We start from the raw sequence: 60,948 nt of genomic DNA, 5'->3' as shown, positions 1-60,948 counted from the left end.
CCACCCCCCATAAAAGGGGAGCAATGATACTGCTGTCTGGAAGGAGTTTGCCTGGCGACTGTGACCAGGTTGCACCAGAAACACAGCCCATTCATTACCATGATGAGTGTCCTGCCTGTTCTGACCCCTGACCATCTTGCCTAACGTCCCTGGGCCTCTGTTTTCCCATCTGTCAAATGGGCTGGATGTTACCTCTCTCGCATGCCAGGCTGTGGCAGCCCCTGAAGGGGTCACTTACAGGTTCTGGAGCAGCAAAGCGCTGTTATCAGGACTGGTTCTGGGTTGTGTCAAATGCATGGCAGAAGAGATGGGGACAGAGACATCCTGCTGGTACCCTGAGCATCGCTTACAGGAGGTGCAGGCGGATGGCTTGCAGTTTTCTCTAGAGCACAGGGATGAAGCCCATTTCCCACAAGTCTGGGCCCTGCTGGGTGGTCCCGGCTCCCATATGAAGGGCAGAACTAACTTCTGAGAACATGCTAACAAGGCGGATTTAAACCAAAATAACTTTATTGTTTTCTCCATTTTTGATAGAAAAGCATCCTTGGAACCCTAACCCAGGTCCCCCCAAGGGGAGGGGTAAACATGGCAGCTAGAGCTACAGGGTTGGATGAGTCCCTGCAACTGCTCAGCCATCCCATCCCGCAGACCCCTCCCCCCTAAAGGGTGAACCACAGTGCAGCACAGAACTTTAAGCCTGAGCTTGACCAGAAAGTGACCACTGGCACTCCACTGCCTCTGACAACATTTAGCTATTACTAAATGTTGGGGCTCCCTCCCCCAGGCTGGCAGAGGGGTACAGTCACAGGCTGGTCTCACATGAGGTCAGAGTCCTACTCTTCCTGAGTTTCAGGAGGTAGTGACTTGGCCAGCCATTGCTGTTGGGGTTTACTACGAGTTCTTTCCAGTTCTAGAATCAACACAGTTGGGCAACCTCAGAGCTCGGGGGCCCATTGAGGCGCCTCCCAACTAGAGCAGCTGCAATCGCACTTTTAGCTTCAATGCCTGGCCCACTGGTCCTGGCCAGGCACCCAGGGGCTCTGGCACGCTCACTACCTCCAACTGGTACATCCCAGGCTGCGGTCTCCGGTGCCCCAGTTGCAGGGAGCTGAGGCTGCCCTGGTGCTGCATGCGGAAGAAACCTTGCTGGTTGCCCTGGGAGATGACATAGCGAACCCGCCCTGCCAGGCCCTCCAGGGCTGGCTGCAGCCCCAGAATATGCTGGGCCTGGCCCAGGCGGGAGAGGTTCAAACTCAAGGTCAGGTGAACTTCTGTGTCAAAGGTAGTCAGGCTGACCTGGGGAAGAAAGACCAAGTGTGTAAATGGGTGTGTGGTAGGGAATCAGAGGTCCTGGCTTAAGTGGAGAGCTGTAGCCCATCTCTAAGGCACAGGTAGGGTCTCTCACAAAATCCCTTTTAAACTTCTTTTGTCTAGCACTCTATTCACAAGGCCAAGATTAGCTTAGGCTGAGGATACAAACACAGGAGGCTGAGGCCAGTTCTCAGGTCAGTAGGTTTGGGCCCCAGCCCCTGACAGCCTGCACTCAAGGACTCAAAGTTTTGTCTTAAGTGACCCAGATAAGAGGTCAGGGAGACAGCCCAGGGCCCCAGAGTCCAGGATAACTAGTGTTAGGAGCAAAAACCTTTCAGAAAACCCTCCCTTCCTAAAGAATGCCAGACCTGACACAGAGAGAGATTAAACAGGCCACCCAGCTGGGCCAGAAAAAAAGAAAGCTAGAGCCAGACACCAGAAAAGCCACTGCAAGCTAGCTTCCGCTGCTGGATGTGGCTTCCTGTATCTGGCTGTCTTTGAGAACCCCCTGTGTGTAGATGACAAACCCTCCTTTATCTGAACAGCCTTCATGGTCCTGGCAGCTGGACAATGCCCTCAGTAAGCCAGTGGAGGCTCAATCAATGGCAGGCGACCCTGACTTGAGTGACATATCCGATCCCACAGAAGGTTATCTGTGTTTTCTTCTCTGCTCTGCTTTGTGCTGTTTGCTCCCCCTCATTTACATGCAGGGGAGGGTTGTGCTGTTGTATTAATGAAAAACTAGTTCTGTCTCCCAGGCCCCTGGCTGGAGGAATCTCAGCCCCCTTCCTGAAGTGTGGCTCAGATATATGCTCTGACACCTGCTGGCAGATGTGGGTATTGCAGGCAAAGACAACAAAAAAAAATTTCTTTCCCAGTAAGGGACAGAAGAGACAACTAGAAAATAAAATAGTGTGATGCATTCACATTAATTGCATTCACGTTCATTAAACACTGAAAATCACCCCGGTACAAAATGCCATTTCATTCTAGCTTTACTTTTCCCTGTAATACTTACCATGACTATATTTATCATACATTATACATGTGATATTTAATTGATTTATTGTCTTTCCCCATTTGAATTATCAGCCCCAGGAGAGCAGACATTTTCCTTCTTTTCCTACACATCAGCTAGCCAGCATATGCTTGAATCAGCACGGGAGTGAGGTGAGGTGCCAGAGAGGGTCCCCAAAGGGATATACCAGGACGAAAAAGGACCAGAAGACCTGGACAAGCACCATGATGTGAGGGATAAGCTGGGATTTGGACCTAGTGCCTGTCTAGCTTTCTTTCCCTTCCTTCTCTTCCTTCTTTCCCTCCCCCTCCATTATTCCCTTTCTTCTTCTTCTTTTTTTTTTTTTTTTTTTGCCAGTCCTGGGCTTGAGCTCAGGGCCTGAGCACTGTCCTTGGACTTTCTCAAGGCTAGAGCTCTACCACTTGAGCCTCAGCACCACTTCCGGCTTTTTTCTATGTATGTGGTACCAAGGAAACGAACCTGGGTCTTCATGCATGCTAGGCAAGCACTTTAACCACTAGGCCAAACTCCCGGCCCCTCCCTTTCTTCTTTTGAAGACCACAGCCTCCTTCCCACCCTTGGGTAGCCCCAATGGCTGACCCACATTCCCCCACCCCTGCTCCCAGCAACCCCTGCTATACCTGGTGGTCATGAGGGCTGCGCCGTGGCCGGTCCTGAGGGGAGAGGCTGTTGATCTTGCATTCATAGCAGGCTTCAGGTGAAAGTGCTTGCTTCGCATCTGGGATGTCCTGGAGTTCATGGCTGAAACCCAGGCTGGAGACACAATGCCTGAGCAGGACGGTGGGGGAAAGGCTTTCAGGGGCGGGCTGGTGATGCCATCCCAGTTGTCCCATACCAGTCCTCTTGCCCCATTCTGAATCATGGGCAAATGTGCCTTTGTGTGCTGGCATGGCTCAGCAGGGATAGAGGTGTAGGGGTGGGTGTGAACCCCTTGGCTTATCTGAGCAGAAGTGGGAATGTGGGAATGGATGACATTCTTGCACTGGATAGACATTTGTATGCAGGGGTGTGTATCTACCTGGAGGGTTGTGTGCTGACCTATATGTGTCTACTGGGATGTATGAATCTACATGCACGTGCTCCAGATGTGAGCACACTCACAGATTCCACCTCATCTTACTCAGCTCTCCAGGCCCTGGAAATGCGGCCAATGTGTGCTATGCAGTTAGACCTCCAGTGGCTTCAAACCTACTGAACTGTTGATAATCATTTGCATTTACCTGGGGATCTATGAGTGCCTGAATGTGAGTATGTACAAATATTAGTGTCCTGTTCTCCCTGCATGCCTGTAATACCTGCACACACGGGTGGAGAGAGCTCATCTGGTGGATTTTCAACCCACACACGTGCCCATGTGTGCCTGTCACCTGAAGGGCATGAAACACTTTGTTCCTGCCCTACCCCATTCAAAACTCTTACCCCTGCCCAGCCCGGAAGTATCCTTGGGGACAGCTGCACAGGAAACCACCAGGTGTGTTGGCACAGCCATAGCTGCAGGGGCTTCCCTGTCCGGCACACTCGTCCACATCCTGACAGTCTGCATGAGACTGGTTGAAGTCGAAGCCAGAAGGGCAGACACAGTGGAAACCGCCAAGTGTGTTGTGGCAGGAGGCACTGCCACAGGCCGTTGGTATCAGTGCACACTCATTTTCATCTGTGGACAGGGAGAACAGAAAGATCATGGGGAAGGTGGAGGCTTTTCACTCCCAATACCCTCCATCTGGCATGCACATGACTGCTGCACCCTGGGCAGACAATACTAATTGATAACAGCATTCTTTTACTGTGTAAAGCAGGAGGGACTGTATCAGTCTTCCTTCATCCCTTGCCTATTGTTTATTCTCCTTCCCATCCCACAGCCCCTGCTCCAACTGTAACCACTAAAAATATTCCTCCAAGATACTTTGAAATGTCCACTAAGGGGCCAAGTGGTCCTTAGTTGAGAATACAGCCCACGATCTAATGAATGCTCATTGTCTGGCTACAGTGGACACAGGTTCTGGCATGTGTCTGTTAGGACCTAGTGTAAGACAAGTCCTTGACAAAGGGATGGGAAGGAAGGAGTGAGCAAGGATGCTGAGGAGAAAAGTTGAGAATGAGGCTGATGACTTGTGCATCCCTGAGATCCTGGAGACAAACACCTACAGGGTGGTGGGCAGTGGGCAGATGGAGAACACAGCTGGAAATACACCGTAAGAGACAGGAGGAGAGCACAGGGAAGGCAGTGCCTGGGAAGCAGCAGGACAGAGGGAACATCCATGCCCAGGACCTCAGAAGGAGTGTCCAGTGCTCAGAATGGTGGGGGGCTGAAGGAAAAAAGCTGAGAAGAGGTGACAAGGACGCCTCAGCAATGTGTTCCCATAAAAGCCGAGGCTGGGCCAGGAGTTTGGCCTAGTGGTAGAGTGCTTGCCTAGCATGCACGATTCCTCAGTACCACATACATAGACAAAAAGCTGGAAGTGGTGCTGAGGCTCAAGTGGTAAAGCTCTAGCCTTGAGAAAGTCCAAGGACAGTGCTGAGGCGCTGAGCCCAAGCCCAGGACTGGCAAAAAAAAAAAAAAAAAAAAAGCTGAGGCTGATAGCCAGGCCAGGTGAGGGCTGTTGGGAGATTGTTATTACGAAGTCCCAGGAAAGCAAAAGAACTGGGGGGCTGGGAGTTTAGCATGCATGAAGACCTGGGTTACAGTCCTCAGTACCACATACATAGAAAAAGCTGGAAGTGGTACTGTGGCTCATGTGGTAGAGTTCTAGCCTTGAGAAAGCCCAAGGACAGTGCTCAGGCCCTGAGTTCAAGGCCCCAGTCAATCAATCAATCAATCAAGAAATATAAAAAAAGAATTGGGGAGCTTGGGGGATAGAAGATAATAGAAACTCTGAAACAGTTCAAGTTAAGATGCAGCACACATACATGAACTGCCCAATGTTGTACTCCTGGCAGACATCATTAATCAACTGTACTATTTTTCCTTCTACACTTGAGGCAGATATCACTAATCAACCACTCTGTTCTGCTGCACCAGTTGCAGACATTAGGAGTCAATCATATCATTCCACTAAACTCACAGCTAATGTCTTTTTTGCCAGTCCTGGGGCTTGAACTCAGGACCTGGGCACTGTCCTGGAGCTTCTTTTGCTCAAGGCTAACACTCTATCCCTTGGGCCACAGCACCACTTCTGGCTTTTCCTGCTTATATGGTACTGAGGAATTGAACTCAGGGTTTCGTGCATGCTCGGCAAGCACTCTACCATTAAGTCACATTCCCAGCCCCACAGCAAATATTCTTAATCAACCCTATCACCCTTTCCTCTATATCCATGGGAGACATCAGAAAATTCATGAGACCATTCTTTCTGCCACCCTCACAGCAGAGACAGCATCCTTTCCACTGCATCAATAGAAGACATCACCCATAGCAAACATCATCAATCAACTACAGCATCCTATTTATGCTGTACCCATGTGGCACTCTTATCAGCAATCCCAGGTATAGTCTCAGAATCTCCATGGAGCCTTCCAGCTACCACTCCCTAAGGAATGGGCATGAACGCTATGCCATGCTTGCTCAGCTGTGAGCTGACTACCCTACCATGGGAGACCTTCCAGGGTGGTGTATCTTACTTTTAGAAAAGCCACCTTTGGGTGAGAGGCAGTTCCCAGGTGGTTACTCCAGAAAGATTTGGGTGGTGTCCACTTCCTCTCAGGCCCTGCCACTCACCCCCACACTGGGCCCACTGGGAGTGCTGGGTGAATCCCTGGGGACAGCTCCCTCAATAGCCCCCGCCCCAGTTGATTCTGACAGCCATGCTGACAGCGGTGGGGCCCAACACATTCATCTACATCTGAGACCCGGAGAGGGAGAGAGGCTGGGTTGGTGACCCTTAGACTCGCCCCCAGCCATAGTCCATACTCAAGTCCAGCACTACCTTCGCAGCCATGACCAGAGCTGTCCAGAGTGAAGCCTTGGTCGCACTCACACTGGAAGCTGCCTGGGGTGTTGTGGCAGTGGCCTTGGGTGCCACAGGGGCCAGGCAGGGCGGAGCACTCGTCAATGTCTGTAGAGGACAGATGGACAGGTAGTTAAGGGATGAGTACAGAGCTTCATGCCAGTGCCAACACCTGACCTACTATGCTTCTTCAGGCAAGTCATTCACCCATGAAACTCAGCCTTAAATTCCAGATCCTCCTCCTGCTTAGCTTCCTGAACACTAGGCTTACACACATGAACCATACCTTGCACTTACTCTCAGGATTGGTAGTAAGACTCTAAATGTTTTTTTCTATGATGAGCCAGAGAGTGAACTCTTTTGTGTGTGTGCCAGTACTGGGTTTGAGCCCAGGTTAGGGCCTAGGTGCTCTCTCTTGCTTTTCTGCTCATGGTTGGTGCTCTACTACTTGAGCCACAGCTCCACTTCTGGCTTTTTGGTGGTTCGGTGGAGATAAGAGGCTCATGGAAGCCGGGCCTGGTGGCTCACGCCTGTAATCCTCGCTACTCAGGAGGCTGAGACCTGAGGACCAAGGTTCAAAGCCAGACCAGCACAAAAGGACCTGAGGCTCTTATCTCCAATTAACCTCTAGAAAAGGAAGTGGGGCTTGGCTAAAGGGTAGGGCAGTAGCCTTGAGCTGAAGAGCTCAGGGACAGTGCCCAGGCCAAATCCCAGCCCTACGACTCCCACCCCCACCCCCACCCTCCCCACCCCCTCTTCCCCCCTGCCCCCCCCCACACACAAAAAGAGGCTCATGGATTTTCTTATCTAGGCTACCACCAGCTCTTAGCCTCCTAAGATGTTAGGACTGCAAGACATGAGCCACTGTCACTCTGGTTAAAGTAAATATCTTTGGCTGTCTTGTGAGACAGGGGACTCTCACTGCTGTACAAAAGCAGCCACAGACAATAGGCTGTGCAAATAAGGTTGTGTGCAAATAAAACCTTGTTAACAAAAGTTAACAAGGGAACAGAATTAGGCTTGTGGGCTGCAACTTGTCCTGCTGTGGTCAGAAACATTACCTGGTACACCAGATGTTGAGCAGGCTCTGGTGGAATGAATTAGTGGGGACCTGGCTAATGGTTATCCCTGATCTGGTGTCCTTATTAAGACATTAAGAAACAATGGTGGCTGGGTGGCAGTGTAATCTTAGCTACTCAGGAGGCTGAGATCTGAGAATCTTAGTTCAAAGCCAGCATGGGCGGTAAAGTCCTTGAGACTAATCTCTAACTACCAAAAAGTCAGATATGGAACTATGGTTCAAGAATTAGGGTGCGCTAGCCTTGGGGGGTGGGGCAGCGAAGGAAACAATAGCAGCAATGGTAAGCTGGGTATGGTGATACACCCCTGTAATCTCAGTATAAAGGGGCTGAGGAAGGAAGATCTTCAGTTTGAGATCAACCTGGGAGGTTCTAGAAGCTGCCAGATGTGAGCACCAAGAAAGTAGGCACTTTGCTACAATCTCCCCTGAATTCCCAAAAGCCAGCACCCAAAGGCTTGATACTTATTTTGCAAACTAATGTGTGAAGCTGGGGCTGGGTGCCGCCCTGCTCTTGTGCATGTAAACTGTATACAATGCATGGGTAAAGGGACTCACCAAAGCAAGCCTGGTAGTGCTGGGTGAACCCCGGAGGACAGTGACAGGAGAAGGCACCAATGGTGTTGACACAGACAAACTGGCAGTTGTGGTGCCTGGAGGAACACTCGTCCAGATCTGAGGCACAAAAGACCCAGTGGCTCAGGGCACTTGGGGGCATGGCTTGGGTGGCCTTGCTACAGCCAGGCATGGTAAGCAGAGGTGGTGGGAAGCACATGGGATTGTAAGAAGCAGGGGCAGAAGGAATGGCATGGGATGTGGGGAGGGTTACCTCTGCAGGTCCTGCTGTCGTCCTCCAGTCGGTAGCCACGAGGACAGGCACACAGGAAGCTTCCCTCTGTGTTTTTGCAGAGGAAGGGGCAGGGCTTGGGGTCCTGGCTGCATTCGTTCACATCTATGTGTGGGAGGAGGTGGTAAGATGAGTGTGAGGAGGTAAACATTGCTAGGGAGGGGGAAGGATACTTAGGGTAGGTCCACTTCTTAGAGGACTCTGTATGGTTTGCTGGTGGACCCACCTGCTACTCAGGAGACTGAGACTGAGGATCACAGTTTGAAGCTAGCCTAGGCAAAAAGTCCATGAGACACTTATCTCCAATAAACTCAGAAAAAGCTAGAAGAGGCACTGTGGCTTACATGGTGGAGTGCCAACTTTGTGCACCAAGAGACTCAGGGACAGCGCCCAAGTCCTAAGTTCAAGCCCCAAGACCAGCAACAACAACACAAAAATCTCTGTATCTGGGGGAGGGTAATGGGGACCAAGACATGTCAAAGGGTATTAATGTATGTGAATTAATGCACCTTCTATCTAGCAAATATCATGTAACCCTTTTATTAATTACAATAAAAATATTTTTAAAAATCTCTATATCTATCTACACAGGAAGTGACATTTTTTTTCTATAAAAATGATAAACAGAGCTGTCCTTCCCTTAGTATCTATGGACTCAAATGATGGAAGATATTTGGGAAAAAAATACAGGTTACTCAATGTGCAGATTTTTTTCTTCTTGTTATGATTCCCTAAGCAATATGGTATAATAACTATGGGTACTGAGTACCCATTGTATCATGGAAAGCTGATTTAAAGAATATAGGAGGCTGGACACGGTGGCTCACGCCTATAATCCTAGCTACTCAGGAGGCTGGAGTTTGGCCTAGTGGTAGAGTGCTTGCCTAGCATGCATGAAAACCCGGATTCAATTCTTTAGTACCATATACATAGAAAAGCCACGAGTGGTGGTATAGCTCAAGTGCCAGAGCCCTAGCCTTGAGGAAAAAGACAGTGCTCAAGCCCTGAGTTCAAGCCCAGGACTGGCAAACAAACAAACAAACAAAAAAATGGAGGCTGAGATCTGAGTATCGTGCTTCAAAGCCAACCCAGACACTAAAGACCATGAGACTCTTATCTCCAATGAACTACTACAAAACCAGAAGTGGTGCCGTGGCTCAAGTGGTAGGACGGTAGCCTTGAGCTGAAAAGCTTAGGGAGAGCACCCAGGCCTACAGTTCAAGCCCCAGGACTAAAATAAATAAATAAATAAATAAATAAATAAATAAAATACATACACAAGAGTCAAGGATGTGGCTCAAGCAGTGGCATATGGTCTAATTGGTAGACCACAGCCTAACAAGACCTTAGTTCAAGTTCAGGTAGTAATCTACATAAATAAATAAAATAAAATCTAAAAGATAAAAAATAAAAGCAGGTCAAGGGAGTGGCTCAATGGGTCAGGGGTCAGTGCTAGTGTAGCAAATTTGCTGAGTTTGAGCTCAAGGACTGCCTAAGTCAAAATATTAAAACCAAAGCCAGGCACCAGTGGCTCACGACTGTAATGCTAGTTACTCTGAAGGCTGAGATCTGAGGATCATGGTTCAAAGCCAGCCAGAGCACAAAAGTCCATGAGACTCATCTCCAATTAATCACCAGAAAACCAGAAGTGGTGCTGTAACTCAAAGTGGTAGAGTACTAGCCTGGAGCCAAAGAGCTCAGGAACAAAGGCCCAGAGTTCAAGCCCCTTAACTGAAAAAAAAAAATAATACCAAGGAAATCAAGACTATATAAAAGTATATACAGGGCTGGGAGTTTGGCCTAGTGGTAGAGTGTTTGCCTAGCATGCATGAAGACCCAGGTTTGATTCCTCGGTACCACATACATAGAAAGAAAAGAAAAAAAAAAAAGCCAGAAAAAAAAAAGTATATAGGAGCTAGGCATGGTGGCTCGTGCCTGTAGCTACTCAGGAGGATGAGATCTGAGGATCACAGTTCAAAGCCAGCCTGGGCACTAAAGGACCTGAGACTCTCATCTCCAATTAACCTCTAGAAAAGTGGGAAGTGAGGCTTGGCTCAAGGGGTAGGGTGGTAGCCTTGAGCTGAGCTCTTCAGCTCAGGGACAGTGCCCAGGCCGAGTTCAAACCCCCCCCCCAAAAAACAACAACAACAACAACAACAACAAATAGAGTCTGGCATAACAAATACAGTATCATTTTATAGAAAGGGGCTTGAGCAGTCCCAGGTTTTGATGATTAAGGTGGGGGTGTCTTAGAATTTTTAAGTCCCCCGCATGAGACGGTAGGGGTGAGCGGTGGACTTAGCCGGGATCACTGTCACCTAGTCACAGGTAGACAAGGCAGCCTTCCTATCACAGAAGTAGCCCCTTCAAAACCACTGTGAGTAAAACATAGGTATGTCAACAGAGCAAAAGCTTTGTGCCAATAAAGCTTTACTTTAAACAAGAGCCAATTCAAGCCAGGGGTTGGATAAATTGCTGATTTAGACAAACGTTTGCTCCACAATGTAACTGAAAAAAAAAAAGAAATTGCAGGAGCTAAAAATAATAGGGAGAAATGAGAGCAGGGATATGGCTCAACAGAGGGAGAAGCCAAGAAACTCCCCCCCGCCCCCGCCATTTTCTGTCACCTTATGATGTAGGCCCACTTTGCCTACAGCTGTTGCTCTACCACTTAAGGGCACCATTTTGTAAATGACAACCAAGGCTTACAGACCTGGAAAGCTCCAGGGAAGGGGTGGAGAGCTATTTGTAGGAATCTAGCTAAGAAGCAGGGGTGGGACTCACCCACGCAGGCAGTGGCAGCAGTATCTGGTCTGTAACCAGCGTGGCAATGGCAGTGGAAAGAACCAACGGTGTTAATGCACTCGCCATGGGAACACAGGTGAGTAAGCACATGGCACTCGTCCACATCTGGGGACAAGCAGATCAAGACTTGTTGGCCATGCAATGTCACCCAGGCCTTTTCCCCAGATGCAAGCCCAATCTCCTTTCTCCTTCCTGTGCCCTGTCTATGTAGATTCCCCAACTCAAGTTGTAGGTTGTACCTGAGTCAGCAGGACACACCATTGGGATGTCTACTGCACACACAGACTCACATGTCCTAGCCTTACCCACAATGCCTCTTGAGCCCACATTAGTATGTATACAACAATAGCTGGGGACACATAGCACAGGCAACATGTCACATGACAACCCCATCTGTCTCACCCACAAGGCTGCTGGACTGTACCCAGGACTCCTCTCTCCCCAGGCCTTGCTTTGTCACCACTGGCCACTTGGGATAACTTGTCGCCCTCATGGACACACTAGGTATGACTCATGCTCACTCATGAGTAACATACAGTCTCACACCTACCCCTTCCATGCTGGTTGGAATCCAGAGCACACCAGCCAGCTTACTCTCACATAGGCCATGAACAGGTGCTGCTAATCGAACCCACATGCTCAGAACCCACTCATTTGTGCTTTCTAGCACACATAAACAAGCACACATACATGCAGACAACTCACATGAACTCATTAACATTGCCAGTGCCTGTGGCTCACACCTGAAATCCAAGCTACTCTAGAGGCTGAGATCTGAGGATCAAGATTTGTGACTTTTATCTTCAGAAAAGCTAGGAGAGCTGTGGCCGAAGTGGTAGAATACTAGCCTTGAGCAAAAGAAGCTTGGAGACAGTGCTTAGGCCCTGAGTTCAGGTCCCCAAACCAGCACCAAAATTGAAACAAGTATATACGGAGGACACATAATCATCACACACACACACCTATACACACAGAGAATGAAAGTTCAGTGCTTTTACATGTTCATACACACACAGGCTTATGAGTCTACCTCTTGTGCTCACTAGTATACACATCCATGAGCAAGCTTGCACAGAGAGCACAAGACCTCACAGATAGCTTGCACACATAAATATACTGACTAGCTCACACAGCTGCTCGCCCTGTTAGAGTATGTGCACACATGACCATATAGCATATCAGCCACAAAAATGCATGCATGTACACAGGAAGCACTGCCACACAGTACAAGATACCCACCTTGTCCTTCAGTGGTATAGCCTGAGCCATGGGGACACAGCTTCCAGAAGGTGGAAGTGCCACGCAGGGGGCAGGGCTCGCACTGAGGCCCCCAGCTCCTACCACCCCCACAGCAGCACACTGCCCGGGGCACAGTCTCGTTGCTACTTGACTGAATCTGGCAAATAGCCTGCAGCACCTCGGTGAAGCAGAGCCCCTGCCGGGTGTCTACAGGGACAGATGAGAATATGAATGGAGACCTGTGCAGACCTGGACCCTATACTGGGGGACGGGGCCGCTAGCATGTCTGCACAGGGTGAAATCTTCCATGTCACTGTTACTGGACACAGGAACACCCTCAGTGGGCTGAAGCCACAGACTCACCCAGGTATCAGTAATTCCCTTGGATCAAAGGTCAGCATCCTTTGGCCACAGTGAGAATAGACAGAGCCAAGGGGCAAAAGGGACTGTGGGGAACATTGCTGGGTGGAAGGTAGGGGCAAAAGGTCATGACGAGCTGGACTGAACAGCAGACAGCAGAAAAATGACATCCAGCTGAGTGCTAATGGCCCACGCCTGTGATCCTAGCTATTTAGGAGGCTGAGATCTGAGGACAGATGTTCAAAGACGGCCTGGACAGCTAAGTCTGTGAGACATTTATCTCCCTAAGCTAATGACTAAAAAGCCAAAAGTAGGGCTGTGACTCAAGAGGTAAAGCACCAGCCTTGAACAAAAGTTTTGGGTTTGGCACAGAACCTCCCCTGCATGCCTTCTGGTGTTCTCAACCCGGCTGGTTCCCAGCTGCTGCCTCACAGGTCACCCAGGGCAGGCATCGGGAGGCAGCACCCAGCCGACATACATGTGCTTACATTCACCTTGGCACTCGGTGAGGGCAGGGCTGGGCTGGAAGCCAGGGTCACATTCACAGTGGAAGCTGCCTATCGTGTTAATGCAGCGGCCGGGGGCACAGAGGTTGGGCTGCTCCTGGCATTCATCCTCATCTGAGGAGGGAGGGAAGAGGCAGGTCAGAAGGGGAGGCAGAGCTCCTTGCCATGCTCTCTAGACCTTGAACAGTCTCCCCTCTTACGTCTGCCCACAGCATCTTTCTTTGACTTCACTCCCCTAAAGGGAGCTCCCTGCTACCTCAGGAACACCTCATACCTGTGCAGACATCTCTAAATCCAGACTGGGGCCGCATTCCTGGGGGACAGACACACGCAAAGGTGCCAATCGTGTTCTTGCACAGCATGCCTCGAGCGTGGCAATCCTGCAGCCCCTCTGCGCACTCGTCTATATCTTTGGATGACCAGGAACAAGTGTCATTCAAGGCCTGGCATCCTATAGCCCGGATTCGGAGGGTGGGGAGAGCCTAGACCATTTAACCTCTCTCTCCCCGTCACTGACACCTCAGTGGGACCACAGGAAGATGCCCTCTGTGCTGTGTGGAGCCTGTCCCTGTGGGAAGTTGTTGCCAGCCCCTGGCCAGCCTGAGGGGCTGAGGACTGCACTCCAAACCCATCTCCCCTGTCCACATAAGGATGTGTGACTCTGTCAAGCCTTCCCCTTGGTCTCTAGAACAGCTCTTGGGCAGAGGGGGCAAGTCCCAGCCCGAGAGTCTTTTGTCCTGACACTAAGGGCTAATGTCAACAGTGATGTTGTGACAGTTAAAAAAAAAAAGTGGGCCAGGAGTTTGGCCCAGATTTTGGAAGAGTGCTTGCCTAGCATGCACAAAGACCGGGGTTTAATTCCTCGGTTCACATACATAGAAAAAGCTGGAAGTAGTGCTGTGGCTCAAGTAGTAGAGCACTAGCCTTGAGAAAGGCTAAGGACAGTGCTCAGGCACTGAGTTCAAGCCCTGGGACTGGAAAAAAAAAAAAAGTCACAGATATGCCCACGTGTTCTCCAAGAGGCATGCCCTGCCCCTGCTGTTCTGCTGGACTCTAGGTCCAGGGGGATGTTGGATCCATGTGTATACAATATAGTTAATAAAAGGATGTAGTGGGCATCTGAGGCTCACGCCTGTGATCCTAGCTACTCAGAGGGCTAAGATCTGAGGATCAAGACTCAAAGCCAGCCTGGACAGAAAAGTCCCCGTAAGACACTTTTTTCTTCTTCTTTTGTCATAGGGCTTAAACTCTAGACCTGGGCACTGTCCCTGAGCTCCTCAGCTCAAGGCTAGCGCTCTATCACTTTGAGCCACAGAGCCACTTTAGTTTCCTGGTGGTTAACTGGAGATAAAGAGTCTCATGGTCTTTCATGCTAGGACTGGCTTTGAACCATGATCCTCAGATCTCAGCCTCCTAAGTAGCTAGTGTCTGAGGGTCATTCAGGGTCACTGAGGGTCCATGAGGCTCTTATCTCCAATAAACTATTCAAAAGCTGGAAGTGGTGCCGTAGCTCAAGTGGTAGAGCACCAGCCTTGAGGACAAAGGGGCTCAGGGACAGCACCCAGGCCTTGCATTCAAGCCAGGACCAGCCCCCCCCCAAAAAAAATCACCATAGCCACACATATGGTAATGGTGGAGGTGACTAAAACTAGATGAGGTCAAGAGATGGGGCACAGTTAGTAGCTGAAAATTTTTTTCATTCAGTTCTGGAGATTGAACTCAAGGATTCAGCTTGCTAGGGAAATATTCTTCCACCTGACTACACCCCAAGTCCTTTTTTAGTTTATTCTTCAAATAGACTCTTGCTCAAGCTGCCTAAAAGCATGACTGTCTCACCTCTTAACTACTTGAGCAGCTGAGATTATAGATGTGTACCACCATGCCCGGTTGAAATTACAGCTTTATAAGAGACATGTGCTGACACCTTGCTATGTTATGCAATATTCTGGCACCCTGCTGTAATGTCGTTTTTAGGCCCTCACTGGAAGTGAGAACCTCTCAGCTTTTAGACTTCCCAGCCTCCAGAACCATAAGCCAAATACTCTTCTGATTTTTTAAATCTGTTACACAGTCTGTGTTAATCAGGTATTGCAGTAGAAAACAGACTAAGGCAACCACTCTTCTGAGCTTTGCAGCTCTTTGCTTACATGAGCTTTCTTCCCTAGCTCTTTTTTTTTTTTCTTTTTTTTTGCCAGTCCTGGGCTTGGGCACTGTCCTTGGACTTTCTCAAGGCTAGCACTCTACCACTTGAGCCTCAGCGCCATTTCCAGCTTTTTGTTATGTATGTGGGGTACCGAGGAATTGAACCTGGGTCTTTATGCATGCTAGGCAAGCACTCTACCACTAGGCCAAACTCCCGGCCCTAAGCTCCATTTTTAGGGATTCAAGCCCTTATCTCACAGATAGGAAGAGCACCCAGAGGTTTCTATGTCCAGGATGTTCCCGACATACAGTGAGGACAACCAGCTGAGGAGCCCTGGGGGCTCTGCCTATTGTAGGTCTGTGCAGAGCCTACCTCTGCACGTGGCCCTATCCTCCCGCAGGGCGTAGCCAGCTGGACAGGTACATAGGTAGGAGCCCTCCATGTTGATGCAGCGGAAGGCACAGAGCAGTGGGTTCTGGGAGCATTCGTCAATGTCTGTGGAGATCAGCACAGATTGTAGGTGATCAGGGTCTGCCCACATGACCCCTTCCTTTTTCCCCTTGGCCAGCCTCCCCCTCCCCACTAGGTGTCCCCATCACTCAGCTGTCCTGGGGGGGCAGCAGCCTACCCTCACAGGTTGTCATGGGGCCAGGCTCAAAGCCCTCAGCACAGGCACACTCAAAACCTCCGATGACATTGGTACAAGTGCCTTCCCCGCAAGGGTGCCCGAAGGAGCATTCATCTGTGTCTGGTGGGGTGAGGGAGTGATCAATGCCTGCAAAGACCCCTTCCCCCATTTCACTCTTATCCTCCCTGTTGCCTGCCACAGACTAGACAGGGCTGCAGGCTCTGCCTACCAAGCTGGCATGAGTGAGTGAGTGAATGATGAATGAGTATGAGCAAGCCAGGGAGTAAAGGCATAAATGAAACAAATGAATGGAATAAAGTAAGTGTATGAACGAGTGGAAGATTGAAAAACTTAGTAAAAGTACATGAATACATGAATGGACGAGCAGTGGAACGAATTACTAGGTGAACAAGGGAGAATCATTTAGGAAATAGGTAATCAGCGAGTGAATGAGTGACTGAGTACAGAAATGAATGAATGAGGGTGTCAGGAGGGAATTAATGAATAAGTAGGTTAAAGAGTGAATAGTGAATTGTAAATGAATAGTGAATGAATCAATGAATGGGTGACCAACTGATGAATGAATAAGCCAAATGACAAACAAGAGAATGAATGAATTGGCAGAGCAATTGAATGAGTGACTGAACAAGTAAATGTCTGAATGAATGAGCAAGGAGACAAATTGGGAAAGGATGGTGGGTGAAGTTCAGAGAAATGAGTGAAGGGAGAAGGTGACATGCCAGGGCAGGAAGGACTGTCCACATACCCACGCAGCTGATGCCGGTTAAGTCCAGGCTGTAGCCAAAGGAACACTCACAGCGGAAGGAGCCATCCATGTTGACACAGAGGCCATTGGCACAGATGTCAGGGGTTTCTGCACATTCATTCACATCTGCAGGTGGTAGGGGATAAGAGAAGATACTAACCACTGTGAGGGCCTCATGGCCACCTAAGGTAGGATGGAGCCTAAGCCTTGGGTCCAGGCAGAGCGGGGCTCACCCTCTCTGGAGTCATTGGGGCCTGGCACTGCTCCATGGCCAAAGGGACAGAGGTCCTGGAAAGCAGCTGGACAGGAAAGGAAATGAGTTACAGTCAGGATCCAGTGTGGTTTCCAGGATCCCAAAATGGTGAAGAAGAATGGAGGAAGAAAGGAGCACAGGTGATCAGAGAGGTGATCAAGGTGGGGCAGGCACTAACCACTGCCCTCCTGGGGGCACAGCTCACAGGGGTCCCCCCAGCCCTCCCCAGGTCTCTTGCTGCAGCAGCATCGGGTCTTGGTGTTGTTGAATGCTTTGGGCACCAAGCACTTTCCAGCCTCAAAATGGGTGAAGCAGAAACTCTGTCATGTGTCTGTGGGGAGGGGGGAAGGGGCTCCATTAAGGTGATTAAATGCCCACAGCGGTTGCATTTGCTCTGTTCTCCTCCACCCGCCGCACCCCCCCTCAGGATGAAGGGGCAGTACTGGTACTACTAGCAGACAATCACTATACTCCATATCCCTAGGTGTGGTGATTGCCTCAGAAACGAACACATGACCCATAATGGGCCAATGAAGATCACCCCTGGGACTTTGGATAGACAGAATCCCTTCCACCAATGTTTCAACCCACTTTTCTGCTGTGAGGTGTCCCTGTGCCCAGGAGGAATGGCCCAACTCTGCCAGTTACTCTTCAATCAGAAAAGCCCCTATCTATAGAAGCACAATAAAGCCAGTGATTCCAGAGTTTGAGAACTAAGGATTTAGACCACAAACCCTGGAACCTCAGGTCCACATGGACTCCCACCAAACAAAGTGCTCATGGGCAGGCTGGGATGTGGCTTCCACTGAGCCCAGAACCCCAGAAAGATGCTGGCTGAGTAGAGCTAAAAGCTGTATTTTCACCCTTCTTACCCCTCACCTATGAGAGAAGGCTGGCTCAAGTTGGTTGAGGTTAGCCTAACCGAGAAAAAGCCACCCACAGTGGCCTCAGCTAGCTTGAACTGGACAAAACCTGCTCAGTGAAGGACGACCATAGTTATTAAAGGACAACTTAAGCTCAAGGGGCAAGGCTAGTGCAGAACAGGCTAAGTAGCCCCTTATAAGAAGCAGCCTGTCTGGCTAATGCTTCAAAAACAACACAGAACCCATTTCTGGGTGATCTGATCCTTCCTCACAATATGCCTCCCCCACAATTTCCTTCCCTGAGCTAAGCATATATACCCTGGGCCCCAGGCTCACCAAAGCAACGGTGTCCATTTTCAGAAGGGACAAAACCTGGTGGGCAGAGGCAAGTGAAGCTCCCAGGACTGTTAGTACAGGTACCAAAGGGGCAAATGTTGGGCTCTTCCAAGCATTCATCTATGTCTGGAAGGCCAAGGACAGAGCCAGGACTGAGTTAGGCACAGGTGGCCCGTGCCTATAATCCTAACGACTCAGGAGGCTGAATTCTGAAGACCAAGGTTTGAAGCTGGCCTTGGCAGGAAAGTCCATGAGACTCCTATCTCCAATTAACTACCAAAAAGTTAAAAGTGGAGCTGTGGATCGAGTAGCAGAGTGCTAACCTTGAGCAAAACAGTTCAAAGATAGCACCCAGGCCCTGAATTCAAGCCCTAGTACCAGCACATGTACATGAACACACATGTGGGAACACACACACACACAAATTGGCTGAACAAATTTAGCTGTTAGAAAGAATCCATTCTTGTTGTACCAGTCTATTTCAGATAGAATAAGCCAAAAAGGGACCAGGCCAAACTGGTCCAAACTAGTTCTATCCAAAATAGGCCATTTGTTCAAGCCAGACTGATCCAGAGTGGCCTAAATCTAGGCTAGCCCAAATTAAAGATCAGACAAGATGTTGTCAGGTCAGATTACCCCAGCCTGTATAAGGCTAGCCCATCTGCTCAAATCAGACTGGCTCAAGTTAGCCCATACTGTACAAGGCTAGCTCTATGAAAGAACCAGTGAAGGTCAAGTCAGGCCAGTCTACTTAAGTTACCCCATGGGTGACTGCACCAGTGAAGACCACGGCCAGTTACTAAGTGAACAGAGCCTGTGTCCACTGTATAGGGTCCACAAATTTTGTGGGCCTTGAAGAGAGAGTCTGTAGCCAGGAATCCAAAAACAACCATAATAGTGCCAATGGAGGTGTGCTTGGTGCTGGGCTTGGAGATGCATCACCACTTCATCCAGCTTACCAAAAGGAGACAGAGGCCCACAGATACCTCCTGGCTCCCAAGACTAGGACACGAAACTGACTCTCACCAACACAGCGCTCCCTTTGCACTTGGAACCCAGGAGGGCAGATGCAGCGGAAGGAGCCCTGGAGGTTCTGGCAGGTACCTGGAAGGCAGGATTCTGCAAGGCTCATGCATTCATTGGTATCTGTTGGGGAAAAGGAGGAAGGACCCCAGTGTGAGAAAGGAGGTGGAGGGCTCACCTGGATCTGGGGCCAGTGTGTGGCCAAGGGTCCCGTGATATTCCCTCCCAGGACCAGTATGGGGTCCAGCTTAGGCAGCAGAGGAGTGATTATCTGGCCCTGGTGGAGGAAGATGGGGTCCAGTGGGCAAGAGGGAGCAAAAAACCTTCCAAGATTTCTGTGGCATCCACTTAACAAGTCTATTCTTTGTCTCAGCAGACTTAATTTCTCAGTCTCAACCTAAATCACACACTCTATAAAACTGTGATATGCTAGGGTTGTTTCCTCCTCCTCTGCCGCCTTCTCTTCTTCTTTTTCCTCCTCCTCCTGTTCCTCCTCTTTTTTTTTTTTTTTGCCAGTTCTAGCTTGAATTCACAGCCTGAGCACTGTCCTTGGACTTTCTCAAGGCTAGAGCTCTACCGCTTGAGCCACAGCACCATTTCTGGCTTTTTCCATGTATGTGGTACCATGGAATCGAACCAGGTCTTTGTGCATGCTAGACAAGCACTCTACCACTAGGCCAAACTGCCAGCCTCTTGTTTTCTTATTTTTATTTTTAAGTTATTATATCTTAAAACAAATACACAGGTATCCGATAAAACCATGACCACTCAAAAGTGCCATCTTCATGTGACTGTGGCTTGAGGTCTGGCTGAGATGACTCAAAACACTGTGGAGAAACTTACCCACACAATTCCTCCCATCGGCTGTGAGCTCAAAGCCATCCTGGCAGATACAGCGGAAGGAACCAGCTATGTTGAGGCACTGGCCAAACCGGCATACGTGACCCACCAAGGTGGTACACTCGTCAGTATCTGCAGCAGGAAAATGGACAGGTAAGGTCCATGAACTGATGGTACTTTTTTTTCCTGTGAGTCATGGGGCTTGAACTCAGCCTGGGTGCTGTCCCTTAGCTCTTCAGGTCAAGGATACCGCCCTACCCCTGGGCCTGGGTATTGTCCTTGAGCTCTTCAGCACAAGGCCTACCCCTTGAGCCACAGCCCCACTTCCAGCTTTTTGGTGGTTAATTGAAGATAAGAGCCTCATGTTCTTTAGTGCCCAGGCTAGCTTTGAACTAAGATCCTCAGATCTCAGCCTCCTAAGTAGCTAGGATTACAGGTGTGAGCCACTGCGCCTGGCAATGGTACTAATGTTAGTTTAACAAGCACTCCTGTACAATTCTGTATATTAATCTTTCTATTACTATATAAAATAGACACTATTATTTTCTAACATAAAACTATGTGGTGCTATGACTATGACACTAAGTGCTCTTAACTGCATCCTTTAGTTTCCTTTTTTACTTTGTGCTGGTGCCTGAACTCAGGTCCTGGGCAATGTTTGCTGAAATATTTCACTTAAGGCTAGTGCTCTACCACCTGGGCCACGGCTCTACTTCTGGCTTCTGGCGGTTAACTAGAAATAAGAATCTCAAGGATTTTTCTTGCTAGGGCTGGCTGTGAACCTCAGTCCTCACAGCTCAGCCCCCTGAGTAGCTAGAATTACAAATGTGAGCCACCAGTACTTGGCAGATGGGTCTGTTTTTCAATAGGATACACAGACCCCACCCCCCACTCCACCATAGCTCACCCACACAATCCCCATTATATGAGGCTGCAAAGCCTGGGAGACAGCGGCAACTGTAGGAGCCAAGGGTGTTCTTGCAGGTTCCATTTCCACATGGCCGCAGGTCACATTCATTGAGGTCTGACAGAGCCAAACACGCCAACCACTCAATGCAACCAAGGGAAGTGCGCTGGTGGCTCAGGGAGAGGCTCCTGCGACCCAGCTTGTCTCCCCAGCACCACATCTTGTCCAGAAGGCTGGGCTCTTACAGGGGACAGGGAGTGGGGAGATTATCTGGCACTACCTATGACTCGCAGCAGGAAAACTGGGGTATGAGGAGACAAGAGAGTCATTTACCTGAGAGTTCAGAGCCAGAATTTAAATCTGAGTCTGTCTATGAATTAGGATAGATGGAAGAAACAGCCCAGCCCAGGGGGAGATGAAGACCCAAGGAAGAGCCCTCACCCACGCACAGCGTCTGGTCCACGGAGGCCCGGAAACCACGGTGACACAGGCACACATAGCTTCCCTCCGTATCCACGCAGTTGCCATGACCACAGACATTCGGGATCTCTTGGCACTCATTCCATCCTGGGGTGCAGGCAGCAGGGTATGTCCAGTGACCCATCACCTTACTGTTTCCCCATTTCCCCCATGCTGCAATGGGGGAGGCTAGCCTGCCCTGAAACACCCATATTTAAGGTCCCACCAGGATTCTGAAGTTGCTAGCACCAGTGATATCTCACATCACACCAAAACTAGGCTATCATAGGGTGCTGTGTTTCCCAATCCCTGCAACAATACATAGTAGGAGCAGGTCCAGGAGCTTCCTGGGTCCCTTATCTCCCTCCCCAGCCTTGCTCTGCTAAAGTCTGGCCCATCATCCTGGACACTCCACTCACCCACGCAGGCTCCTCTGGGTGACAGTTTGAATCCTTGGGCACACTCACAGCGGTAGCTGCCAGGGACATTGATACAGAGTTCCTTCCTCCCACAGGGACTCTTTATGGTACCACATTCGTCCACATCTGGGGGCCAAGCCAGTGAGCCAAATGTGTAAGAGAAGCCCACCCTGACAGAATCAGACCCCGAGCTCAACCCTGGAGCAGATCTCTCTAACAACACCCAGAACCAGAGCAAGGGTGGACAGAGGGGATGTTGGACCATCACTCAGAGGGGGAAAATGACGTTCACAGGGTTGCCCTCAATTGCACCATGTGTGAGAGACCCTAGAGCTAGGGACAGAACAGGTAGGCACCTTCACAGGCCAGCAAGTCTTTGTGGTACTCGAAGCCCATAGAGCACTCGCAGCGGAAGTTCCCGATCTGGTTGATGCAGACACCATGGGTACAGATGGCTGGGATCTCCCTGCACTCGTCAATATCTGGGGAGGCATAAGCGGTCAGGGCCCAGCCCTGGGGACCTGCTGATCCTATAGTTTGGTAGAAAGGGCTGTAGCTGCAAGCAAGCACTTTCTACATCCACAAAAACTGCTGGTGCCAATGCCCCTGCTCATGCCACAAAGAGGCCAGATGTGGACAGAACAGGGAGAGCAGGTAAGAGTGCTGGTGTCAATTAAAAACACACATTTCGGGCTGGGAGTTTGGCCTAGTGGTAGAATGTTTGCCTAGCATGCACGAAGACCCAGGTTCAATTCCTGGGTACCACATACATAGAAAAAAAAAAAAAAAGCCAGAAGTGGTGCTAAGGCTCAAGTGGTAGAGTTCTAGACTTAAGAAAGTCTAAGGACAGTGCTCAGGCCCTGAGCTCAAGCCCAGGATTAGCAAACAAACAAACAAACAAAAAGCACACATTTCAGGGTGGGGAGATAGTGTGCCTGAGGCTGTGGGTTCCATCCTCAGCACCAGAGGGAGGGAAGGAGGAAGGGTAGGCTTTGGGGTAGATTCCTGAGGCACTGGAGCAGAGGGAGGCTGGGGAGACAGGATGGAAAGGAAGGAAGGGTGGGATTAGGGAGGGCAACCAAGCTGAGGGACACTCAGAGACTATGGGTGATGTATGAGAGGAGCGGAACTCACCACGAGGCCTCCCAGTGAGCAGGTCAGTGACGAAGCCGGGAATCTGGCTTCCACACAGAACCTGATAGTCAGCTGTGCCAAGGACAACAGAGCTTCAGAGCAGGCTCTGCCCACTGTGAGGAGAGTCCTCACATCCTCCACCCCACAGCCCAGCCCCAGCTGGTCTCCTCTAACCCTCCTGGCCACTCTTTCACTCTGGCCTTGCTTAAGCAGCTGGTGGGGGGGCAGAGGGTTTCTTACAGGTTTCTCCATGTTTCTTTCCCCAACCCTAGATACTCAGTGAACCTCACAAAGTGTGACGTGTGTCACCAAAGGCTTTTCCCACCACCAATCCATCCTAAGTTTGCAAAGTCTGCAAACTGGAAGAAAGACAGCTTTTCCCATCCATGTGGGGATGGGAAACCTTGACTCCAGCTCTCACTCATGCAAGGCAGTCCAGATACCCAAAGCTCAAAGGAAGGTGGGGAGGGGCACTCACGACTGGCAGGTGTGGGACAGGCTTCACAAGGTCTGTTCCATGCCTGGCCAATGTTGTAAGAGCAGCAGCACATCTTCTGAGTGATGTTGAAGGCCAACTCGTGCCTACAGGTGCCATTATAATAGTGAAAACACATGCTCTTTCTCATATCTGTCCTTGGCATTGGGAGAGAAGAAAAGGGGAAAGGGTGATCCAAGACACAGAAAGACAAGAGACAGATGAATTCACTCATGGATTCATTTGATCATAAGTAACTTGCTCTATGTCTCCCAATACACTTGTAGGAGTGAGGGCCTTGCATGATTTAGTCTTTGTTGGACAACCTGAGCAACGGTCCCTGGCAGGCCTGGGCTTTTAATAAGTTTTCTAATATTGTTCATGGATGTATAATCACTACTTCAAATATGCCATCCTTCCTCTTTCCCCTCCCAAGTATCTCTCTATGTATTTTCAAGGCTGAGAGGCTCTCAGCCATCCCTCTTAAACCACTTGCCCACCCCTACCTCATCATACTCCCTACCCATGCAGCTGTGGCCGCCATCACCAAGGACTTGCAGGTACTCTGCAGGGCAGATGCAGGTGTAGTTTCCCAGGGTGTTATAGCATAGGCCTGGGCCACAGATCCCCAACTGTGTGGCACACTCATCAATATCTGTAGGGGGAGGGTGATGTGGGGCAGAGGGGACAAGCAGTGGTATCCAGTGATTGTCTGGGCAACTGCGAACCCTAGGCTCAGTGGAACAACTTCCTTCTAAGTTTCAGTCTGTTTACAAAGTCAGCTTGAAATTATGCAGACACTTTATACATGTGGTGAGATATAATCAGAGCATTAAGTGAAAAAAGTGTAGTATAACAATTCTGTTTTTTAAAAAATCTAGTCAGGCACTGGTGGCTCTCACCTGTAATCCTAGCTGCTGGAATTTGAGGATCATGGTCCAAAGCCAGCCTAAGCAGGAAAGGCTATGACTCTTATCTTCAATTAACCACCAGAAAATTGGATATAGTGCTTTGGCTCAAAGTGATAGCATGCTACCTTGAGCAAAAAAAGCTCCCCACTCCAGGCCCTGAGTTTAAACCCCATGACCACCATCAACAAAAATATCTGAGCCAGGGGCTGGTGGTTCACCCAGGAGGCTGAGATTTAAGGATATTGGTTCAAAGTCAACCTGGGCAGGAAAAGCCCATGAGATTCTTACTTTCTGTTTGTTTTTTTCTGTCAGTCCTTGGGCTTGACCTCAAGGTGCAGGCACTATTCCTGAGCTTCTTTTTTGTTCAAAGCTAGCACTCTATTGGTTGAGCCATAGTGCCACTTTGTGTATGTGGGGGGGGAGTCATGGGGTATGAACTCTGGGCCTGGGCGCTGTCCCTGAGCTCTTCAGCTCAAGGCTACCCTTGAGCTACAGTCCCACTTCCCATTTTCTAGTGATTAATTGGAGATAAGAGTTTCTCTCTCTGTAGTGCCCAGGCTAGATTTGAACCTTGAGCCTCAGATCTCAGCCTCTACAGGTATGAGCCACTGTGCCCAGCTCCACAGTGCCATTTCTGGCCTTTCTTACTTAAGTGGTACTGAGAGATTGAACCCAGGGCTTCATGCATGCTAAGCAAGCACTCTACCACTAAGTCACAATTCCCAGCCCCTATACCCATGGGATTCTTTTTTTTTTTTGCCAGTCCTGGGCTTGAGCTCAGGGCCTGAGCACTGTCCTTGGACTTTCTCAAGGCTAGAGCTCTACCACTTGAGCCTCAGCACCACTTTTTTGTGTGTATGTGGTACCAAGGAATCGAACTCGGGTCTTCGCGCATGCTAGGCAAGCACTTTAACCACTAGGCCAAACTCCCGGCCCACCCATGGGATTCTTATCTCTTAACCAACAAAACCAGGGCTGAAGGTGTGGCTCTAGTGGTAGAGTGCCAGCTGTAAGCAAGCAAGATGAGTATGATGAGACCTGGAGTTCAATCCACTGTACCACCAAATAAATATACCCCCCAACCCTTGGTAGATTATGCTAGAAATGATCATCACAAAGAATGCAGAGCAGGTAATTCTAGGCTCCACCTCTCCATAAAAGCAACTATTAAAGAGACAAAAAAGTTAAACAATGGTGGCTAACACCTGTGATTCTAGCTACTTGATAGGCTGAGATAAAAAAGGATCATATTTCTAGGCCAGCAAAGGCAATAGTTCTTAAGATCTCCAACTCAAGCATCAGATCAGGTGTGGTGGCCTGTGTCTGCCACCCCAACATCCCAACAACACATAAACAAGAGGATGACAGTCCATGCAGAATAGCAGAAAGAAAGGAGAGCCTGACACAGCACAGGGAGAGTGCACACTCACCCTCGCACACACGGGTGCCTTCAATGAGGTGGTACCCACGTGGGCATTCACACTGGAAGCTGCCGAAGGTGTTGGCACAGTTACCTCCCTGACACAGCCCAGGTAGCTCCCGGCACTCATCAACATCTGTGTGGAAATGAGAGTTGAGTTAAGCCCCAGCTGAGGACATACGGAGCACTCATGGACTGTCCTTCAAAAACCACCATGGCTGTTGGACTTTGGGAGGATCTGCCTCAAAGGCTAGACCCAGACTCCTTTAAGTCAGAACTGGCCTGAGTTCAGCTCCTTTCCTTCCACTTGTGAGTCCATCCTCCCATCCATACCTTCCTATCCTCATCTCTCCCCACGGAGGACTGACAGGAGGCTGAGTGAATGGCTATGAAAAGCTGCCAACAATGGGTCAATGAAGGAGGAAGTGAGTAAGTGGATAGATTTTGGGGGGGGATAAAAGGATGAGAGGCTACCCACTCATTGTAGATGGACAGAGCAGATGGGGGTTGATGGATATATGGATGGAGAAGGAATAAGGATTAGCAAATGGATAGATAGATGGATGATTAGATAGATGGGTGGATAGATATACAGATAAAATTGGATTATATACAGATGAATGGGTGGATAGACAACAGGTCAACAGAGGAATCAATGGATTGCTGGATGGCAAGAAGGATGGATAGCTGAATGAATGGTGGGTGGGGGTGGATAAATGAAAAGAGGGACCGATGGGTGAAGAGATGAATAGTGAGCAGGCAGATAGACGGATGGGAGTGGATCAGTGAATGAATAGGTAGACCAAAGAGGAAATGAAATAAAATGGCTAAAGAATAATTTTAATATCAATGCCAATTAAAAGCATGATTTGGCTCTGCTGCTTGCCCTGCAGGTGGGCGAGGAAATTTCCTCAGTTCCCAGCAAGGTACTCTGGTGCAGTGAGGATAAGAGAAAGGTTCCTAAGAGAGTGGATAGACATAGAGACAAACGCATGGTCAGAGGGTCTGCCAGGAACTCACCTTCCAGAGTGACAGTATTGGGGTTGGGCTGGAAGCCCTCACCACCTGGGCACAGGGTTCTGTACTCACCTGCAAAGGAAATGGGCTCTCATGAAGGGCTATGGGGAAAGAACTTGGGCAACACCTAGGGGAAACAGGAGAGGGAGATCTCCCAAAGGGGCCTCTATCCCACTGCTGCACCCCTCCATCTGCTTACCCCTGGGCCAAACCCAGGAGTTCCTGGGTTCTGGTGTCAGTGAATTCAGGAGTGTTGGGGTGTATATAAGGTGGTGTCTGAATTCATTGTAAGCAGATGGATGGTGAGGCAGTACATGTACTGTTTCCACTGCATTATAGACCCCTTCCCTTTTCTCTTCTAGCAAAACTCTTAGGCACCCTTCAAAACTGCCTCAGTTCTCCTGTGGGAAGTCTTCTTTTGGCCCCTTTCTCTCCCTAGCTTTCTCCTGGGCAGTAAGCCTCAAACAGACCCTTCCTTGGCTCTCAGTGAGATTTCCAGGTGAAGGGCAATGTGTCACAGCCACGGCTTGTCCTCTGGATCCTCAGCCCCAGCAAAAGCTACCAAAGAATTGTCAATGTTTGTTAACACGACAGAGAAACTATAAAGTTTTCCAAAAGCAATCTTGAAGAAGGTTGGGCCCATGAAGGCCAAGGGCAGAATGTATGATCTGAGATTATCCCTCCTTCTTCAGTTCTCATTTTCCTTCTGTGAGCTCCCCAGTGACTATGGCTGAAACTCAGCAATGGCCCCTCTTCAGTAGGAACTACTCACTTGTGTTTCCCATTGGACATAGTTCACAGGGGTTGCCCCATGCGTGACCCAGGGAGCAACAGCAGGAGGCTCTGGTGACCCCAACTCCAACCTCGGCACTACAGGACACATCACCATCCCCTCGGCTGTGGGTGTCCAGGAAACAGTTCCCAGTCCGGGTATCTGCACAGTCAGGAAGGGATAGTTAGCAGGAGGTAGAGAAGAAAATGTGTGTGTGTGTATCTGAGGCAATGTGTTCGTGACCGTCATCTCCATGGACCCTATGTGCATGTGTGTGCTTCTGTGTGGTTGTATAACTTTCTCTGCAACTACTGTATATCTGCATGCCTCTACATATCTATTTAATTCTGTGTATGTGTGCATGTGTATGAAACTGTATGTGTATATCTAGACTGGATGACTAGAACTCCCCAGATGAGAAGAGCAATCCTACTGGCCTCATGTGGGCAAATGTACCAACTTCCTGAGGAGCAGGTAGACTTCTACAGATGGACATATATGTAAACCCAGGTCCTAGCTCCAGGGATTCCAGGGTCTTTTGGTTGGGGCCAAATGTTGACTCACCCACACAGCCTACCCCGCTGGGGTTTAGCTGGAAATCCTGGGGGCAATTGCAGAGATAGCTGCCGAGAGTGTTGATGCATTGTCCGTTGATACAGTTCATGGGATCTGCACACTCATTGACATCTGGGCAGGGGGTGGGAACAATGCACTGTCATTGGCTGGGAGCCCTCACTCCACCCCTTCCTCTTCTTTGCTTAGAATCTGCTCTTGGATGCCAGACTGAAGGGGATGGGGCCTCCAGAGTGGGCTTTCCTGCTCTGTCTGACTCAGCATACGTTTGCCCCTTGCAAACTCCTCATCCTGAGCTCCACAGCCAACATACAAAACCAGGATTTAGAAAATATTTTCAAGCCAGTGGTTTGCAAACTTCAACTCATGGGTCAAATCTGGCCACAGCATGGTTGTGTCAATAAGGTTTTACTGACACCTGGCCACACCTGCTCATTTACATATTGTCTATGGCTGCTTTAGAGCCACAATGATAGAGCTGAGCCGTGACAACTGAAATAATATGGCTTGCAAGGGAAAAATAGCTACCATCTGCTCATTTCAAAGACTAGAGGAGCATTTGGGCAGATGTAGGGGAAGACACATTCATTCATTCACTACTAATTCAGGGAATGGTACCAGGACAACAAAGCAGGGTGTCACAAATAGGGAGTGATGAGAAACTACACAGGAAGGGCAGTGAAGGAGCAGCCTGCATCCTGTAGCCCCTTCCTGTGTCCGCTGACACATACCTGCGCAGTGACTGCCACCCTGGTCCAGCTCATAGCCATCCTCACAGAGGCAACGAAACATGCCTGGCAGGTTCTCACATCTCCCAGGTATGCACAGTGTCTCAAGTGCGCACTCATTCACATCTGCAGGGACCCCAGGTGAGCTGCCCTGTCCCACAGCACTTTCCAACCCCCGTACCCTGGCAGGCTTAGGACTCACCCTGGCAGGCTCTGTGGTCCTCAGTAGGACTGAAACCCATCTCACACTCACAGTGGTACCCACCAGGGTCATTGAGACAGAGGCCATTCTCACAGAGATCCATGTCCTCTATGCACTCGTCCCTGTCTGGGAGGCCCAGAGGGGACATTGACATCTGGAGGCCAGTTGGGCTGGGACCCACACAGGGAAGGGTTAGAAATGTGGCTTAATGGTAGGTAGAGTGTTTGCCTAGCATGTACAAAGCCCTAGCTTCGATTCTTTAGTACCACATACACAGAAAAAGCCAGAAGTGGAGCTCTGGTTCAAAGAGGTAGAGTACTAACCTTGAGCAAAAGAAGCTCAGGGATAATGCCCAGGCCCTAAGTTCAAGCCCCAGGACTGGAAAAAAAGAACAAAAGGAAAGTCCTAGGACCTTGAAGGGTCACCTCACCTAGCGCCCCAGGTTGCCCCTGTTTGGTTGTTGCTTGGCCCTACACTCACCTTCACAGGAGACTCCGTCCCCAGCAAATCCAGGGCGGCAGGCACAGTGGTAACTCCCGGGAACATTAAGGCAGTCGGCTGTGGGGCTGCAGTGATACTCTGGGGTGGTGCATTCATCTATGTCTGTATGGAATCAGAACCCGGAACCTTGAAGTATGTGCATTGGGGGCCTATGAGGACGCACACCCTCTATCCCAGCCCTGTGTGGTCCTTAGAGACATCCTTGAGTGCAAAACCCCCACCTTGTCTCCACCAACCTCTTCCATTTTATAGGGATCCCCTCCTTGCCTCCAGGTACTCACCATGACATTCAAAGCCATCCCCCATCCAGCCTGGATGGCACCTGCAGCTGAAACTCCCAGGTGTATTGAGGCAGGAGGCATAGCTGTCACAGCTGTGCTGGCCCAGCTCACATTCATCCAGGTCTGAAAGGTGAGGGAGCCAAGATGGAACCCAGACCCAGAAGGGAAGAAGCAGAACATATACGAACTAGCCCTCCAACCCAAGGATTTTCCACTTCCTCCAGGGTCCAAGAAAGAAGCTCCCAGACCCCAAGGGCAATACTTAAGCAGCATCTAGAAATGGTCTGAAATGGCTTGAGGTGTGGCTTAAGTGTGAGGGCAAGGCTCCAGCAGTAAAAGTATGACTCAACCACTAAGGTCTGGCTTAAGTGCTAGGGGCGTGGCCAAAGGCTTAGGGGGAGTGGCTCAAGCAATAGGGTTCTGCCTGAAGTAGTTGGGACATGGCCCATCGGCTACAAAGTGTGGCTCAAGTGGCAGTGACTTAAGCGTCAACATAGAGTTGATACTCTTATGCAATATTTGCCCCGGTACCATAAAAATAACTATGGAGCTCAAGTGTGGGAATTGTAGCCTTTCAAAAGCTATATTCAAAGTGCTAACTCCTCGGATCTGTGAATGTGATGTGATCTGGACATGTAATTTGTGTAGACAGTGACTAAGTCAAGGTTATTGGTTTAGTGATCCCTGATCCAACAACTACTCTTAAGAGTGACAGCTGGACACAGGCAGAGAAAAGAATACAACATGAGGCCAGATATGGTGGTATATGCCTGAAATCCCAGCCACTCAGGAGTGGAGGTGGGCAAAAGCCCAAGACCTTATCTGGAAAATAAACTAAAAGCAAAAGAGCTTTAAGTACAAGTGGTAGTGTGTTTGCCTGACAAGTGTGAAATCTTGGGTTGGATCCCCAGTACAGGAGGAGGGAGGAAAGAGGGAAAGAAGAAAGGAGAGCAGAGAGGAGAGGGAGAGAAGGGGGTGGGTAGAGAGAGGGAGAAAGAGGGGAGAGAAGAGAGATGAGAGAGGGGAATAAAGGGAAAGAAGAGGAGAGAGAGGGAGAGAGGGAGGGAGGGAAGAAGGGAAGGAGGGAGGGAGGGATAGACAAGACAAAACAGACAGACCTCATATACATATGAGGCAGCAGTTAGCGTGCTGTTACTCCAAACCAAGGAATAGTGAAGAAGCTAGAGAGATGTGTAGGATAGATGTTCTCTCTAAATCCCCAACAAAAAACCACCCCTCCTACACTCCTGTCTCTAGGGCTCTCCTCACCGAGACAGACTAAATCTCTGGGGTACTAAGCTAGCAGGCATGTGTTCATTTGTTTTTGCAGCCCTGAGAAGCTAATTCTGTAACTATACAAATATTTAAGTGTTCCTCCTTCTATCATCAAAATTATCAGGCTTGGCTGATAATTTGGGAAAATTGCAATGTACTGCTGGGGCTCTGCAGAACTGTTTAAGGGGAGCCCCAGGCCAATTTATTCTCAAGAGGACTCATTAGTGGAAATCTCTTAAGAATGAATTCTGACCAGGCTCTGCCCTGAGGCACAGAAACAGACTTGATAATCTCCAACAGTCACCCCTGGGGTTCCTCCCACCAGCAGGGTGGACTTTTGGCTCCCCAGAGCAGCTTGTGGTCCCCTTTCTGACAATGTAGCCCAGCTGGCAGTGGCAGACAAAAGATCCCTTTGTATTCTCACAGTTCCCATGGAGACAGATGTGAGGGTTCAGGTCACACTCATTCACGTCTGAGAAAGGAGAGGATATGAGGCCTGAGGACCAGATGCTGGGGTAATGGGAGAAAAGTGGAAGAGGTGGGAATGAGAACACCAGTATTCCTGAGTGTGCTGAGGGATCTCCAGGGCTGGGAATGTCACAGTACTTATTTCATGGATCACACAGGCAAATATTACCAAAAGGATTTAGGAAATGCTAGGTTTTATAAAGCTAACTAGGAATTGGGTGTTAGAGGCTCACCCTGTAATCCTCGCTTCTCAGAAGGCTGAGATCTGAGGATTGAAGTTTGGAGCAAGGCAGAGCAGGAAAGTTCATGACTTTTTTTTTTTTTTGCCAGTCCTCGGCTTTAGCTCAGGGCCTGAGCGTTGTCCTTGGACTTTTTCAAGGCTAGAGCTCTATCACTTGAGCCTCAGCACCACTTCCGGCTTTTTTCTCTATGTATGTGGTACCAAGGAATCGAACCCGGGTCTTTGTACATGCTAGGCAAGCACTCTACCACTAGGTCAAACTCCTGGCCCCAAACTCCATGACTTTTATCTCCAATTAAGCAGCAAATAGCTGAAAGTGGAGTTGTGGCACAAGTAACAAAGCGCTAGCTTTGAGCATAAAGAGACTCAGAGACAGAACCCAGGCCCTGAGTTCAAGCCCCAGGACCGACATATTGCTTGGGACTGGCGAAATAAAATAAAGTCTGTAATGAAACTCTTCTCTTTTTTTTGCAGGGTGATGGGGAAAGTCCTGGGGCTTGAACTCAGGGCGAAGGCACTGTCCTTGAGGTTTCTCAAAGCTAATGCTCTACCACTTGAGCCACAGTACCACTTTCAACCTTTTCTGTATATGTGATATGGAGCAATCAAACTCAGGGCTTTATGTATGCTAGGCAAGCACTGTACCACTAAGCCATGCTCCCAGCCCTCCATTTTTTCCCTTTTCCCCTGCCAGTCCCGGGGCTTGAACTCAGGGCCTGGGCACTGACCTTGAGCTTCTTTTGCTCAAGGCTAACACTCTACCACTTAAGCCACAGTACTACTTTGGGCTTTTTCTGTGTATGTGGTACTTGAAGTATCAAAGCCAGGACTTCATGCATGCTAAGCAAACACTAAACCACTATGCCACATTCCCAGCACTCTGTGAAACTATCTCCAATAAACTACCAAAAAAAAAAAAAAAGCCAGAAGTAGAGCTGTGGCTCAAGTAATAGAGCATGAGCCTTAAGTAAAAAGCTCAGGGACAGTGCCCAGGCTCTGCGTTCAAGCCCCAGGACTGATACATTAAAAAAAGGGGGGGAAGATGGGAGTTTGGCCTAGTGGTAGAGTGCTTGCCTAGCATGTACAAAGCCCTGGGTTTGATTCCTCTGAACCACATACATAGAAAAAGCAGGAAGTGATGCTGTGGTTCAAGTGGTAGAGCCCTAACCTTGAGAAAATCTAGGACAGTGCTCAGGCCCAGAGTTCAAGCCCCAGATCGCAAAAGAGAGAGAGAGAGAGACAGAGAGAGAGACAGAGAGAGAGAGAGAGAGAGAGAGAGAGAGAGAGAGAGAGAGAGAGAGAGAGAGAGGAGAAAGGGGGGAGAGAGAGGGAGAGAGAGAGAGGAAAAAAAGAAAAAAGAAAAAGAAAAAACTGGGCATGAGTGGCTCAAGCCTGTAATCCTAGCTACTCAGGAGGCTGAGATCTAAGAATCAAGGTTCAAAGCAGCCTGGGCACTAAATTCCGTAAGGCTCTTATCTCCAATGAACTACCAGAAAACCGGAAGTGGCACTGGGCTTAAGTGACAGAGCATTAGCTTTGCGCTGAAGAGCTCAGGGACAGCGCCCAGGCCCAGACGCAGAGTTCAAGCCTCACGACGGGCCCCCCAAAAATAAAATAAAAATAAAAATAGGGAGGGGGTGGAGCAGGAACGTAGCCTAGCGGTAGCCTAGCATGCACGAAGCCCTGGGTTCAATTCCTTGGTACCACATACACACCAAAAAAGCCAGAAGTGGTGCTGTGGCCCACGTGACAGAGCAATAGCTTTGAGAAAGTCCAAGGACAGTGCCCAGGCCCCTGAGTTCAAGCCCTAGGGCTGTCAAAAAAAAAAAGAAAAAGAAAAAAAGAAAGAAGTAAAGGAAAACCTTGGCCTGTGGCGATTTTCAAATACAGCCCTCAAAAACAGAGCACGGTTCTCTGACGAGGGCATGCTCCCCAAGTGCAATTTAGCAGTATCTTAGAAACACACCCCACAGGGTTGGGGGAGTGGGCGGGGCGCCTCCGAAGTGCTGAGACGAGGCCCGGAGCCCGGGGTCTGCAGGAACGGGTCCTGGCGTTTGGGGTGCTCCCGTGCCGCCTCCCCACCCCTCAGCCCAGCCTCTCACCAACACAGGCCTTGGCATCAGGTGTGGCCACGAAGCCCTCGTAGCACAGGCAGCGGTGTCCGCCAGGCTCGTTGGTGCACCGGCCCTGGCCACAGACGGCCGCGTTTTCCTCACACTCGTCCACATCTGTGGGAGCGGGGACGAAGGGTGGGCTGCCGACGGACAGGAGCATTCCGGGGAGCCCCGCGTTCCTTCCGAGAGCGCCAGAGGCCCACAGGCCAAGCCTGGGAATGCTTCAGCTCTGACCGAATGCAGCCTGGACCGAGCAGGGCAGGATTCCAGAACAGGCTGACGCCAGCCGCCACACGTCTGGCGCCCGAGGAAAGGAGGGAAAGAGACCTCGTGCGCACGCATGCGCATTGGCCCACTCACGCATGCGCAAATGAAGCCACAACGACTCGCGCATGCGCATCGGCCCACATGCATCCATCCGCTTATGTGCATTTTCCCACGCATGCGTATGGCCCACCCAAGCCCATCCATCAGCCTCTGCGCATGCCCATCCGTCTCACCCGCACCCATCCACCCACACAAGAGCACAAGCACCTTATTATACGCGCTCGCGCCTATATCCATTTGTGCATGTGCAGCTGCGTCCACCCGGGCATGTGTATCTGTCCACCCCCCCACAACTATCTTCCCCCGCCCCCGCCGTGCATGCCCTCCCGTCAGGCATCAGCGTGTGGCCCTGTCCACAACTGCACTGGAAGCTGCCCTCCGTGCTCATGCAGTGCACCTCACAGCCGCCGTTCCCCACCCGGCACTCATCGATGTCTGTGGAAGGTGGGCCAGGAGGGAGGGATCGGGGGTTTAGGATCTGCGGGGCTGTGGGAGGGTGGGCAGGTCAGGGGGTGGGTCTCGGGGGGGCCCCAGGGCGCACAAGGGCAGCGCAGTCTCACCCTGGCAGCCCTGGTGCCCAGGTGTGACCTGGAAGCCCGCGTGGCAGACACAGCGGAAGGCTCCAATGAGGTTGACACACTGGCCGTGGGGACACAAGTCTTCCTGGAGGGCACACTCATCCACATCTGTGGGAGGACCCACAGTTGGTGGGAATTCCCAGTGAGGGAGGGCCCTGCACCCCATCTGCCATCTTCACAGCCGTGTGAGACATTCAGGCGTACCCCAAAGGGTGTCTGCGCTGCTCACTAACACATCCTGCTGCGACAGGCTGACACACACACACACACACACACACACACCAGGCTCAGATATCTATTCACACCCAAATGTAGAGACACCCATGTTGCACAAACACAATCCCTAGCACTTGTGGCTTATGCCTATAATCCTAGCTCCACAAGAAGTTGAGATCTGGAGGATGGCAATTTAAAGCCAGCCTAAGTAGGAAAGTCCAGGAGATGCGTATTATCAAATAACAAGCAAAAAGCAGGGCTGGAGGCATGGCTCAGGTAGTAGAACACCAGATGAGCAAACAAGCTAAATTAGCATGAGGCCCTGAGTACAGGCCCTAGTACTGAAAAACAAAATAAACCACACAAACATCTCCCTTCTGTAAGCACATAAACACATACGCAACAGATGCCTAATACATACCATACAGGAACACCTTCTCCTGCAGGAGCCACTCCCAAACACACTCATCTCCTTACACACTCACCCACACGCACATACTCCTACCAACTCACATGCAGACATCCTTGTATAGATACACATATTCCCACAGACTCACGTATCTGGACACCCTTGCACTCACACATGCTCTAGCATGTTCACACACACACTTCTATGACCTATGCATAGACACACCACTCACCTGCTTGCACACTTGCTTTTCAATCCCACACATAGGCCCATCCCTAGGGAGAACCACAGACGTACCACCATCTTGCTCAGACAGCAGACATCTGGACATGCTCATACCAACACACGCACCTTCGCAGGCCGTGCCCTGGGCTGTCAGTTTGTGTCCTGGGGGGCACCGGCATTCAAAGCTCCCCTCTGTGTTAGTGCAGCTGCCTCCACGGCACAGAAGTGGGTCCCTCGCACACTCATCCACATCTAAATGTGGAGAACAGATGGTACATTAGACATGTGGACCAAAGATGGGTAATGTGGCTCCTGGCTTTGCTCCTCTGGCTAGCTTCAAGGAACAATCTTCAGATCTCAGCCTCCTGAGTAGCTGGGATTACAGCATGAGCTACGTGCATGTGGCCAGATCTTTCTTTTCTTTTCTTTCTTTCCTTCCTTTCTTTCTCTTTCTCTCTTTCTTTCTTTCTCTCTCTCTCTCTCTTTCTTTCTTTCTTTCTTTCTCTTGTGTATGCATGCCAGTATTGGGGCTTAAACTCAGGGCTTCTAGGCACTATCCCTGAGTGTTTCCATTCAAGGCTACCAGGTGAGCCACAGCTTTACTTGCAGCTTTTTGATTGTTAATTGGAGATAAGAGTCTCACAGACCTCCCTGCCTTGGCTGGCTTCAAAACCTAATATCTTCAGATCTCAGCCTTCTTAGTAGCTAGGATTACAAGTGTGAGACACCAATACCTGGCCAGATGTTTCATTTTTCTTTTTCTTTTCTTTTCTTTTTTTTTTTGTCAGTCATGGGGCTTGAACTCTAAGCCTGGGCCCTGTCCCTGAGCTCTTCAGCTCAAGGTTACTACCCTACCCCTGGAGCCACAGTGCCACTTCCATCTTTCTAGTGGTTAATTGGAGATAAGAGTCTCATGGACTTTAGTGCCTGGGCTGGCTTTGAACCTCGATCCTCAGATCTCAGCCTTCTGAGTAGCTAGGATTACAAGCGTGAGCCACCATGCTGGGCTTTCAGATGTTTCTTAAATGGCAGCATCTCCTAGACTTTGGTGCAGTTTGCTCTCTGGGAGACCTGCTCCCATCCCCACTATGCTGGCTGCTCCCAGAATGCAGCCCTTTCCCAGGCCTCTTTCCTAATGGTGGTATCCTCATTCATCCAGAGTCACTGGGCCTCATCTGGAGGGTAGTTCACCATGCCCACCTCCTCTGGTCGACCTCGGGTTGTCATCCTGCAACTATTAACCCAAGTAGCTCTTCACAAGCATGAAGCCATTTGTGTAGCCTGAAAAACACTTGCAATCAAAGCTGCCCAGGGTGTTGATGCAGATGCCCTGGCCACAGAGATCAGGGAAGATGACACACTCGTCGATGTCTGTGGGGACACAGGGCACAACCTATGGGTTTATGTGTGCAACATGAGTAAGCAGAGGCCAAGGGAACTTCAGTAAGAAGAGCTATAGGACAGCGTCTCCTTAGACAATGAAGGGCTGACTGCAAAAGAGCACAAGCTACTGGACCCTAGCCAGGAAGAAGAGATACCCTAACTGAATATACTACAAGGCAGAGAAGTTTCTCAGGCTGGAGGCCCTCAGAGGTCATCTTTGGCAATTCCTCTACAGAGACAGTGGGATCCCTGCTGCCCAGAGAGGCGTGTCCTAGGTCATGCTGCACACAGGAGGAAAGGACAAGAGATGCCTGAAGAATAGACTTCACTGGGCCAGTGGCTCATGTCTGTAATCCCAGCTACTTAGGAGACAGAGATCAGGAGGATCCGAGTTCCAGGGCAGTGTGTGTGTGTGTGTGTGTGTAGGAGTGGGTTTCTCAACAGAAAAAGCTGAGTGTGATTGTTCATGCCTATCATCTCCGTTATAGGAAAAGTAAGTAGGATTACAGTCTTGACAGGCCTGAGCAAAAAACCGAGATGATCTTTTTAAAATAACCAGAACATAATCCAGGCACCAGTGGCTTATGCCTATAATCCTAACTACTCAGGAGGCTGAGATCTGAGGATCATTGTTCAAAGCCAGCCCAGGTAGAAAAGTCCCCATGAGACTCTTATCTCCAATTAACCCCTCAAAAACTGGAAATGGTGCTGTGACTCAAATGGTAGAGTGCTAGCCTTCAGTATAAAGAGGCTCAGGGACAGTACACCCAGGCCCTAAGTTCAAGCCCTACAACTGACAAAATAAAATACAGAGAAAATAACCAGAACAAAAAACAGCAGGGGTTTAGTTCACTGGGAGAGCACCTCCTTAGCAAGCATAAAGTCCTGAATTCAAATGCTAGTACTGCCAAGAAAAAAGAAGAAGAAATTCAAATCCTAGTACTGCCAAGGAAGAAGAAGGAGAAGGAGAAGGAGGAGAAGAAGGAGAAGAAGAAGAGAAGAAAGAAGGAGGAGGAAGAGGAGAAGGAGGAGAAGAAGGAGAAGAGAAGAAAGGAGGGAGGAGGAGGAGGAGGAGGAGGAGGAAGAGGAGGAGGAGGAGGAGGAGGAAGAGGAGGAGGAGGAGGAGGAGGGAGGAGGAGGAGGAGAGGCTTCGCTTCTGCATCTGACTCAGGTCCCCTTTCCTGTAGGCATGACCTAACCTCCAAGTGGTAGAGGTAAACACCTACCTGTGCAGTTCCTCTCCTGAGGGTCCAGGGCAAATCCCTTGACACAAGAACAGTGGAAGCTGCCCACGGAGTTGTGGCAGGTGCCATGCATGCAGAGCCCTGGGAAAGCCTTGCACTCGTTCACATCTGGTGGTGGGGTATAAAACAGTCAGCCAAATCACACCCTAATGCCCCAAAGGTTAGATGCCGTAATCCCAGCCTTCCCTGAGACTGTATATTTCTCCAAACTCACTGTCTACCCCCAGGCCTTTGTCTGCATTCTGTACCCTCCCCATTCCCTCCTCCCTAGGCGCCCCCACACACAAACCCAGGGCCCTCTCCAGATTCCCCCTTCCCCAGCCTAACCTTGATAGAAAGGCTGGCCAGATAGGAAGTCCTGGGTGGCAAAGCCTGGCCCTCGGGGACACAGGCTGGCAAACTCTGGGGAGTCAGGCTCCGGGCAGGCTTCACACTGAGTTCCCCAGGAGGCCCCAGCAGAGCAGCAGCAAACATCCATCCGGTACTTGCCAGGCAGGGGAACCCCACAATCATCTATGTCCCACTGCAGGAAACAAGGCTCCAACCTCATGTCTACAACAGGGAAACGGTGACTGGGGCACGAAGGCAGGTTTGTCACTCTGCAACCCTTACCCCCCGACTTTGTCCCCAGTAAGTAGAGCAAAAAGGAATGACTTGCCGAGATTTGAGGTCACCCTCCAGTGCCACCAATAATAATAACAACAACAGCAATAATATAACAACACGTTGTGGGGCCGCGAGTTTGGCCTAGTGATAGAGTGCTTGCCTAGCATGCACGAAGACCGGAGTTTGATTCCTTGGTACCACACACATAGAAAAAGCTGGAAGTGGTGCTATGGCTCAAGTGGTAGAGCTGTAGCCTTGGGAAGACCCAAGGACAGTGCTCAGGTCCTGAGGTAAAGCCCCAGAACTGGCAGGAAAAAAAAATCAAACAGGGGCCCTGAGTTTTGCCTAGTGGTAGAGTGCTTGCCTAGCATGCACGAAGACCCAGGTTTGATTCTTCGGTACCACATACATAGAAAAAAGCCAGAAATGGTGCTGCGGCTCAAGTGGTAGAGCTCTAGCCTTGAGAAAGTCCAAGGACAGTGCCCAGGCCCTGAGTTCAAGCCCCGGGACTGGCCAAAAAAAAAAAATCAAACAAAAAGACACTGCCTAAGTGCTCCACTAAATCTTGGACATAGTTCTAAGCCCTTCAATCACTAAATCTCAAAATGATGTTCAGGATAAAGGCTTGCTAGGCAATCAAGAAGACCCTGAATTCAATTCCAAATACTACAAAACACATGCACACTAATTCCAAGCACCCAAAATCTATCCTAGTGGCTCATGCCTCTAATCCTAGCAGAAATTGGGAAGATTACAGTCCAAGACCAGATTAGGCAAAAAAAAAAGTTCACAAGACCTCATATTACCCAATAAAAAGCTGGACACAGAGGTGCACGCCTGTCAGCCTAGTTATACAGAAAACCTAAATAACAATGTCGTGATCCATGCCAGTCAGGGGGAAGAAAAGTGAGACCCTATTAAAAAGAGATAGAACAAGAAGGTTTTAGAGGTTTCTTAGTAAGTGTAAGGCCCTGAGTTCACACACCAGCCAAACAAAACACAGAACAACCTGAAAGCAGCCAAATCTTCCCCAGCTCCAGAGATGAAAAGCTAAGACAAGAGTTTCATCAAGCTACAACCTGGAGCTGGAGGCCTGGTTTTTGTTTTTGTTAAAATGAAATTTCACTTGACACACAGCCACATCTGCTAGATAACATAAGTTCAGTGGTTTGCCCAGACAGTATGACTTCCAGAGCCAAAAAATCTACTCGCTCAGCCTTTACAGATAAAGTTTGCCCAGATGGTCCTCAAACCTCCATCCTCCTTCCTCACTCTCCTGAGTGCTGGAATTACAGGTGTGTACTACCGTGCTTCGTTAAAGTACTTTTCCTCCCCCCCCCAAAAAAAAAGTAGCAATCTTATCTGAGAAAAGATGATTTCAGAGCCTTGGGACTTGAGGATGAACCATTTCGGGGAAGTATCTATGTCCCAAGAGGAGAGCAATTGCTTTCTGTGCACATGCAGATGCCTCCATGAACCCTGAGTGCCCCTGACAGGTGACAAGAGAAGAAACAAGCTCAGTAGCTAGGCTGGCACAAAGTTGTGCCCTTTGCCTTGAGTCTGGGAAAGGGGGAAGTTAGACTCACAGGGTGGAGAGAAAGGGATCTGGTTGGTTTTTGTTGTTGTTATTGTTGTTGTTTTTGCCAGTCATGGGGCTTGAACTTGGGGCCTGGGCACTGTTCCTGAGCTGCTTTTGCTCAAGGCAGGCACTCTGGCACTTGAGCCACAGTGCCACTTCTGGCTTTTTCTGTGCATGTGGTATTGAGGAATTGAATCCAGGGCTTCCTGCATGCTAGGCAAGCACTCCACCATTAAGCCACACTCCCAGCCCAGGAAATGTGTTTTGACACAGGTCAGGAGGAGGTGAACAGGGAATAGAGGGTACTGGGGTCCCCCCACATCCCTCCTGTAGGGGGTGGTTTCATCCCTGGAAGACTCTGCAGGACTCACCCACACACAGTCGTCCAGAGGCGTCCAGCGTCAGGCCTTGGGGACACTGGCAGCGGAAGGAGCCTTCGGTGTTGAGGCAGTATCCATCAGAACACACCCCAGGGAAGGAGTCACATTCGTTTACATCTGAGCATGAGAGTTAAGGAGAGAGATGAGGGTGCTGGCTGCCCCCCTGGGGTCCAGCAGACTTGGAGAAGAACAAGGGGCTTAAGATGAGTGCTGAGGACCCTTGCAAGTCTTGTGTACTAGAGCTGGGGAAATCGTTTCAACTTCATATATACCCAGGAAAGAACTCAGACAGCATGCATTTATGACCAGCCTTGCCTGGGGGCAGAATATTTTTCTTTTTGTCTTTTTTGGGGGGCAGCTGTGGAGTTTTGTGTTTATTTTTGCCAGTCCTGGGCTTGAGCTCAGGGCTTGAGCACTGTCCTTGGACTTCCTCAAGGCTAGAGCTCTACCACTTGGGCCTCAGCATCACTTCCAGCTTTTTGCTATGTATGTGGGGTACCGAGGAATCGAACCTGGGTCTTCATGCATGCTAGGCAAGCACTCTACCACGAGACCAAACTCCTGGCCCCAGCTGTGGAGTTTTGAACTCAGGGCCTGGGTGCTGTCCTTGAGCCTCTTTGTGCTCAAGGCTAACACTCTATCACTTAAGCCATGGTATCACTTCTGGTTTTTGAGTGGTTAAATGGAGATAAGGGTCTCACAGGGCCTTTCCTGTCCAGGTTGGCTTCAAATCCCAATCCTCAGATCTCAGCCTCTTTAGTAGCTAGGGTTACAGGCATGAGCCACTGGCTCCTGGCAGGGGCAGAATATTTGTGGGGGAAGGGGTGGGAAGGGCTGTTAGTAGTGGGAATAACTGGAGTGGGGGCAGGAGTTACCTTCACAGGTGAAATCCTTGACACGGGCAAAGCCACGTGAACAGGTGGGGTCTACAGTTGGGAGAATGAGATGCAAAGAGGAGTCACTCTTTACCCAGCACAACCAACAGGCCAGGGTACAGGTATAGGGCTGAGACAGCTCCTCCAGGCCTCGTGGAGGTCAGTACCAGTCTCACAGAGCTCACAGGGACTTCCCCAGGCGACCCCCAGGGTGGCACAGCATTCAGATCGCAGAGTTAGGCCTGGTAGGTTCACCTGGCAGTAGCCATCCTGGGCTTGCAGCCAGCAGGTGTCTTTGGTGCTATCTGTTGCGGGGGAGAAGGAGACGAGCCCCTTGTCTCTCCTGCTGGGCTCAAATCAATACTTGTCCCATCCACAGGTACCCAAGTCCCACCATGCCTCTCACCTACACACACCGTTCCAGAGGGCCCCAGCTGCCTGCCAGGGGCACATTCGCATGCATAGGAGCCTGCCAGGTTCCGGCACACAGCATTCACACACGGGCTGGACAGGCACTCATCTATGTCTGCAGGAGACAGATATCACTTGGTGCTAAGCAACAGGACTTGGGGCCCACCTGGCCAGAGCCCTTCCTTCCCAGGAAACTATGGCACCATGGTGCCTGAGCAAGCAAGCAAGCAGAAGGCTCAGGAGAAGCCAAGATGGTCGATGGCTCACACCTGTAATCCTAGCCACTCAGGCGGCTGAGATCAGGAAGATCATGGTTCTAGGCCAGCTCAGAGAGAAAAGTCCAAAAGATTCCACCTCCAACATAACAAGCAAAATTCTGGGCTGGTGCTGTAGCTCAAGTGGTAGAGCATCAGCAAAGCTGGCAAGGGGGAGGGTTTGGGTTCAATCCAGGTACTGGGGGAAAAGGTGCAGGAATAGAACTTGTATGTAAAGGACAGGGCTCACCAGCCTGGGCACTATCCCTGAGCTTCTTTTGCTCAAAGCTAGCACTTGAGCTACAGCTCCACTTCAAGCCTTGTGCTTAGTTCATTAGACATGAGAGCCTCACAGACTTTCTTGCCCAGGCTGGTCTCAAACTTGGATCCATACGTCTTAGGTTTCTGAGTAACTGGGATAACAGGCATGAGTCACCAGCGCCTGGCCACACTTCTTATAAACCACACACATGCTCAATGTGCAACAGTGACCTTCACGAAGGTCAAGGCACCAGCTGGTTGCAGCGGGAGACACAGGATGGGTGTACCCAGACCACAGGGACCCCCAATACCTTCTGAGTCTGACTGGAAGCTGAAGCGCCCCCCCCCCCAGAACCAGGAGCAGCCATATTCTGACATACGGTCACACAGGAGGGGGTGAGGGCGCACTCATCCACATGGTGAGGGGAGAGAGACAGGGGAGGGGGCTTGCTGTGGTGAGGGCCACCCTCGCCTCCACTGGCTCCTGCACTCACCTGTACAGTCCTGGCCTGAGGCACCCGCCTGGTAGCCCAGGTTACAGGTACACCGGTAGCTGCCTGGAAGGTTCTCACACACACCATTGCTGCAGACCTCTGGGTCCAGGGTGCATTCATTGATATCTGGGGGGATGGGAGACAGCGCAGTTGCCCTGGCTTCTAGAGGCTGGGGGTCCCCAAGCCACGTGGGAAAAAAGAGTTCCCACTCACCTTGCCCATCTGCCAAGATGCCAAGTCCACCAGGGCACAGGGTCTGGAACTCGACTGGGGGAGACCGCCAATGAAGGTTGGCCACTGAGGTGGGGGGTCTGAGGCTGGACTGACCAGGGCCCACTGCCCCCTTCCCAGGTCTCATCTTGGGGAGACCCCTCCCAGAGAGGGAGGAGGCTGAGGAGATAGGTGTGGCCCCGGGAAAACTCACCAGAGGTCTTGGCAGGACAGAGCAGACAGGGGTCCCCGAACCCATAGTTGGGGCTGGCACAGCAGCACTCGGCCTTGGTGATGGTACCAGGCAAGGGCCTGGAACAGGGGCCAGGCTGTGTGGCCCCGAAGCACCTGCCGGGCATCTGGGCATCCACACATGCGGGGCCACCTGCGCCCCCAGCCTCCACCCCCCGGCACCCACAGTGGAAGGAGCCCTGGGTGTTGGTGCAGCTGCCGGTCCCGCTGCAAATGCCTGGCATCTGGCACTCGTCGATGTCTGGGGGGAAGGGTGGTACCCATGGGAACGTCCCAGACTGCTCCCATGCCCCCCCTTACTACCCACACCCCCCTCCCCTCCTTCTTTTGGCCACCACCTCCCTTCTGTGTTTCTTCTCCCATCCTTCCTTACCGCTGCCCTTCTCCCTCCCCCCTTTCCTCCTCTCTTCTCCCCATCCTTCCTTCATCCTTCCCTGTCACCACCCATTCTGAAGTGCAAGGCCAGCCTCACGCCTCACCTACGCAGTATGGGCCACTAGGTACCAGTGTGAAACCTGGCTTGCAGAGACACACAAAGCTGCCTTCTTCATTAATGCACACACCGTTCAGGCACACGGTGCTGGTGGCACACTCATTGTGATCTAGACAGTAGAAGAGGATATGTCCAGACAGGAAGGCCATCCCTCCCCAGTAGATCAGCCATGCGCCCTCTCCCCTCCCCTTCCTGTCCAACAAGAGCCCTCTCTTGGGTATGGCAGCCTGTAACTATGTTTACTAAATTTTGTCCCAATAAAAGGAGTAAAGAAATTTTAAATAAAGGGCTGGGAGTATAGCTTAGTGGTAGAGTGCTTGCCTAGCATGCATAAAGCCCTGGGTTTGATTCCTTGGTACCACATATACACAAAATGCCAGAAGTAGCTCCAGTGGCAGAGCAACAGCCTTGAGCAAAAAGTGTCCAAGGACAGTGCCCAGGCCCTGAGTTCAAGCTCCAGAACTGGCCAAAAACAAGAAAGAAATTTTAAATTAAGTGGTGATTGGATAACACTGGGAAATGTGCCCAATGCCATTTTTCAATGGTTACATTTGGGTTGTATGACCAGGCATGGTGGTACATGCCTGTAACCCCGTGTCTACTTGGAAGGCAGAGGTAGGAGGATTGAGATTCATTGGCTCAGGTAAAGTATATGACTTTGGCTGTAAAATGTGGAGTCGCTCAGGGGCATGGTTCAAGAGGTAGAGTACTTGCCTGGCAAACATTAAATCCTGAGTTGAATAACCAGTAGTATTTCCAAAAAACATGTGTGAATCTAACTTCACTCCAAAGATGTGAGAGAAGACATGGTGGCACCTTTGATCCCAGCTATTCAGGAGGTAAATATCAGAAAGATTGTGGTTCAGGACTAGCCTAGCAAAAAGTTGTGGAGACCTCATATCAGCTAAAAAAACAGGACTGATGGTATGTACCTATAATCCCAGCTGCCCAGAAAGGATAAATAAGAGAATCATGGTCCAAGAAGTTGGCACTTGGGGGAAAAAATGGACCTTATTTAAAAAAAAAAAAGCGTAAATAGGCTGAGGCTCGGCTCAGGTTCAAGTCCCAATAATAAAGATAGAAAAAAAGAGTCAACAAATGAAGAAATGAAGACAAGTAGCAAAAGGAAGATCTCCAAGACAGCATGGAGCATCAGGGAGCTGGGATCCTGCCCCACCTGCACTCCTCAGGGACCAGGGCCTGGTCGCTCTCCAAGGTCCTGATCCTGCACTCTCTGTAAGCAGGCTGCCCAGAGCTGTCATGGGACTGGGAAAGGACCCTGATTTCAGACCAGAATCAGGCCAATCAGACTCATGGTTTTACCCCCAAGATCCTTCCTTTTATTTTATTGTTTTTTTAATTGGTGGTGTGGGGAAACAGTACCTGGATACTGTCCCTGAGCTTTTGTGCTAGACTTCTACCTTTTTGCTAGTTAACTGAAGATAAGGAGAGTCTCATGGACTTTCCTGCCTGGCGTTAGCTTCAACCTTCTGTGTAGCTGGGATTACAGGTATGAGCCACAGGCACCCAGCCAAAATCCCTCTTGTTGCAATTAATAATATGGGAGTTTGGGAAGGAGGGAGCAGAGGAGTGTGTGGGCTCAGGGCAGTGAGCTGAAATAGCAGAGGGATACGGAGTGGGTGCATAGTGAAGATTCAAGATGGCTCTAAGAGATAGCCAATGGAGTCCAAAGCCCCCCCAACCCAGCCTCAACTTACCCACACACTTCCTGCCATCGGGGCTGGGCTCAAAGCCGGCACTGCAGACACACTGGAAGCTCCCTTCAGTGTTAACACAGTGGCCTGGGTGGCAGAGACCACTGAGGACCGTGCACTCATCCACATCTGGGGGGAAAGGAGGCAGGCAGGCAGTCAGGAGAACCCCCACATCCCTAGCCAGGCTCCCCCACCTTTGCCCCTATTCTCAAATACACAGATGGGTGATGCCATACCCACACACGCTGGCCCTGTGTGCAAAGCCTGGAAGCCCTCGTGACACTGGCAGTGATAAGAGCCGGGGATGTTGATACAGTTTCCATGATGGCAGCTTCTGTTGATGCACTCATCCACATCTGTGGGAACATGGCCCTGAGCAGGCAAGGCCACGCCCATCACTCCCTGCACCCCCCAGCTGTCCTCAGCTCACCAAGGCACTCGCCCTGTGCATCCTGGCTGTAGCCCGGGTTACATTCACAGCGGTAGCTCGTAGGGGTGGGCAGGCAGCGACCATTGAGACACAGGTTGGGGAAGTGGTGGCAGATGTGGATGGTCTGGTTCAATGTGGCTGTGCCTATGTGCAGGCAGAAGGACCTGGGGTCAGCACTGGCAGTCTCTCCCCCCCCCACCCCGCTCCACTTCCCCTCCCCACAACAGAGCCCCAGCTTCGTCTCTAGGTCTTCACACCAACTGAACCTGCGTCCCTACTGGGCTCAGGTCTCATCCTGTGGCCTGCTTCTCCCATGCAGACTCTCATTCCAAATCTAGATACCCACACACCCATTACAAGTTGGGTCCAGATCTGCACTGTGGGGTTTATTCACCTCTCATACCCGGGTATAAGATTCTGACTCTTGATGACCAGATTGCCAATTTGACAACAGTCCCCCCAGTCCCTCATCACTGTCCAAACATCGTCCTTTGCTAGCTGCATGACATAGGATCTAAGGCCCATCTCCACTACCAAAATGCCCCAATCCCTTATAGTAAATGGACAGCTCACACCTGTCATTCTAGCTACTCAAGAGGCTGGGATGTGGGGATCACACTTCAAAGCCAGCCCAAGCAGGAAGAGTCTGTGAGACTCTTGTCTCCTACTAACCAGCACAAAGCCAGAAATGGTGCTATGGCTCAAGAGGTAGAGTTCTAGCCTTGAGCCAAAAAAGTTCAAGAACACCCAGGCCTGGGGTTCAAGCTCTAAGACCAGTGCCAAAAATAAATAAGTAAAATAAAATAAAATGTGTCGTGTTGGCTGGGAGTTTGGCCTAGTGGTAGAGTGCTTGCTTAGCATGCATGAAGACCCAGGTTCGATTCCTTGGTACCACATACATAGAAAAAGCTGGAAGTGGTGCTGAGGCTCAAGTGGTAGAGCTCTAGCCTTGAGAAAGTTCAAGGACAGGGCTCAGGCCCTGAGTTCAAGCCCAGGACTGGCAAAAAAGAAAGAAAGAAAGAAAGAAAGAAAGAAAGAAAGAAAGAAAGAAAGAAAGAAAGAAAGAAAGAAAGAAAGGAAGGAAGGAAGGAAGGAAGGAAGGAAGGAAGGAAGGAAGGAGAGAGAGAAAGAAAGAGAGAGAGAAAGAAAGAGAGAGAGAAAGAAAGAGAGAGAGAAAGACCAGGGGGCCGGGAGCTAAAAAAAAAAAGTGTCATGTTTGCAAAGAACCACTCACTACCTACCTCCCACAATTTTCAATCTTCTCTGGATGATTTATTCTACCATAAAACAGGTAGATACCACCCAAACAGCATTGTTGATGGAATAAGGACAAGAAAACATCTGCACATTTTCAGTACGCATTTTTTTTCTTTTTTTCTTGGTAGTGTTGAGGTTTGCTCTCTTAGGCTTTTCGGGCAAGAGTGCTACCATTTGAGCCACTCCCCATCACTTAAGCCACCCCCGAACATAAACTACACTCCCATTTCTTGAGCCACACCCCTGTCACTAGCCATCCATCTCTCCCTTGAGTGGGCCATCCCCCCCTTTTTTTGTCAGTTGTGGGGCTTGAATTCTGGGCCTGGGCTCTGTCCCTGAGCTCTTCTGCTCAAGGCTACCACCCTACCCCTGTAGCCACAACCCCACTTCCCATTTTCTAGTGATTAATTGGAGATAAGAGTCTCAGGTTCTTTAGTGACTGAGCTGGCTTTGAACTACAATCTTCAGATCTCAGCCTCCTGAGTAGCTAGAATTACAGGTGTGAGCCATCATGCCTAGCTTCCCCCGGGGGCTTGAACTCAGGGCCTGGGCACTAACCTTGAGCTTTCTCAAGGCTAGCAATTTATCACTTTGAGCCACAGCACAACTTCCAGCTTTCTAGTGGATAATTGGAGTCTCATAGACTTTTCTTCCCAGGCTGGCTTTGAACTGTGATTCTCAGATATCAGCCTCCTTCGTCCCAACCTCAGGCCTTACCGATGTTGGGGTTTCCAGGGCCCAGGGAGCCACGTGGGCCAGGCCAGGCTGACCCTACGCCGCTGGATCTGATGCCTGGGTGGCCGGGGGAGAGGCTGGGGTAGGAAGGCAGTCTCGAGTCTTCTTGAGCACACAGTTGCTGGAACGCCTCTGCAAGGAACAGACTTCAAGCCAGACCCTGGGCTTTTTTTGCCCAGGAAGCCCGGACCTGGGAAAGCTTGAGCTCACTTACCAGATCCTGGAGAAGGGCACAGCTCCAGAGCTGGGCTGGCAGCCCAGCAGCGTCCCCAATCACAGCAGCACCGCCTGCGTGTGTAGCGGCCCCCCAGAGCTGCGGCACAGTGGCCCCCGATAAGAGCTGAGAAGCAAGTGCCCAGGCGCCGATCTATAACAGGCTGGAGAATGTGGTCTGGGAGCATGGGGTTGAGAGTAGGGGGTCATAAAACCAGAGTTTAAACCCTACACCCATGCCACCTGTGATCCCTGTCTCCGACCTCTCTGTGACTTGGTTTCCCTATCTAAAATGAGGGGGTGTGCAGAAGTATGATTTGGGACGAAAATGGAAACATCTGGACTTCAGCCGGCCACTTAATGGCTCATGTCTTTAATCCTAGCTACTCAGGAGGCTGAAATCTGAGGGTCGTGGTGCAGAGCCAGCCCAGACAGGAAAGTTCATAAGACCAATTAACCACCAGAAAATCAGAAGTGGCACTGTGGCTCAAAGTAGGAGAGCACTAGCCTTCAGGAAAAAAAAAAAAAAAGCCCAGGCCTTGAGTTCAAGCCCCAAGCTCCACAATTGACAAAATCAGCAGCAGCAGCATCGCATCCTCCTCTGATATGTGCTCCACCATGTGCTCAGCCAGAAAGCCAGGCACCTGTCATCCCAGCTACGCTACGCAACGAATCCTTTTTTCAAACAAACAACAAAAAAGAAAACAGTAAAACTAGCTGGGCACTGGTGGTTCACCCCTGAAACCCTAATTACTCAGGAGGCTGAGATCTGCAGATCATGGTTCCGCCTGCACCAAGAAAGTCCAGGAGACACTTATCTCCAGTGAACCACCAAGAAGCTGCAACGAAAGAGCTGTGGCTCAAGTGGCCAAAACAACTCAGGGACAGAATCTAAGCCCTGAGTTCAAGCCTCAGAACACACACACACACTCACACCAACTTTTCAGAGTGATTTGTAAACGGCTGGTCATGGATGACATTTCATATCCATTCACGGGGACACAGAGAACTTTTGGGAGGTGGACACAGGGCCTGGTTTTATTTGAGCATGCTCAAGCCTCATCCTTGAACTTGAGAATCATCCCCAGGGAGGAGTGGCATTGACGGCTACTATCACAGACCTCAATCCGATGCCCATTCAGCTCTCTGATCACCAGGGCTTTCCCCAGGTGATCAGATTTCTTAGGCTTTGATTCCAAATTATTATTATTAACAATAATAATAACAATAATGTACTAATATGGTTATAATTATTATAATATTGTACTTTATAATTTATATTATAATATTTATAATTGTTTTATTATAATTATTATTATTACCACCAGTCCTGGGCTTGAACTCAGGTCCTGTGCACTGTCCTTGAGCTTCTTTTACACAAGGCTAGCACTCCACCACTTGAGCCACAGCGCCACTTCTAGCTTTTTCTGTGTATGCGGTACTGAGGAATGGAACCCAGGGCTTCAGGCATGCTAGGCAAGCTCTCTACTACTAAACCACATTCCCAGCTCCTCCCCAAACACATTATTTTTTAGTTTTAAAAACTTGCAATGGGGGCTGGGAGTTTGGCCTAGTGGTTAAAGTGCTTGCCTAGCATGCATGAAGACCCAGGTTCAATTCCTCATACCACATATAGAAAAAAGCCAGAAATGGTGCTGAGGCTCAAGTGGTAGAGCTCTAGCCTTGGGAAAGTCCAAGGACAGTGCTCAGGCCCTGAGCTCAAGCCCAGGACTGGCAAAAAAGCAAAACAAAACAAAACTTGCAATGTCTTGGCTGGTGGCCCACATTTAAGAAATCCATCTGCCCAGATGAGAGAGATGCTGGCAGCTGCCCCTAACCTACCCCCCCCAAACTAATTAGGAGAACACCCAAATGTTTCCACTTCTCTCTGATCCTGGCACACCTGGGAGCCCCCCAGGTACATGTGTGGGTATCAGGACTCTTTGCCCTTTCAAGGACAAAGTGGTACTAGGGCTTGCCCAGATCTGAAGAGGCCAACAGACTCCTTCAAGGTCATCCAGCTGCTAAGTCTGTGGTTTGGAAACAGACTCCCAATCCCAAGGGTTCTGATGAACAGCTGCGTCTCAAATAGGGAAGAAGGAGAGAGGGTGTGAGAATGCTAAGGGAATGCTTAGCCCCTCACCCCTTCGCCCACCCAGGGTGCTCAGTTTCCCTGTAAATGTAGACTGAGTACCACCTACTGGTACTGGGGCTTGAAGTCAAGGCCTGGCCACAATCCCTTAACGTCTGCACTCAAGGTTGGCATTCTACCACTTGAACCACAGCTTTCCTTCCAGCTTTTTGGTGATTTATGGGAGGTGAAGTCTCATGGCCTTTCCAGCCTTGGGTTGGCTTTGAACTTGGATGCTCAGAACTCAGCATCTTGAGTAGTCCCAACTTTGGTCCTCAAAGTAGTTCCTTTCACAGATGGAGAAAGGAAGGCACAGAGAGGGCAAGGCAGCTGCCCGAGGTCACACAGCCTCTGGAAGACGCTGGGCTGGCAGTCAGCCCCACGTGACTGAAGCCAAAGCCCAGCTGTTTAGAGGCAGCCAGGCTGGATTCAAATACACACCCCACTATCGAGGAGGTAGGAGAGGCCCAGTGAATAGTGGAGGAAAGCCCAGAGCCTCCCAACCCCCCACCCCAATGCTAGCCAAAAATGATGCCCAGAGGTAGAGAACTAAAAAGCCTCCCTGGCCTAGCTCACCCAGGCATCGGGTACCATCGGGACTGCTGACCAGGCCTGGGGGACAGATGCACACATAGCCCCCCGCTCTGTTCTTGCAGGTACCCCCCGAGCAGCGGCCTGGCACACTGAGACAGTGCTCTACATCTGCGTGGACAGAGACACATGAGGTCAGAGCCAGGGCCCTCCCCTCCCCCCATGCCCTCTGCAGGAGCCGGGGTGCCCTGGAGCAGAACAGCTCCCTTCACCTTCACACGTGACCCCACTGGCACTGAGCCGGCGCCCAGCAGGACAGCGACATTTGAAGGAGCCCATGGTGTTGGTGCAGCTACCGCCCTGGCACAGCCCTGGAATGAACTGGCACTCATCTACATCTAGAAGGGCAGAGTCCAGCAAAGGAGTAAAAGGCTGGTCAGAGAGAGAAACCAAGGCACCTGGGGCTCCCACTCAGCCCAGGCCCCCCGTGATGCACACCAGGACACACCTTGACAGGCTCCCGTGTGGACACTGGGGAGGAAGCCTCGACGGCAGGGGTGAGGCTGTACGGGGCAGGGCTCACACGGAAGGCCCCAGGCATGGCCCACGGTGGCACAGCAGAATGCCTTGGTGAAGGTGAGGCCCGTTGGCTGGTGCTGGCACCCGGTAGGACCCACTTGGCTGAAGCATGGCCCTGTCCGGTAGTCTGTGGGCCAGGTAGACGTAGATAGCTGACCTTACACTGACCCCTTCCCAGAAACCTGAGCATCTGCATCGTCTTCCCAGCTTCTCTGCCCCAGCCCACCAGGCTTTCTCACCACCCTATTCCATTCCATTCTCCTTCCTGAATATCTTTCCTTCTCAGCTTTATCTACTCCTTTTTTTTTTTTTTTTTTTTTTTACTTTGCCAGTCCTGGGGCTTGAACTCAGGGCCTGGGCACTGTTCCTGAGCTTCTTTTGTTCAAGGCTAACACTCCACCACCGGAGCCACACTTGTTTCTTTTCTGTGTATGTGGTCCTGAGGAATGGAACCCAGGGCTTCTTGCATGCTAGGTGAGCATTCTACCACTGAGTCACATTCCCAGCCCCAATTCATCCTTTGTGTTTGTTGTGTTTTTGGTTTGGGGGCTTGAACTGTGGGCCTGGACTAGCCTTGAGCTGAAGAGTTAGGGGACAGCGCCCAGGCCCAGAGTTCAAGCCCCATGACCACAAAAAAAAAAAAAAAAAAAAAAAAAGTCTTTTTTCTTCAAAACCTTTACCCTTCAGTACATAACACTCCCTCGACCAAACTGACTCCAGTTGGGAAGCCATGATATCCAAGCTTGCAAAGTACATGAGGGTAGCTTAGTACTTGCTTAGCATGCATGAAACCCTGGGTTCAATCCCTCAGTACCACATACACAGAAAAAGCTGGAAGTCGTGTTTGTGGTTCAAGTGGTAGAGTGCTAGCCTTCAGCACAAAAAAGAATCTTAAGGACTGTGCCAAGGCTCTGAATTAAAGCCTCAGCAATAGCACCAAACAAAACAAAACAAAACAAAAAACCAGTATGTCTGCTCACTCCAAGCAGGAACTTTGAAAGCCTGGCTGAGGCCTGTCTCATTCCTCCACACTCAAACCCTGCCAAACCTCCTTGATTGATTGATTGATTTTTGTCAGTTGTGGGGCTTGACCTCTGGACCTGGTTATTGTCCCGGAGCTCTTCAGCTCAAGGCTACCATCCTACCCCCTTGAGCCATGGCACCAGTTCCAGTTTTCTAGTGGTTATTGGAGATAAGAGTCTCAGGGACTTTTTATGCCTGGGCTGGCTTTGAGCCATGATCCTCAGATCTCAGCCTCTTGAGTAGCTAGGCTTACAGGTGTGAGCCACCTTGCCCAGCTCCTCCCTGATTTTGAAGGAAGCTGCCATCTGCCCCCATACTCAGGGTTTACACAACCATATCCCTGAACCCTAGGATCCAAGATGGCTGCATCTATTTTCCAATGGCCACACAGGGGCTCAGATTCACTTCCTGTTCCTACCCTTCACATGTTCCTGATAAGGAGATCTGGCACCCCACCAAGAGCAGCTCCTTGCAGACAGAGCTGGAGCCACCCTCTACCCCTTAAAGGGGTTCACAGACAGCCCCCCACTCCTGCAGTACCAACTTCCTAAGCTAAAGCAGTTTCCAGAACCTATGTGCTAATCCTCTGGGGGCATCTGGGCATTTATCTCCCCACCCCTCACCCTTACCCTCATCAGCCATGGGGTATGCCTCAACTTCCACAGCCCTTCTGTCCATTCCCTTTTGATTTATTTTTTTTCTCAGTCTAAGTCAGTTTCCAAAAGCTTATTTTAGATTTTAGCATGCTATTCCTCCCCTGCAAACAATACCCTCTCCCCAAATTATCATTATTGTGCGTGTGTGTGTGTGTGTGTGTGTGTATGTGTGTGTATGAGAAAGAGACAGACAGACAGAGACAGAGACAAACAGAGAGAGAGTGACAGAGAGCGAGTGTGCTGGTACTTGAACTCAGGGACTTGTGCTCTTGCTTGGTTATCTTTACTCAGGACTGGTGCTCGACCCCTTAAGCCAAATCTCCACTTCTGGCTTTTTGGTGCTTCATTGGAGATAGAATGACACAGGCTTCCTTGCCCAGGCTGGCTGTGAGCCAGGAACCTCAAACTCAGTCTCCTGAGTCTTTAAGACTACAGCCATGAACACCGAGTACCTAGCTCCTGGGATTAAGAGTTGGGGGGCTCACACCTGTTATCCTAACTACCCAGAAGGCTAAGATCTGAGGATCACAGTTCAAAGCCAACCCGGGCACTAAACTCCATGAGACTATTATCTCCAATGAATTACCAGAAAACCACAGGCAGCACTGTGGCTCACGGGGTAGGGCAGTAGCCTTGAGCTGAAGAGCTCAGGGACAGTGCCCAGGCCCAGAGTTCAAGCCCCATGACCAATCAAATAAAAAAAAAAAAAAAGAGTTGGAGTTCAGGCTGGAAGTGCGGCCCAGTGGTAGATAGAGTACTTGCTTAAAAGGGACAAAATTTGGGTTCTATCCCCAGCAACACCAAAAAGAAAACAGAAAAGAAAGCCAGGTGCAGGTGGCTCACTCCTGTAATCTCAACCACTCAAGGGGCTGAGATCTGGGCTGGGAATGTGGCATAGTGGTATAGTGCTTGCCTAGTATGCATGAAGCCCCAGGTTCGATTCCTCAGTACCACATACACAGAAAAAGCCTGAACAGACACTGTGGCTCCAGTGGTAGAATGCTAGCCTTGAGCAAAAGAAGCTAAGGGGCAACACTCAAGCCCTAAGCAGTTCAAGCCCCAGAACTGGCACAAAAAAAGATTCAAGCTGGTCCTGGTCTTGAACTCAAGGCCTGAGCACTGTTTTTGAGCTTCTTTTGCTCAAAAACCCTACCAGTTGAGCCATAGCACTACTTCAAGCTTTTTCTCTCTGGTTTTTTTGTTTTGTTTTGTTTTGTTTTTTTGCCAGTCCTGGGCTTGAGCTCAGGGCCTGAGCCCTATCCTTGGACTTTCTCAAGACTAGAGCTCTACCACTTGAGCCTCAGCACCACTTCCAGCTTTTTCTATGTAGGTGGTACTGAAGAATCAAACCTGAGTCTTCGTGCATGCTAGGCAAGCACTCTACCACTAAGTCACATTCCCAGTCTCCTTCAATCAAATTTAAGAAGGAAAAAAAAGAACACAAAGAAGCCAGGACGCAGTAAGGGGCAGAGGGAGGGGATAAAGGGGACTGTTTATTTCATGCTCTCTATTTCTTCCTCAAGATCCTGCTGAGGGGTCTCTTCTTCCAGGAAGTTCTACCTGACTTCACCCCCCCCCCAGAAGCTCAGGGAGCCAGTGCCCTCCATATCCCCCTCATTGTTATAGTGTGAACCCCTGCCCCCCCCGCCCCGAGTTAGAGCTTTCTGACTGCCAGCTGGGTAGATCTCCCCATGGGGACGGCCTCTCTCCTTCCTAGCAAGCCCTGAGTGACCCAGGATCTCAGTTAGGGCCAGGAGAAAGCAGATGTTTTTGAGAACAAATAAGCAAATGAGAAAAATGTCCTCAGATAGCCCCACAGATGGAAGGCGACCCAGCTGGGGTCCCTCTCAGGGACCAGCCGTGTCTCCATCATCACTAAGAACCCAGTCATCCCCTTCCCTCCCCCAAGTCTGAGTCCCCCTCCATACCTGTCTCACAATGGGACCCCAAAAAGCCGTACACACATGCACAGAGGTTGGGCCCGATGCAGTGTCCCCCATTTTGACAGCCAGGGTCACAGATGGCTATGGAGAAAGAGAGGATGAGGATGCTGGGATTTCCTAATAACAGACAGGACCTGGGGTCTTTCTGTACCTAAGAAGCCCCCCCCATTGGTGACCCTGCCACGTTGGGGGTTCAGATCAGAGGGTAAGAGGGGATAACACCCGAGAGATACTCACGCTGCCCGCACACGGTGCCCCTGTAACCCCTTTGGCACAAACAGGATGCCCCAAGGCAGCTGCCACCATTCATACAGCTCACATTGCACCCCAAGTCTACGGAGCAAGAATGGGGACCCAGCCTAGCTTTGACTGGTTCTCCAACAAAACCAACCTGGATTCCTCCTGCCACTGGAAGCCTAGAACCTTCTCCTCCATCCCCCAAGGGGCCCCAGCCCTCTCACCTCTGCTCACCCCACAGCTCGGGGCCAGGTTTCCATCTGCACAGGTGCACAGGTTGGGCTGAGAGCAGAACCCTTGGCCGCAGGGTTGTCGACAGATGGCTACAAGGATCATGTGTACCCCGTGATCGAGACCATGACCTGAGTCCCACACCATGGCCCTCCACGGATGACCCAGCCCTCCCCAGACACAAGCTCCAAGCTGGAGATGTCCCTGATACACAGGATGTTCCCCCCAAGTCCTCGGCTGAGCTTGGCAAGGGATTGTGACCCCAACTGCAGCTCTGAGATTTTGCTAGACCCAGCAGGGGAGATGCACAGGGACTGGGGCCAGTACACAGGCTGGGCCGTGGGGGACCGAGACTGGAAGGCCTGGGGACATGGGTGGGGAGGGGAGGCTGTCTTGGGAATGGGGAGGAAGGTAAGAGACTGTGATGCATGAGCTGTGTATTGCCAATGTACCACCAAGACAAGCATCAAAACAAACAAAAAGCAGGAAGTGGGACTGGAAATGTGATTTAGGGATGGAGTGCTTGCCTAGCATGCAGGAAGCCCAGGATTCAATTCCTCAGTACCACATACACAGAATAGGCCGGAAGTAGCACTGTGGCTCAAGAGGTAGAGCACTAGCCTTGAGCAAAAGAAGCTCAGGGACACTGCCCAGGTCCTGAGTTCGAGCCCAGGACAGGCATTAAAAAAAATGAAAAAAGAGGAGGTTGCAGGGCAAAGGATGGGGTGTCCTGGAAGCCTAGTGGGGGGCCCTTCCCTTGGCGGATGGAGGGGCCAAGTTCTCTTATAATGGGGCTGGCAGGGGGCAGCCCACCGCCGGGGGGGAACAGAACTCACGCACGACACAGAGGCTCCCTCCAGGCAGTGTCCTCCAGCCCGGGCAGCAGTAGGCATGAAAGTGAGTACCACACACATTGGGCCTTGGGGACAGCACGACAGGCTGGTGAGCCCCTCCCCGGCTGAGTGTCCCCTCAGCCCAGGATAGACCTTCCCTGTCCATACCCCAGGAGCCGTTTAGCATCCCCAGTGCCACACACCCCTGCAGGAGAATGCCAGGGCCACCTCTTCTCCGCACCCGTCCCAGGCCCACAGGCTCCATGGCCCCGTGCCAGTGACCTTGGCCACATGTCATGCATGACAGGACCACGCAGGCCAGCAGAAGTAGAGATGGGGGTCCCCAGGCCATGGGAAAGACTCTGGACTCTCTTCTTGCCCAACACAGACTGGCCAAAATCACAGCGTGCGCTCCTTAGAAGTCACAAGGGAAAAAACACCATTAACTTCAGGTCAACCTTATGGCTAAAGGGGACCCCCCCCACAGAACCAGGAGTTGGGTGGGTCAACTCTGAGGGGGCTGCAGCAACTGGGGGAGATATTGGCCCTGAGTTAGGAGCAGATGGGCAATCCGGGCAGGCTTCCTGGAAGATGTGTGATGTGTCACACAGATGAAGTCAGCCCAGACAAGCATCCTGGGGTATTAGGTGTACAAGCCAAAGCAAGAAGCCCAGGATGTGCAACAGGGGGATGCAAGGGGAGAAGGAGCCAGATGGAGCCAGCTGGGGCAGTGGAACTTTTTTTTTTCTTTGTTGGTCATGGAGCTTGAACTCGGGGCCTGGGTGCTGTCTTTGAGTTTGGGGGTTCAAGGCTAGTTCTCTACCACTTTGAGCCATAGCACCACTTCTGATTTTCTAGTGGTTCATTGGAGATAAGAGTCTCATAGGGGCTGAGAGTTTGGCTTAGTGGTAGAGTTCTTGCCTAGCATGCATGAAGCCCCAGGTTTGATTCCTTGGTACCACATACGTAGAAAAAGCCAGAAATGGTGCTGTGGGTCAAGAGGTAGCACTCTAGCCTTGAGAAACACCAAAGACAGCAGCTCTTCGCCCTGAGTTCAAGCTCTGGGACTGGCAAAAAAAAAGTCTCATAGACTACCCAGGACTGATACTGAATCACAATGCTCAGATCTCAGCCTCCTGAGTAGCTGGTAGAGTGAAGCTTCTTGTGGTCCACTGTGGGTAAAGACAAGCTTTCAGCAAGAAGGACCAGGTGAGCACTGGCTATTAGATGGAGAGGGGGGCAGATGAGGGAGGGGCAGCTGATTTCACAGAGCGTGGGGAACATCGAGGAGACACAAGAATTCTGTCTGGGGCAGGGTGTGGGTGACTGACATCTGTAATCCTAGCTACTCAGGAGGCTGAGATCTGAGGAGCTCCTGAAGCCAGCCCAGGCAGGAAAGTCCATGAGACTCTGCTCTCCAATGAACACCAGGAAACCGGAAGTAGCACTGTGGCCCAAAGTGGTGGAGCATTAGCCTTGAGCAAAACAGCTCAGTGATGTATCCAGGCCCTGATTTCAAGCCCCACGAGTAAACTAACCAAAGAAAAATAAAGCAGCTTTGGAGTCCCTTTCGCATGAATTAAGACCATCACCAGATTAGTGACAGGCTGAGCGAGCCCAGGCGGAGAGAAGGGCCCCTCCCAGGATGGCTGGCTGTTTTCTTAGCCACAACCAATGGGGGGAAGGGGAGTGCTATGAGTTTGGCCTAGTGGTTGAGTGCTTGCCTAGCATGCATGAAGACCCTGGTTCGATTCCTCGGTACCACATACATAGAAAAAGTCAGAAGTGGTGCTGAGGCTCAAGTGGTAGAGCTCTGACCTTGAGAAAGCCCAAGGACAGTGCTCAGGCCCTGAGCTCAAGCCCCAGGACTGGCAAAAAAAAAAAAAAAAAAAAATGGAGTAGGGAAGAGAAAGAAGCTGCTGAGGATACAAGAGTTCCTGGTGGAGGGGCTGAAACTTAGAAGTTTGAAACAAGTGCAGAGGGCTCACACGTGTACTACAACCTCCTCAAGAAGTTGAGATCTCAGGATCGTGGTTCAAAACCAGCCAACGCAGGAAAGTCCATGAGACTCTTAAATCCAAAGAGCTGGAAGTGGAACTGTGGCTCGAGTGGTAGAACTGGAGCCTTGAGTAAAAGGCTCAGGGACAGCGCCCAGGCCACAAGTTGAAGCCTCAGGATCAGCGCGCATGCATACACACACACACACACACACACACACGTTTGAAATAAAACCAGATCAGGTGGCCAGCTTTCCGGGCACCTTTTTCAGGGTCCAAATGAGGGAGGGGAGGAGATGCCTGGGTGGAGAATGGGCTAGGAGCCCGCCCTGAGCCCTTAGGGTGCAGAAAAATCTCACTAGGTGATCCCCAACTTTGGTCAGTTTTGGAGGAGCGGCTAGGCTGGGCCCCAGTTCCGAGGGCGCCTTCTCCCCGACAGTCTTGGGGGGGCTGTAATCCCTCCCTCCCCGTGGGCCTACCTAGAAGAGGAGGGTCCCCAATCTGGCCCCGGGAGAGTCAGGGGCCCGTAGGTTCGTCGAATGAATGAGGGGCAGAGGCGCGCGCCGCCGCACACCCGGGAAGCCGGCGAGGGAAGGCGGGACCCGGGGATCGAGGAGTCCTTGGTTCGGGGGAAAGAGAGGGGGCCCCCCGCCCCGGAGTCCGCAGGGACCCCAGACGCACGACCCCTCCGCCTCCACGGTGCTCGGCTCCGCCCTCACCTGTGGATCTTATCGGAAATCCGCGCGCGGGCGCCCGGCGGTGCAGGGTCCCCGGCGCCCCAGTCCAGCGCAGAGTTGGGGGGGGCTGGGCCCGGGGCTGCTGGGCTGCAAACAAAGGAGTCCCCTCCCCCTGCCCCTGCTGTCCCCCCCTCCCAGCGCCCCGCGCGCCCTCCCCCGGCTCCGCGCCCCCGGGGGGTCGCCCTGCCGCCGACCCCACGCTCCCCCTACCTGGCGGGCTGCGCGCGTGGACGGGGCGCGCGTGGGGCTCCGCGCGGCGCGATCGGCTCCCGCCGCGGTGTGGGAGGCGGGGGTGGGGGGGAGCAGCGGCCGGAGCGGGAAGGAGAAGCCGAGAGGCGAAGCGGAGAGGCCGACCCCACGCCGCGTTCCCAGCCCGGAGTTGGGGGCGGGAGGAGATGGAGGGAGGGCGGCTCCGATCGGGGCGGGGAGAGAGGCTGCGGCCGAGGCAGGGCCTGGGGCTCCCGGGGGAAGCTGTGGGGAGCTGCAGAGATGGAAAGGAGCCGGGGGCACCCCCGAGTGAAGGGGGTGATGGCGTTTAGGGATGGGCTTGGATGGCAGCCAGGGATGGGGAGGCCCCGGGACGCACCTGGGAGCCCCTCCCACGTCCTCCCCCCAAGGAGAATTCCTGAGGTGGCTGGGAAACTCACCTGACGCCTGGCGTCTGCGTTCTTAATGAGACTGAGATGAGGCCCCAGCACTGCATGCAGAGCAAGAATGACAAAAGAAGGGCCCCCCACTTTTCATTTTTCATCTCATTACAACTTTTAAGAAGGATCTAAACTTTTAAACCTCTGAGTCTCCAGAACGATCCCGGGAGCGGTGGTTCAAGGCTGTCATCCCAGCTACTCAAGTAGGCTGAGGATACCAGTTCGAAGCCAGCCTGGGCAGGAAAGTTTAGGAGACACTTATCTTCAACAAATAACTACTGGAAAAAAAATTTTTTAAGGCAAACCAGGCGCGGTGGCTCACGCCTGTAATCCTAGCTACTCAGGAGGCTGAGATCTGAGCCAGCCCAGGCACTAAAGTCCATGGAACTCTTATCTCCAATTAACCACTAGAAAACGGGAAGCGGCGCTCTGGCTCTAGAGGTAGGGTGGTAGGGTGGTAGCCTTGAGCTGAAGAGCTTAGGGACAGCGCCCAGGCCCAAAGTTCAAGCCCCACGACTTCAAAAATAAAATAAAATAATAAAAAAATAGAAAAGGCAGAAGTGGAGTTCTGGTTCAAGTGGTAGAGCACTAGCCTTGAACAAAAGAAGCTCAGGGATATTGTCTAGGCCCTGAGTTCAAGCCCTAAGTCCAGCACAAAAGAAAGAAAGAAGAAAAAGAAAGGAGGTGGGGAAGAACCAGATGACAAAGAACCAGTGGCTACACCTGTAACCCTTGCTACTCAGGAGGCTGAGATCTGAGACTTGTGGTTCAAACTCATGCTGGGCAGAAAAGTTTTTGGCACTCTTATAAGCAATTAACTAGCCAAAAACTGGAAGTGGAACTGTGGTTTCAGTGGTAAAGCACCAACCTTGAGGGGAGAAAAAATGAACTATTTATTAAGAGAGCCAACAGAAGACAACATAGGGGAAAAGGCCTGAAGGCCAGAGAATTTAGAACATGCCAGAATTTAGTGTGGTT

At 50.8% G+C, this 60,948-nt stretch overlaps 1 protein-coding gene across 1 annotated transcript; it reads right to left on the bottom strand.

The window, feature by feature from the left end:
* Positions 1-525: 525 nt before the first annotated feature.
* Positions 526-56,941, bottom strand: Fbn3 (fibrillin 3). Its single transcript, XM_090329155.1, is given in 65 exon segments — positions 526-1,296; positions 2,971-3,118; positions 3,770-4,004; positions 6,066-6,132; positions 6,134-6,189; positions 6,274-6,402; positions 7,931-8,047; positions 8,202-8,324; positions 11,004-11,129; positions 12,264-12,470; positions 13,118-13,243; positions 13,404-13,538; positions 15,645-15,767; positions 15,901-16,020; positions 16,667-16,792; positions 16,900-16,965; positions 17,098-17,250; positions 18,119-18,244; positions 19,145-19,264; positions 19,985-20,113; positions 20,889-21,005; positions 21,330-21,455; positions 21,767-21,892; positions 22,123-22,248; positions 22,901-22,972; positions 23,379-23,528; positions 23,899-24,030; positions 25,717-25,842; positions 26,727-26,795; positions 27,496-27,657; positions 28,060-28,182; positions 28,800-28,922; positions 28,999-29,124; positions 29,479-29,601; positions 29,781-29,903; positions 31,378-31,527; positions 33,867-33,997; positions 34,523-34,640; positions 34,766-34,891; positions 35,760-35,885; positions 36,876-37,004; positions 38,243-38,368; positions 38,588-38,812; positions 40,817-40,942; positions 41,701-41,751; positions 41,868-42,005; positions 42,107-42,226; positions 42,719-42,778; positions 42,878-42,997; positions 43,121-43,246; positions 43,334-43,387; positions 43,545-43,823; positions 44,062-44,184; positions 45,794-45,919; positions 46,027-46,146; positions 46,221-46,364; positions 48,195-48,344; positions 48,427-48,579; positions 51,360-51,485; positions 51,596-51,793; positions 55,274-55,369; positions 55,526-55,621; positions 55,750-55,848; positions 56,593-56,675; positions 56,793-56,941. Coding segments are annotated over 65 exon segments (8,451 nt in total). The 3' UTR covers positions 526-969.
* Between the last annotated feature and the right edge of the window lie 4,007 nt (positions 56,942-60,948).

This window comes from Megascapheus bottae, chromosome 1, assembly GCF_031878675.1.
Source record: "Megascapheus bottae isolate mThoBot1 chromosome 1, mThoBot2.hap1, whole genome shotgun sequence".
Lineage (NCBI taxonomy): Eukaryota > Metazoa > Chordata > Mammalia > Rodentia > Geomyidae > Megascapheus > Megascapheus bottae.
This window is presented reverse-complemented; position numbering and strand designations above follow the sequence as displayed.